The sequence below is a fragment of the Cryptomeria japonica genome, chromosome 4 (assembly GCF_030272615.1).
Source record: "Cryptomeria japonica chromosome 4, Sugi_1.0, whole genome shotgun sequence".
Lineage (NCBI taxonomy): Eukaryota > Viridiplantae > Streptophyta > Pinopsida > Cupressales > Cupressaceae > Cryptomeria > Cryptomeria japonica.
The window spans coordinates 548499415-548571503 of record NC_081408.1 but is presented as its reverse complement, the minus strand read 5'-3'; the positions used below and the strand labels follow the sequence as shown (position 1 = coordinate 548571503).

Sequence of the window (72089 nt, the reverse complement as noted above, 5' to 3'; positions counted from 1 at the left end):
AAAATAGAATGCCAAAAACCAATAAACCAACAATCTCCCAAAGATAGATGAGTAATAAAAATCAAAACCAAAATACACCTCTCCAAGTAGAATGTTCATCTATCTTCAAATACAAAGTTTTTCCATAGATATCTATCCCCCTTTGACATCAAATGCCAAAGCAGTTAAGAATCAAAACATAACATATAGCTAACTACTCCCCCTGAGCAGTAGCTCTCCTTTGTCAAAGCTAGAAATATATTTTTCTGTTAGTCCCTTCTGGTTTGATGCCAATCTTCTACATCTAAGTCTCTGTCGGTGGGGAAATTACCCCAAGCTGCTCTCTGAGATATTCAAATGTTTCCTTCAGCAAAGGCTTTGTAAAGATATCTGCAATTTTCTCTTTATTATTCACATAGACCAATCTTACTTCATTTGCTTCAATATTCTCTTTTAGAAAATTATACTTAATAGAAACATGCTTTGTTTTAGAGTGAAATACCGAATTCTTTGATATATCAATTGTTGTTGAATTATCACAATGAATAATTATTGGTTCTTTCCATTTTACCTCTATATCCTTCAACATTTGCTTGATCCATAATACCTGAGTATAATTAGTTGCTGCTGCAACATATTCTGCTTCTTTTGTAGATAATGATGTACAACTCTGCTTCTCGTTGATCCATGAAATCAATCTTCTACCAAGAAAGAATGCACCACTAGTGGTACTCTTTCTTTCATCTACATCTCCTGCCCAATTTGAATCTATATATGCACATAACTGAAAAATTGTCATCCTTAGGATACCATAAACCAAGATTTATTGTGCCTTGTAGGTATTGAAAAATCCTTTTTACTGTTGATTAATGATTTTCTTTTGGATTGCTTTGAAATCTTGAAACAATACATACTGCATTCATTATATTAGGTCTGGTTTGTGTCAAATACAGTAATCCTCCAATCATAGATTTGTACCTTGTCGAATTAATAGGAGTTGAATCATCCTTCAATATCAATTTATCAGTTGTAGTCATAGGAGTACTTACCGATTTGGAGTTTTCCATACCAAATTTCTGCAAAAGTTCCTTCAAGTATTTTGTTTGACATATGAATATACCTTTATCTGTTTGTGAAATGTGCAAACCTAGAAAAAAAATGATCTCTCCAATCATAGACATTTGAAATTATTCCTGCATCTTGTTAGCAAAGTCTTTCCATAATTCATCTTCACCTCCAAAAGTGATATCATCCACAAATACTTCAATAACCAAAATTTCATCATTAGTGATTTTGTAGTACAATTTACTGTCACCATTACCTTTTGTGTAACCAAGCTTTAGAAGATATTTATCCAATCTAGCATACCAAGCTCTAGGAGCTTGCTTCAATCCATACAAAGCTTTCCTTAACCTGCGAACCATATCCTTATCATCTGTTTAAGAAAATCCATCAAGATGTTCAATGTAAACTTCCTCTTCAAGATCTCCATTCACAAATGCACATTTTACATCCATCTAATAAACTTTATAGCTCCTGTGAGATGAAAATGCAAAAAAATAGTCTAACTACCTCAATCCTAGCTACCAGTGCAAAGGTTTCATTATAATCAATTCCTTCTTTCTAAGAATAGCCTTTACAAACTAATCTTGCTTTGTTTTTTATTACCTCACCATCTTCAATAGGTTTATTTCTAAATACCCATTTAGTTCCAATTACATTTTTATCTTTAGGTCGGGGAACCAATGTCCAAGTATTATTCTTTTCAATCTATTCTAATTCATCATCCATTGCTTTTATCCAATGTTCATCTTGACATGCTTCAAAAATAGATGCTAGTTCAACTTGAGAAATTAAACATACCTCTTCATTTTCCAATCTTCATCTTGTCATAACACCTTGCTTTTTGTTTCCAATTATCTAATTTTTTGAAGGATTCAATCTTACATACCTGGGTTTATTCACATGTTGTTGTTCTTCAGTCAGAGTTGAGTTTTTTGATGATGTCAGTGTGACTGGATCTACATTATGTACTAGTGCAATCTATGTTGGTTCATTTATAATCATTTCAACTGTCGGTTCAGAATCTACAGACCTTGATTCACCTCTAAAATGTTCATCTATCTTCACATTAGTACTTTCAATGATTTTCTGCAATATTTTATTATAACATCTATATGCCTTGCTTCTAGATGAATAACCAAGAAATATTCCTTTGTCACTTCTAGGAACAAATTTGCTAATAGACTCATCTCTCCTAATATAGCATTTTCTTCCAAATATTCTGAAGTATGTAAGAGTAGGAGTATGACCAAACGATAGTTCATAAGGGGTCCTACCAGTTTCATCTTTGATGTGAACTTTGTTGAAAGTATAAACCGTTGTATTCACTGATTCTCTCTAGTACACATGAGATAGATTTGCTTCCATCAACATGGTTCTTGTTGCATCCAAAATAGTTTTGTTCTTCATTTCTATAATTCCATTCTGTTGGGGTGTCTGGGGTGCTGATAGTTGTCTTTTGATCCCATTCGCTTCATAGAATGCATTAAATTCCCTAGATGTAAATTCTCCTCCTTGATTTGATCTCAAACATTTTTATTTTCTTGTCGGTTTCATTCTCTACCATTGCCTTGTATATCTTGAATCTTCCAAAAGCTTCTGATTTCTCCTTGAGAAAGGTAACCCAACACATTCTAGAATAATCATCAATTATTAGCATAAAGTATGTATCACCTTGAAGACTTCTTGTTCTTGCTGGACCACATAAATCAGTATGAATTAAATCAAGAATATTATTGGATTTCTCATAAATGCTCTTAATGTTGTTCTAACTTTATTTCCCATTTGACATTCCTTACATACTGGCTTATGAGGTTTCACAATCTTAGGTAAATCCCTTACTACCTTAGTTGAACTGATCTTTATAATGGAATCAAAATTCACATGACAAAGTCTCTTATGCCATAACCAACTTTCATCAATGTGAGCAATCAAACACATGTTATCACTGGTAGTCAAATGAAAGATATTACCTTTAGTTTGATTATCGGTTGCAATCTCCAATCAAATTCTGTGTATTATTTTGCATTTTCCATTCTTCAATTGTAAATGAAATCTTTTTTCCACTAACTGACCAACACTCAAAAGATTGTTCTTTAAGCCTTCAACATAATAAACAGTGTTAGTATTGTGCTTACCATCCAAAGATATAGTGCCTCTTCTTTTGATTGACAAGATTTGCCATCTACAAATCTTACTAGACCTCCATTACATTCCAGAAATGATAATAATTTTCTTTTATCATCACTCATATGATGCAAGCATCCACTATCTATGATCCATTCATCCTTTTCTTCATTTTTTGTTGTCAGTGCCTGCTCTATCAGTTTGACAATAGGTGTCAGTTGATCTTCTTTTATTGCAACAAATGCCCATCCACTATCTGCTGGATCTTCATCTAAATCATCAACAACACCTTCATCTGCATAGTAACATGACTTATCTCTGTTTTTCTTAAATTTGTATCTCTAATATTTAGGGTTAGGCTTATATATTCTTTTTGCTTCCTCTCTTAATCTTGCATGTCTATCAGGACACCTATATGCCATATGACCAATTTTATTGCAATTAAAACATTTGAAAGGTGCTTTACCTTCATACTTACTTCCTACTGGACCTTTAGGCATCTTCCTTGCAAATAAAGCTTCAAGTTCTTCAAGTTCTTCATTTTCTCTTCTCATATCTTCAAGTTATTTTGCATAAAGTCCTTTCCAATCAGTTTTGTCAGATGGTGATGATGCTTTGAAGGTTAAATCAGTCTTGACTATAGTAATAGGATCAAACTCCTCAAGCTCAAATGCAAAAAAATTTCCAACCAAAGTATAACTAGAAACTGATGTATTAGGCATTGTTCTCAACTCATTAATAGAAGCCACTTTCATTTTGTAAGCTGGTGGAAAATCTCTTAAAACTTTAGAAACAATTTCATCTTCACTTAAAGATCCTCCACAACATTGTATTCCTAAAACAATTTCATTCTCTTTCCATAAATGTAGATTGGTCTGATCATCTCCTTCATTCACTGTTTCCAGTTTATCCCAAATAGCTTTAGCAATAGATAGGTCTGATCATCCCATGATTCGTTGATCGGATAATGCACTTAGAAGTGCTTCTCTTTCTTTGCAATAATTCTCCAAGTCCTTAGCCAATGTCGATGGATGAGGGTGATTCAGAGTAAGACCAACATAGCCATTCTTAGTAACATCCCATATATCTAAACCAATGCAGTTTAGATGTGTCTCCATTTTGATCTTCCATATACCATAGTTAGTTCCATCAAGTTTAGGACTATCCTTGAAAATATTTGCTTCAATAAGATCTCCTCAAGCTGTCAGGCTTCTGCAGAAAGAGAACTAGGCTCTGATATCAATTGTTAGGAACTGAAAGGACAACTGAGAGGGGGGGTGAATCAGTTGTAAACTAGTTATCAATAAATTATAATCCAAATGCAAATTATTCCAACTTAAAATTAGGGTCAGTAAACCAAATTTAAATGTCGGTAAAATAGATTAACAATTATAGCAGTACCGGTATAACTTAATGCATGAAATAGAAAGAGAAACAACATCCACAACACATGACACAAAGATTTTGACGTGGAAACCCTGTAAGGGGAAAAACCATGGTGGGAAACCCTACCCACAATCAGATGATACTACTGCAGATAGTAAGTGTATACAAATGGGGTCTGCACATGTAGAAAGGCCAACTGCCTGGAGCTCGCTGCTAAATCAAAAAATAGGACTCACACTAATTACAACTGGATGGTTAAATCGAATAACAATGTACTGCTTCAAAATAGCATCTGCAATGCTGGATTCAGTACCAGTTTAAGCTCTGAACATGAGCACCAAACACCTTCCTTCAACCTTCTGATAATATCTGCATGATTTACACAAGGATTTGCTTATTTTTGCTCTTCAATATTCGAACGCACTCATCATATGATCTTCAATAAGATCTTACAATTATTTATACAAAACCTAAGACCTTATCATAAGGTCGTCCCAATAAAGATATTACAATTAAATCAATTACAAAATAAGTCTTGATGCAATACAATATGTCAGCCTCAATACATTTACATATTATCTGTAGCGTCCTAAAATTGCGACACTTGCAATTTCGACTGCATTTCGGTCTTCACGATGGCGATGCAACACGCAACTTGAATGGAGACCCCAAAACTTGCTCGCGACACTGAAAACTGCATTTTTCAAGCACCCTGGCCTGAACCTCCTTGCACCCTGATGTCCCGAGAGGTGGGACCAGAGCGCCCAGCGCCCTGGTCCCTGGGTCCTATTTTGGGCTCGGTCTCCTAAGGGGCTCGGTTCTTTTTGTTTGCAATTTGGAAATTAACTTTCCCTAGTCGGCCTAAGGTCGGGAAAATCAGTCTATCAGCCCTAAATGACAAGTATATAAACAGCATTTTCCTCTCTCATTTGGATGGATATACGGATGATGGAAAAGGCGTGGAAACTATACTAAAACATTCAAGCATTCAAGCATTCAAGCATTCAAGCAATTGATCATTTCAAGTCTCCATTCAAGGCTAAGTGTTGCATTCAAGTCAAGGATTCAACCATTGAAGAGGAGATCACATACTACATGCTACAACATACAACATACAACATCTATACCTTCGCACATAAGGATACAAACATCCTTAGAACAAGGTATTAGTACTTGTTTTATAGTCATTTACATTTACAGCTCTTGCTCATTTCTTGGTTAATTCCAAAACCGGGGTTTGACCTAAATTCAAACCCCCAATCCCTAACCCCCCAATCATCTTCGCTTTTCTGTGTGTAGGTTGCAGGTACGCGGCTGAAATTGAAGATCTGGAATCCTTGTGCAGAGACGAACAGATCCCCCTTCGTTTCGCGGATTTTTCAGAGGACCGTGGCGCTGGGCGCCATCGTCCTGACAACTTTTGTTCAAATTTGCAGGACAGCGCCGTATTGACATTCTACTGCTAATTCCAGGTCCGCAGCTTCATTCTATAACCCGAACTCAGTTTATAAGCGAATCTTTATGACTTTCTATGCATGCTTAGCTTAATTTCCTTAACAACATTCTTTACAAAAGAGGGTAGCCTTGCTTTCCTAACCCTTGAAATTCATTTAGCATCCAACCTTACATTGTGTGGGATTGGATCTTATGAGTTTCAACCCCTCTTTTGAATGTAAAGTCTCTCCCCTAAGTGAAAAACCATCGAATCCTAGCAAACCTCCCTTCTCTCTCCTCGGAGTTGGAAGAGGGGAGAACAACTAGGGTTCGATCGCGATTTTTCCACTTTACATTTTGGTGAACCCGACCTGAACATCCTTTCTGATTTTTTTCATGCTTAGATCTGAAAAAAAAAAAAATTTGATTACATTTCCATGTTTGATCTTTTGCGAAATTTTAGAGGTGATTGCATTAAAACCCTAAATTTTCTTTTTAGTAATTGAACTTGCGAAATGTCTAAATGTTAATGCCTATTTCAGATCTGCCCTTCTATTACAAATTTTCAATTCATATCTGTGCTTTAATTTTGAAAATTAAGTGGTTAAATGTCAAAACCCTAATTTTTGAAACCCTCTTAATTCAACCTTTGTCCGACAATTTCACTGATCAAAACATCTCCAAATCAGCTGTAACTTTGGATTCCGCAATAAAATCACAATATCCTTCATCCCTGAAAATTTGGAAAAAAGTTGCGAGGACCGTGTTGCACTCCGAGCGCCATCGTCCCCGACATTTTTTCCGAAATTTCGGGAGTGAGATCTTATTGTATTTTCTTGCTAAAATCCAGAATTTTGGCTGATTTTATCAATTATAACACTTTCAAAATTACAGTCAAAGTTGGTCTTGCGATTGCTTGGTCTAAGGCTTCTAATCATTCAAAAATCATTGAAATTAAAATTTTGTGTCAAAATTGCGTTTTTATTATCATAAATCTGAAAATTGTGTTTGCATTCATTCGAAATTTCAGTGCTTTATTCAAATTCGTGCATTTTGTGACTTTTGAAATTAAGTGTTTAATTACAACAACTTTGATTTCCGCTTTCAAACTTGAATTTTGTGTGAAATTGAGTCAATTTTTAAATTTCAAAATTTGCATTGCTTTTGACATTCCCTCTAAAATCATAAAATTCAAAATTTCAGTTTCCCTCTCTTTTTCAAAATTCAAATTTTTGCATTTTTCGACAATCTTGATAGGGTTCAATTTTAAGATTACAACTTTAATTTGGTCTATCTACAGATCGTAAAATCACTCAATTTTTTCAGATTAGCTCTAACATCATCATACCTTTCATCCCTGCAAATTTCAAAAAAAGTTGCAAGGACCGTGTTGCACTCCGGGTGCCACGGTCCCGGACATTTTTTTTGAAATTTCGGGAGACTGTTGTGATTGCATTTAACAGCTTAAATCCAGAAGATTGGCTGATTTTACTGAAAATTGCTACCTCTAAATTCAAAATCTTCTCTCTCTTTCTAGTGCATGAGTTTTACAACAATAAGCCCTACTTACACTATCCCCGTTAGACGAAGCCGTAGAATTAAGTCTTTCCAAGGTTTAACTACTGAGGAGATGGAACCTAATTTGAATAGCCTTTTTAACGAGGACATGGGTAATTCCTCTAATCCTCCTAATGATGAAGAAGCTCTCCATGAGGTTTCTGTAGAACAACTTTCAAAATTGGATAGCCAATTTGACGATTTTCGACAATGGATGTCTCAAGAATACCCTGATAGTCAAGCTCTTCCTTTAATTGAGGGTCTAAAATGTATGCTTCAAAGTGATAAGAATGGAATTGATATTTTGCGTGGTATTGCACACATTGTGGATTCAAATGTGATGCCTATGAAGAGTTGTGCCGAAACCTTAGGTTATACACAACCTCCTACTCAAGTCAATCATTCTATTCCTTTGACGACTCCTATTGCTAGTATACCTACCTTTACATCAAACATAATGGCTACTTCTACACAAGACATTCCTCCTGTGATCACCAGTCATGGGGGCAATCCCTCTTCTTCAATTAACCCTATTCCTTCATTCAATCCGATTTCTTCATTCATTCCTTCAATGAGTGTTCCTATTACATTTCCACAAATGAACATGACGCAAGGGGGCAATTCATTTAATCATTCCATTCCTCCTTGTAGTGTTCCTCTTGTCCAATCATCTCCTATGACTAATTATCATAGAGTCCCACCACCTTACTCTCTACCTTCTTTCAATAACATAACACCTCCATCTCAATCTAACACATCCAATATGAACTCTTCGACTGAAGCGACCATTAACAATCTTGTACAAACTGTCTCTTCTTTACAGCAACAAATTGCCTCTATGAATCAATCTAAGTTTAGTGTGCCCACATTTGATGTTGCGAGCCCACTTTCTCTTGACATTGTCCGAGCTATTCCTCCTAAACATGTTGAAATCCCACATTTGGAGCTTTATAATGGTAAAGGAGATCCTCTAACACATGTTAAGACTTTTCAAACAATTTGTACTGATTTTGCTTATGACCAAAGGTTGCTTGCAAAACTATTCACTAGAACATTAAGAGATAAAGCCCTACAATGGTATTGCTCGTTGCCTTCTTATTGTATTACTTCTTTCGAACAACTTGCAAATGCTTTCATTCAACAATTTCAAAACAATATAAGTCCTAAAGTTACTTTGATTGATTTAATGCATTGTAAACAAGGTGTTAAAGAAAAAGTGACTGATTTCATTGGTAGATATAAGCATTTGTATGCTCAAATTTCTTTTCCAGTGCCTGACAATGATATTCAAAGAATCTTTATTTCTAATTTACAAAAAGATATTCGAGACAAACTTCTGTTTTCTGAGTTTACTTCTTTCCAACAGTTGTGCGCCACTCTTCACAATTATCAACTGACTGTGAGTCAAATGGAACAATCACATCCTATGGCTCCGAGTGATAAGGGTGATAGCAGTCAACAACCATTTGGGAAGTTTAAACCAAACAGAGATTCCATCAAATTCAATGAAAACATCATCAACAACAATGTAAATGCAGCATCAGGTGTGCCTCCTATTTCTAAATTTTTTAAGAAAGAAAGAAAGTATACTCCTTTGAATGAATCATTGCATAGTATTATGAATAAGTTATTGGAACCAAATGTGCTTACTCTTCCTCCTATAAGACAAATTGATCCTGCAAAGATTACTTCACCTTATTTTGATAACAAAGCTTTTTGTCAATTTCATCGTCAGCCTGGTCATGATACTGAAAAATGTTTTTCTTTAAAGGGTAAAATCCAGGATTTGATTGATAATAATACTATTTCTGTTTCTGGAGTGAATGATAAAGGCAATACATCTGTAGCTCCTCCTAATCAAAATCTTCAGATTTTCACTGATCCATTGCCTTCTCATACCTCTAATGCAATTGAGGCTAATGATTCCTCTCTCTCATCTGATGGTCTTGTGTCTATGACTCCAAATGTGATTAACTTTGTAGAGCAGCAAAAAAACCCTAAAGAACCTTCCATCACATTTGATTCTAGCGAAACCATTAGGGCACCTGATGGTCCTTTATACATAGTTGCAAAAGTCAAGAATACACCTTGTCGTGGAGTGCTTATTGATCCTTCGTGCATGATTAATGTTATTACTAAAGAATTTCTTTTTACTTTGCAATTGAATCAAGTGATCTATGACAAAACAGATGTGATTGTGAAATTATTTGATGCATTTTCTTCTCCTGCAATTGGTTCTATTACATTGCCTATTGAGGTCCATAACAAATCTCTTGATATGAACTTTGCTATTATTCCATCTTCCGAACAATTTTGTGTGAAGCTTGGCTATCCTTGGCTATCTTCCATGAAAGCTATCACTTCTCCTATTCATAAGTGTTTGAAATTTCCCCATAATGGTGAAGTTGTTACTATCAATCATAGTCTCTTTAAACCATCTGAAAGAACTTCTAGTGTTCCTCTTGATTACTTTTGGCCTAAACAATTCCAATCTCTTCCTCCGCGAAGTGATCATCTTTTCAAATCTTATCAAAAGTGGAAAACAGATAAGATCCTATCTCTAAGTGAACCTAGAACACCTAAACTTGACATTCCTATCATTCTTGAGAAGGAAGTTCTTCCTTTGAAAGATAAAACTAATGTCTTTCCTCAAGAAGATTCCCAACCCATCCCTATGGATGTGACTATGTCTATGCCTAATAAACTTCCTAAGAGTAGACCTATACCTCCTCGTCATGATGGACTTGGTCTTCTCCCTAAACCAAATATTCTTCCATTATATGGAGCAGTTCCTCCTCCTTCTTTTTATAGAGAGAAGAGACCTTCTTCTTCTCCTATTATCCAGCCTAAGAGACCACAACCTAAACACCCAAGTGCTAAGGATGAGAACATTCCTCCTCCTCAATCTTCTCCACTTCCTACTAAGACTAGACGAAATCGTTCTGCACGTGAACGCCGATGAAAGCGTCGTCTTAGAGCTCAAGCAGCTGTTTCTCAAACTTTGCAATCTCCAAAAACACCTTCAATAAGCATTATTCCATTTTCTCCTCAGCCGGACATTGAGCCTAAATCTCCTAAACATAAGATGCATGATGGTCTTGATCCTGTGCGAGTTAAAGATCCTATTTTTATAAATCTGGATGATGATATAGATGAAAATGTTACTCATGATGAAAATGTTACTCCTCTTACTTCTGATAGTGAATATGAACTTGTTGATGTTGATAACCATTTATCTAATGAATTTTCTAAAGCACTTATCCTAGCTCCTAGACAAGAACAATGTGGCTCGGAACATGAACATAGCCCTTGTTTGGATCTTGTGATAGCTCCATCTGCTGTGTTGGATGTTCCTCCTCTAGCGTGTTCCCTGCCTTCCCGAAACATTGATCAGCAAGATCGGGGGGTAGATGACATGCTAGACTAGTTACATTAGCATAGCAGATTTTCTCCCCCTCTCTTTTGTTACTTCTTCTATATGTTATTCTCATTCTTCTATTTGTTGTCCTTGGTGTTGTCTACTTGAGGATGATGCAAAGCATTGAGATCTCTCGATCTCTCTCATGTTGACTCAAAAGACACATGTGTTCCCTTCTTCTAGGTGACCTTCCTTGATTGGGGAATGAAGAACAATTATGCATACATACATATGATATATATACATGAATTATCATACAGCATACTGACCCCGAGGAAAGCGAAGTCACCTTGTGCTTTGTGTTTTGTGTCTATTATCCTTGGGTTTATCTCACACTTGGGGGCTAAATCCTTGCGATAACGTGCTCCTTTCCTTTCTTATTTCTTATGTGTATCACTACGTTAAAACAATCACCCCCGGTGAGGCGTGTGCGATCGCTTTAACGTAGGGGGGCATACATCCCGTTCATATCTTTTCAAGATACTTGAAAATTTCTTGGTAAATTTAACCTTGCCTTGAAAATTTTTGATATCTTTCTTGCATGACTCATAGTGAGGGAACCTTACTACTGACAGTCATGGTTCTCCCTCATGATCTTCCCTTTTACTTTGTCAATCGAAGTCGTCAGATCCTTAGTCCACTGGGGGCTTGGTGTATCTTGCCTCCTTGACATGGTGAAAGTCTTTAAATATTGTTTCCTTGTACTTTACCGAAAGTATGAGCGTACATACTCCCACTAAAGTGGGGGCTAAATGTAGCGTCCTAAAATTGCGACACTTGCAATTTCGACTGCATTTCGGTCTTCACGATGGCGATGCAACACGCAACTTGAATGGAGACCCCAAAACTTGCTCGCGACACTGAAAACTGCATTTTTCAAGCACCCTGGCCTGAACCTCCTTGCACCCTGATGTCCCGGGAGGTGGGACCAGAGCGCCCAGCGCCCTGGTCCCTCAGGACCAGGGCACCCAGCGCCCTAGTCCTTGGGTCCTATTTTGGGCCCGGTCTCCTAAGGGGCTCGGGTCTTTTTGTTTGTAGTTTGGAAATTAACTTTCCTTGGTCGGCCTAAGGTCAGGAAAATCAGTCTATCAGCCCTAAATGACAAGTATATAAACAACATTTTCCTCTCTCATTTGGATGGATATACGGATGATGGAAAAGGCGCGGAAACTATACTAAAACATTCAAGCATTCAAGCATTCAAGCATTCAAGCAATTGATCATTTCAAGTCTCCATTCAAGGCTAAGTGTTGCATTCAAGTCAAGGATTCAACCATTGAAGAGGAGATCACATACTACATGCTACAACATACAACATACAACATCTATACCTTCGCACATAAGGATACAAACATCCTTAGAACAAGGTATTAGTACTTGTTTTACAGTCATTTACATTTACAGCTCTTGCTCATTTCTTGGTTAATTCCAAAACCGGGGTTTGACCTAAAGGCAAACCCCCAATCCCTAACCCCCCAATCGTCTTCGCTTTTCTATGTGTAGGTTGGAGGTACGCGGCTGAAATTGAAGATCTGGAATCCTTGTGCAGAGACGAACAGATCCCCCTTCGTTTCGCGGATTTTTCGGAGGACCGTGGCGCCGGGCGCCATCGTCCTAACAACTTTTGCTCAAATTTGCAGGACAGCGCCGTATCGACATTCTACTGCTAATTCCAGGTCCGCAGCTTCATCCTATAACCCAAACTCAGTTTATAAGCGAATCTTTATGACTTTCTATGCATGCTTAGCTTAATTTCCTTAACAACATTCTTTACAAAAGAGGGTAGCCTTGCTTTCCTAACCCTTGAAATTCATTTAGCATCCAACCTTACATTGTGTGGGATTGGATCTTATGAGTTTCAACCCCTCTTTTGAATGTAAAGTCTCTCCCCTAAGTGAAAAACCATCGAATCCTAGCAAACCTCCCTTCTCTCTCCTCGGAGTTGGAAGAGGGGAGAACAACTAGGGTTCGATCGCGATTTTTCCGCTTTACATTATCCAATCAATAAAACATTTTCATAACGTGTCGTGCTAGTCTTAAACATGATATCTTGTACCGGTCCATAACCTAGACCTATCTGCAGGTAAAGGCAAATATGTCAACTTGATTAGACCAATAAGCAAAACACCAAATCGAAACATCCAATCCATGTCTTTGACATAACCAAATGATCTCTATATGATAACAAGTTATCATCACTACCGGTGAACAATATAACCTGCCGGTGAATCGTATACTGGTGACTGTGCATAAGCCACTAACCATGCCGGTGAACACAATGTGTCGGTTCAACAACAAACCAATATAACTAGAGTGCCAGATCAACAATGTAGACCTCCAAGAGGATAATTGTTGACATCAATGACAAAACCAATGCAACACATGACGAAGTCATCCATAATATGAATAGGGAATACGGGTTTTCCTAAGCCAAAGCTTAGGTTTGGAATTAACCCTTGAAATGAATTAAAATATTAAACTAAATTTTGAATAATATACCTCAAATCTATTGTACATAATTGTAGGTTGATGATTAAATTCTCTTTGAATGTGATCATAAGTGGATGCAATAACATGACATGACATGACAAGATGTGAAGCACTTAATCATAAACATATGCTTGCATGTTGATTGAAGTAATTTGGTGTTCCATGGTGTTTAGATCTTAAAGAATATGGTGGGTTGAAATGTTGCCTTGATTCTCAATCAGTGCTTGATAATTAATTCTTAAGTTATCTTGTGATGAATTTTGGATGGGATGTGAAAAATGAATTAAGAAAATGCTCTTATATAGGTTTCTCAAGGTATTTCCCTAATTAGGTCGACCTCCAATGGTCAAAATGAGACATTGTGATCCAAAACCAATGGGCAGGAAATGTGCACTTGGCTATTCAAAATTGAGACCATTTGGGAGGAGATGGATGCTCTAGGAACTATTGTCCTAGGACAATGGTGCCCTAGGTGGCATTGTTCACCCAAAATGTAGTGAAAAGGCCAAAGATATGGTGCATATAGCCCAAGACAAAGGTTCCAACCACCATGGGAACAAATGACATCAATTTCAAGGTGAAAGGTCGAAAATATGTCGAATGAGAGATAAAATGAGTCACGCTAAGATAGGGGCACAAAAAGTGGTGTACATTGTAAAAGGTTACAATATACGATGCTACACTAAGTCAATCAAATATATTGTAAAAATCATCTAAAGAGATAATGATGATCTATCAATAAGAAGAAAATGCATGAAAATTAATGTAAATTAGATATATAAGAATGATCACAATAAAGATAAATAAAGATTAGATCATGAACTAAGTATGTCTCAATAAAACATTACATAAAAACACTTTATAGATCAAAGAATACACAAAACTAAATAAAAATACCATGAATATACTAATTTCTAAATTTCATTATTAAACTCATTAATTGCCTTTTAAATTTATCAAACTAGCAATTGCATTTTGGTGTGCAATGGGTATGTGGAATAGAAGAATATTGGGAAAAAAAGAATTGATAAAGTAACATATTGTAATTCATAGATTTTTAATAAGTTGAACAAGTTTAATAATTCATTATATAGAGATAATGTGTTTATCACTAATAAGAGGTCATTGAAATAAAGGATAAGAAGAATCATACGTTAGAACTTGGTAGTATATATAAACATGAAAAAATGATCAATGGTTAATAGTGTTACAAGCAAGTATGCACACTATAATAACAAACATCATGAAATTGAATACATGGTTTACATTATCTTTGCTTGAATATAATCATTTGAAATATCCTTGGAACCTCTCAATCAAATGCAAAATCAACATGTGTAGAGTAGGTCCTAATTTCTTTTTGCATATCTTACCCATTCAAAGGTTTTGTTTCAATTGTATTTTGATTCTTGCAAGAGAATACATAGTTTCATAGTTGATTTCAAACTATAGAGAAGAATAATAACCAAAACAATAATTGATAAAGTGATATAATGCAAATTTTAATTTTTTGATGAGTGACCTATAGAGATCATTCATTTATCACCAATATCGGATCTTTGAAATCAAGGATAAATCAAGGATAGGAATTTTCATATTTTAGAATTTGCCATGTGTAAAATATGATTAGAACCAAAGACATTCTTATAAACACTTAATACATAGTTACAAAACACCAAAACAATGTCATATATCTAGTTCGATAAAACATCTTTCATATAATTACAAAGACTAAGAAATTGAATATATGGCTTACATTATTTTTTATTGAATATAAGCATTTGTTTTATCAATTGTGTAAATGATCTAATTGCAAGAAAATTATATGAAATAAATTAAAGAGAAAAAATGAAGTTCTAAAAGGATAAGAAACATCAATTTATTTGATCTATTAAAAAAATTCAAACCCAATTTCTTGGTATATTGGTAACGCTTAAAGGGACTAAAACAATCATTAAAATATCTTCTATTGAAAATTTCCCATTTGCAGAGAAAATTTTAGATGTGAACAAAACTGATCATTAAGAAAGGAAGGCTAATTTAAGGGCTGCCAATACTCTCCAAGGCACTGATGAAATCAATTGCCAATTTTGATCTCCAAATATTGACTTGCAAACAACACATCTATCAGTAAAACAAAATAATGTTTCAATGCAAGAAATTGAAACAATTGTGCAAAATGCCCAAAATGGGTAGTAATATATAATCATCCTAAGGAACATATGCTAATTTCCCATCATAAAATCTATGACAAATGGAGGACCAGCTGGTGGGGCATTGTTTTGGAGTTATCTGCAATAGCAATAGCTGGTAATGATTTAGCAAATTGCTAGGTAACAGTTCTTTATGATAATTCTTTGATCACAACTATCATGTATTAAGAATATCATAGATTTTAGAATTGCTCGATCCCAATATTTACCAAGAACCAAACTAAACCTTGCCATCAATTTTTAATTTTGGAACTTTATTGCTAGACATTTTTACTCAATAGTGACAACTATGCATTTTTTAACATCACGCGTTGGGAAGATAAATGCATACTCAAAATTTATTCATTGAGTGTAACAATATTCTTTTGTCTTACAATTCAAACTTTATTTGATTTGATTTGTCCAAATATCATTTGATAGGTACCTAAATGAATATGAAAAATATATAATATTATCTAAAAAATGAATTTACATTATATAAAATAGAATTCACTACTTAAATGTTGTGATTATAATAATCTAATAATTTATATTTGTAAACATTCAAAATGATTATAGATGTTAAAATAATTGTTAATTAAAATTATAATATATTTGATTAAAATATTTTTAATTATTTCATGATTACTATAAATTTTGAAATAATAACTAATAAATTATATTTTATATTTATTATATTTTCCAATCTTAAAATTTAATATTAGCTTATTAAAATAAAACTATAAAATTCTAATTCTAAATAAAATAAATAAATTTATTCTAATTAATTAATAATTATAATCTTAATCAAATTTAGTTTAAAATATATAATAGTAAGTATAATTCAATCTATATAATACTAATATTAATTAACAAAATTATTAACAATTTAATCTTAAATGTATTTTTAATTATTATTTTAAAAATATAGAGAAAGCATTATTGCTTTGACCCTTAATCTTAATTCATTTTAGTTTTAAGTAAAAGCAATTTAATAAATAAAATAAAATAAGACAAATCTAAAAATTTAAAAAGGAATAATAAACATACTTAAAGTTTTCCCCCATTCATTTTATCATATGTTAAATTTCTCCTTTATTTTTACCACATATTTTGTCCCTTGTATAATTTTGAAAAGATTTTTTTTATTTACTTCATACTTCAATGTTAGAATATGGAAACTCGAAGAGGAAATTAACTAAAATAGTAAAAAGAGAAGATTTGGTGATGTTTACCTTGGCAAACCAAAATGGCATGAACTCCTCTCTGTCACAACCCTCCTTTATCACTTTTTTTGATTTAAAATACAAAACTCTATTTATATTCTTTGGATGAATTATGGAATGAATATTGTAAGGGAATAAATTAATAAACCACACACACATGGAAAATGCATATATATTTTAAAATTGTTATTTAATTTCCCTCACCCAAATTAAGGAACATGTTGTAGGAGGAATAAGAAGCTTCTAGAGGCTTCTCCACCTCCTTGCATGTAACTCCTCCCACTAAGCCTAATTAATTTGCATGGAGGCCAAATTGGGAGAAGAATCTCTTTTTTTTAAATTAAAAAAATAGGTAGTGGGAAAAGGGTAATTTCTTTTATAAAATGGGAACAAGTTTCAAAGGAAAAGCTAGCTAATCTTGATAAGAAATTTCTGCAAGTTGAATTCTCTTTGGTAGTCCACTCCATTGGCAGCAAGGATTTTGTTGGAGGATTTTTCTTCAAATTGGAGGATCAAGGAGGACTCCACACCATCTTCAAGCATCCAGGTTCCTCCAAATTAGTTCATGCATCTCATTTTTATGGTAGATTAGATTTGATTAGATTAATTATGAGTATGAAATTTTAATTGTATTTTGTTAAAGAATTAGTTTAGATTTTGTAGAAAATGAGAATCCTGGTTTTAATAAGGTTCATTGTTAAAATTCTTGATATGAATTTAGTTTTTAGATTTTTGTAAAGAATGAGATTTATTGTAAAATAAAATTCATTGTTTTGGTCTTAACTTTTGTAGAATGAAATTCTTTTCTTTTGAAAATAAGATACATTAGTTTCAGATTTTAGAGAATAAAATTCATTGTTTTTGTGTTAAATTTTGTAGAATGAAATTCATTTCTTTTGAAAATAAGATACATTAGTTTCAGATTTTAGAGAATAAAATTCATTGTTTTATCTTGGATTTTGTAGAATGAAATTCATTTCTTTTGAAAATAAGATACATTAGTTTCAGATTTTAGAGAATAAAATTCATTATTTTGTCTCAGATTTGTAGAATGAAATTCATTTTCTTTCTTGAAAATAAGACTCATTGTTCTAATTCTGATAAGAAATTAGTTTTCAAGTAAATGGAAATTAGATTATTATCTTCAGTTTATTTTGATAAAAATTAGATCTCCCTGTGTGTATAAATAAATCTCCTCCCTCTGTGAATGAATTTTCCCTGTGTAAAAATAAAAATAAAAATGGATAACTTTCTCTGTGAATGAAATCTTTTTTTTCTTCCTGTGTAAAGGAATGAATTCCTTTCTCTGTGAATAAGCTTTCCCTGTGTAGGAAACAGAAGAAATGAAGAAAAGAAATAAACTCCCTCTATCTGTGAATGAATTTCCCTGTAGAAAACAAAGAAATGGAAAAAAAAAGGAATCCCTCTGGTTATTGTTTCATTTTGTCCCTAAGGCAAACCTGCAACATTATTAATTACCTATTTTTTTTTGTTATAATACTCCTGTATAAAATGATAATGTCAATACTATAACAAATATATATATATATATATATATATATATATATATAAGTAACCCAAAAAAATCAGTTTACATCAAACCATAGATTAGAAGATAGAACTACATACTTTACGCCTTGATCCCACGCCGAAGTGGGTATGTAGGCAGTCTTGGGACGGAGTTGTCCCTCATACTCAGGCGTTCGTGGGTGGGGTCTAGGCTTGGTTGAGTAAGAATCCTAATCGAAAGATAAGATAATCAAACTCAATTCAATGCATACTCGGAAGGAATCCCGTATGGATTCGCTTGACTTCCCGAGGCTTTAAGCCAAATTCCGAGGCGGAATTCAAGCTTGTCTTATTTTCTTATTACTCCTAAGGACGGCGACCTCGGTGCATTCTTGTTAGAAGAATGTAGTACTTAGTGAGTGGCTCAGGACCCGAATGGTCCCGATGAGTCTAAGTCTCTGGCCAGAGCATCTCCTATCCCGTTTGGATGGATGCCTACCCTGTATGGGTAGATGCCTATCCCGTATTTGATAGATGAAATTTACGTCCCGTATGGACAACTGCCTAACCCGTATGGTTAGAAGCTCATCCCGAATGGATGAATGCCCAGTCCTATTTGGATGGATGCCCAGAGTATGCAATTGAATAAAACGTAATAAAGAAAAAAAAAAATATACTCAATTTTTGTTGGATCAATTTTGGTGGGTTATTACATGTGGTATCAGAGCAAAGGTTCAAATCTAGGCCTTGTGCTCACTTCAATTTATTCAACTAAGGGAATGTTTTACAATAATAGAAATTAAATTTTATTCTTCAAAAAGAAACTAACTACATAATTTAACTTCCAGGTAAAACCTCGAATGGCAAGAGGAAGAGGAAGAGGAAGAGGAAGAGGAAGAGGAAGAGGAAGGGGTAATGGAAGACGTACTAGGAGTCAAAGGGAGGAAAACCATGAGGAAAGCCATGAGGAAAACCATGAAGGAAACCACGAGGAAGATCATGAAGAGGATCGACACAACCTAGGTAATAACGGAGATGGGGTCCAAGCTATAATCGACCTTCTAACCGAACAAAGAGATAAAATCAACTTCCTGGAACAATCACTGCAGGACCTTAGGGAAAGGCAGAATGACTATGAGAATAGAAGCGGTACCGAGAATGGAAACCCTGGTAGCAATCAAGGAAATGTGATGGGTAATGGAAAGGAAAATAACATATTAGAACTCTCCAAGGATTTGAAGAAAATCACCCCTCCTAAGTTCGATGGGAGGCAGATTGGTGAAGGGGCTGAGAATTGGCTAAATGAAATGGAGAAATATTTTGAGCTAAGAGATTTCAGCGAAACAACTAAGGCTTTATGGGGCTCCTATCAACTCACAGGGGAGGCGGCTAGTTGGTGGACCAACACCAAGGAACAAAATGGGTATAACAGGGATACAATCACATGGGATCAATTTGTTCACCATTTTCGAGATAGGTGGCTTCCTCAATTGTTCTTTGATGAGAAAGTGACAGAATTCCATAACCTACGTCAAGGGTCCCTATCCGTTCAACAATATTGGGATAAATTCACCAAGTTGCTTAAGTATGTGCCTATGTACCAAAGGGATGAAGAAGGCCAAGCAAGGAAGTTCATTTTGGGGCTGAATACCAACATAGGGGCAGAGGTTGACATGCATGGACCCAGAAATATGAATGAAGTACTTGAAAAGTCCCTAAGGCAAGAGAGGAAGATTCAGACACTAGCAGGACGAAACTATAATGGGAATCACTCATTCAAAAGGAAGCAAGAATTCAATGGAAACACTAATTTCAACAAGGGTCAAAGGAATAACTCTTCCGAAAGGAGACCACCGCCTAATCAATATCAGAGGAATGGAAATGATAATAACAGGGGCAACAATAATAGGGGCAATGATAACAGGGGCAATAATAACAGGGGCAATGATAACAGAGGCAACTATAACAGGAATGACCAGCAGAACAGGATAACTTATCCACCCAGGGGAAATGAAACAAGGAATGATCCCCCTAGAAATCAAGGTAGGAGAGGTCCTCCAGGCGGATGCTTTATGTGCGGGGAAAATCATTTTGCTAGAGACTGCCCCAGGATGCAAGGACAAATTAGAGCCAATCAACCCCAACAAGGGCCCCAACAGAGGATTCATGCAGCAGTTAGGAACCAAAGAAGAAGATACCAGAATGTTCCCGTGGAAACTACAGGTACACTATTTGAACAACCAATATCAATTCTAATTGACACGGGATCATCTGAATGTTTCATCTCACCTGAATTAGTGAACAAATATGCATTTAAAGTTAATCAAATGGAGTCATCATGGACGGTTCAATATGGGGATAAGGCAACTAGAGAAGTAACTAAGTGCTTACCAAGGGCAAAGGTACAATTCCCTGAGTTCGAAACAAGGGTAGATCTCTATGTGGCACCCTTAGGATTATATGATGTAATTATGGGAATGAGTTGGTTAGCAGACCATCAAGCTAATGTAGATTGTTATAGCAAAATTGTTGAATGTTTGGATGATGGGGGGAAAAGGGTCAAAATCCAAGGAAAGTTTAAACCCATTAATGTAGAAACTATCTCAGCAATGCAATTAAAGAAGGAAAGGAGAAGAGGAGGACAAATCTTTATGGTCGAATTTGATGAAGGGAAGGAGGAAAATACACCAACATTTGAAAATACCCCTTTCTTAAGAGAGTTTAGGGATGTTTTTCCAGAAGAACTACCCGGTTTACCCCCTAAGAGAAAGTTTGACTTTTCTATCGAAGTACTCCCAGGAGCTGAACCAGTATCAAAGGCACCTTACCGGATGAACACAACCGAATTACAAGAGCTCAAAATGCAATTAGAGGAACTCTTAGCTAAGGGATTAATAAGGCCAAGTGTATCACCATGGGGAGCGCCAGTTTTATTTGTTAAGAAGAAGGATGGAACCTTAAGGCTATGCATCGACTATAGGATGTTGAACAAAGTTACCATAAAGAATAGGTATCCCTTACCTCGCATAGAGGACCTTTTTGACCAAATGAAAGGAGCGGCAGTTTTCTCCAAGATAGATCTTCGGTCAGGGTACCATCAACTCAGAATTAAGGAAGAAGACATTCCAAAGACAGCTTTCAGGACGAGATATGGACACTATGAATTCACAGTAGTTCCTTTTGGAGTAACTAATGCCCCAGCTGCATTCATGAACCTGATGAATAGTGTATTCCATGACTACTTGGATAAGTTTGTTTTGGTATTCTTGGATGACATTTTGATTTATTCTAGAAATGAAGAGGAACATTTAGCGCACCTACAGATTGTTTTGCAAAGATTGAGAGAACATAAGTTATATGGAAAATTGTCCAAATGCGCCTTCTTTGAGGAAAAGATTCACTATCTTGGGCATATAATATCGAAGGAAGGAATAGCAGTCGACCCAGATAAAATAAAGGCGATAGTAGAATGGCCAATCCCTAAGAATGTTTCAGAGGTAAGAAGCTTTATGGGGCTAGCAGGTTACTATAGGAGGTTTGTGGAAGGATTCTCTAAGATAGCAAATCCCATCACCTCATTGCAACGGAAGGGCAAAAGGTTTGTATGGACCGAGCAAAGTGATAAGGCATTTCAAATCTTGAAGGGAAAACTAACTTCAGCACCCATTCTAAAGGTACCAGACCCAAATGGACACTTCACAGTTGTAACAGATGCTTCTATTGAAGGGTTAGGAGGGGTACTTGTCCAAGATGAAGGGGTAGTGGCTTATGAATCTAGGAAGCTAAAGACTCATGAAGTCAATTATGCACCCCACGACTTAGAGTTGGCAGCAATTGTGCATGCCCTGCAAAAGTGGAGACATTTCTTACTAGGGAAGCCCTTTGAGCTTAAGTCGGACAACCAAGGGCTAAAATACATCTTTACCCAACCTCACTTAAATGCCAGACAAAGAAGGTGGCTAGAGTTCTTAAGCGAATATGACTTTGAGATCGAATATATTAAGGGGAAAGAAAATAGGGTGGCAGATGCCTTAAGTAGGAGAAGACACTTGATGACTATAGCAACCTTCAAAACCTCTTTCAAAAAGCAAGTAATGGATGAACAAGGACATGACCCATGGTATGAGCAAGTCGAATTAACTATAAGACACAACCCGACCGACCCTAAGGTTGAAGGGTACACATTTGATGAAGATGGGCTACTCAGATACAATAACAGAATCTATGTTCCTAATTCAGGGAATTTAAGGGAAGTAGTTTTATCGGAGGCTCACAATGCCCCTTATTCAGGCCACCCAGGAGTTAACAAACTTTATGCAGATCTAAAGAAGTTATACTTTTGGCAAGGGTTGAAGAACGATATTGTCAAGTATGTAGCCAAATGTTTGGAGTGTCAAAGAGTCAAGGCAGAACATAGGCACCCAGCTGGATTGTTACAATCGCACGATGTACCCCAACATAAGTGGCAAGTTATTAGTATGGATTTTGTACAAGGGCTACCCATGTCACCTTCTAGGCATGATGCAATAATGGTGGTAATTGACAAGCTCACTAAGGTGGCACACTTTATACCAGGAAATCTGACAGATGATGCACCCACCTTGGCTAGACGTTTCATTAAGGAGATAGTTAGGTTGCACGGAGTACCAGAGAAAATCATATCAGACAGAGATGCAAGATTCACTTCCAGGTTTTGGACCACACTTCAATCAGCCCTAGGGACTCAACTAAATTTTAGCACCGCATACCACCCGGAAACCGACGGTCAGACAGAAAGGACAAATCAGATTATGGAAGACCTACTTCGTATGTACTGCATGGACCAACAGAGAAAATGGGAAGAGTACCTACCTTTGGTAGAGTTTGCCTACAATAATACATATCAAACATCTTTGGGAATGGCACCTTTTGAAGCTTTGTATGGTAGACCATGTCGAACACCTTTGAGTTGGGATAGTCTTGAAGATAGAGTGATTATTGGGCCAGATATGTTGAGAGAAATGGAAAGGAAAACTAAGGAAATTAGGCAAAGGTTGAAGGAAGCCTCGGATAGGCAGAAGAGTTATGCAGATAAAAACAGAACACCAAGGGAGTTTGAAGTAGGAGAGAAAGTCTTCCTAAGGGTTAGGCCACACAAGAGTTCCATAAGATTTGGGAAAAAGACTAAGCTTGCACCTCGTTATGTCGGACCCTTTGAAATATTGGGAAGAATTAATCCAGTTGCTTATCGGTTAGCCTTGCCTCCCCAATTGAGCCGAATCCATGATGTCTTCCATGTATCTCTTCTTAAGAAATATGTACCTGATGAGAAACACATTTTGAATTGGGATGCCTTGCAGGTCCAAGAAATGGGGGGAATAATGATAGAGCCATTCAGAATCTTGGAGAGGCGCCAGTGCCAGTTGCGCAACAGAGAGGTTGATCAGTGCAAAGTGCAATGGGACCAGTACGACGAGAAGAATGCCACCTGGGAGGATACTAAGGAGATGCAGCAGCTATTTCCCTTTTTGTTTTGAACATGAACTATAAACTCTTTTGAATACATTTAATAAGTGCATCGGGACGATGCACCGATTAAGGGGGGGAGGATGTCACAACCCTCCTTTATCACTTTTTTTGATTTAAAATACAAAACTCTATTTATATTCTTTGGATGAATTATGGAATGAATATTGTAAGGGAATAAATTAATAAACCACACACACATGGAAAATGCATATATATTTTAAAATTGTTATTTAATTTCCCTCACCCAAATTAAGGCACATGTTGTAGGAGGAATAAGAAGCTTCTAGAGGCTTCTCCACCTCCTTGCATGTAACTCCTCCCACTAAGCCTAATTAATTTGCATGGAGGCCAAATTGGGAGAAGAATCTCTTTTTTTTAAATTAAAAAAATAGGTAGTGGGAAAAGGGTAATTTCTTTTATAAAATGGGAACAAGTTTCAAAGGAAAAGCTAGCTAATCTTGATAAGAAATTTCTGCAAGTTGAATTCTCTTTGGTAGTCCACTCCATTGGCAGCAAGGATTTTGTTGGAGGATTTTTCTTCAAATTGGAGGATCAAGGAGGACTCCACACCATCTTCAAGCATCCAGGTTCCTCCAAATTAGTTCATGCATCTCATTTTTATGGTAGATTAGATTTGATTAGATTAATTATGAGTATGAAATTTTAATTGTATTTTGTTAAAGAATTAGTTTAGATTTTGTAGAAAATGAGAATCCTGGTTTTAATAAGGTTCATTGTTAAAATTCTTGATATGAATTTAGTTTTTAGATTTTTGTAAAGAATGAGATTTATTGTAAAATAAAATTCATTGTTTTGGTCTTAACTTTTGTAGAATGAAATTCTTTTCTTTTGAAAATAAGATACATTAGTTTCAGATTTTAGAGAATAAAATTCATTGTTTTTGTCTTAAATTTTGTAGAATGAAATTCATTTCTTTTGAAAATAAGATACATTAGTTTCAGATTTTAGAGAATAAAATTCATTGTTTTATCTTGGATTTTGTAGAATGAAATTCATTTCTTTTGAAAATAAGATACATTAGTTTCAGATTTTAGAGAATAAAATTCATTATTTTGTCTCAGGTTTGTAGAATGAAATTCATTTTCTTTCTTGAAAATAAGACTCATTGTTCTAATTCTGATAAGAAATTAGTTTTCAAGTAAATGGAAATTAGATTATTATCTTCAGTTTATTTTGATAAAAATTAGATCTCCCTGTGTGTATAAATAAATCTCCTCCCTCTGTGAATGAATTTTCCCTGTGTAAAAATAAAAATAAAAATGGATAACTTTCTCTGTGAATGAAATCTTTTTTTTCTTCCTGTGTAAAGGAATGAATTCCTTTCTCTGTGAATAAGCTTTCCCTGTGTAGGAAATAGAAGAAATGAAGAAAAGAAATAAACTCCCTCTATCTGTGAATGAATTTCCCTGTAGAAAACAAAGAAATGGAAAAAAAAAGGAATCCCTCTGGTTATTGTTTCATTTTGTCCCTAAGGCAAACCTGCAACATTATTAATTACCTATTTTTTTTTGTTATAATACTCCTGTATAAAATGATAATGTCAATACTATAACAAATATATATATATATATATATATATATATATATAAGTAACCCAAAAAAATCAGTTTACATCAAACCATAGATTAGAAGATAGAACTACATACTTTACGCCTTGATCCCACGCCGAAGTGGGTATGTAGGCAGTCTTGGGACGGAGTTGTCCCTCGTACTCAGGCGTTCGTGGGTGGGGTCTAGGCTTGGTTGAGTAAGAATCCTAATCGAAAGATAAGATAATCAAACTCAATTCAATGCATACTCGGAAGGAATCCCGTATGGATTCGCTTGACTTCCCGAGGCTTTAAGCCAAATTCCGAGGCGGAATTCAAGCTTGTCTTATTTTCTTATTACTCCTAAGGACAGCGACCTCGGTGCATTCTTGTTAGAAGAATGTAGTACTTAGTGAGTGGCTCAGGACCCGAATGGTCCCGATGAGTCTAAGTCTCTGGCCAGAGCATCTCCTATCCCGTTTGGATGGATGCCTACCCTGTATGGGTAGATGCCTATCCCGTATTTGATAGATGAAATTTACGTCCCGTATGGACAACTGCCTAACCCGTATGGTTAGAAGCTCATCCCGAATGGATGAATGCCCAGTCCTATTTGGATGGATGCCCAGAGTATGCAATTGAATAAAACGTAATAAAGAAAAAAAAAAATATACTCAATTTTTGTTGGATCAATTTTGGTGGGTTATTACACTCTCCATCTTCACTAGTCATCAATACTGACAAACTTTATTATTAGTGTTTAATGAAAATCTTTGGGGAAAGAGAAATATCAATGCATTCAAAGAAGAGTAGTTTCCTGGTGTGCGACAGGTTTTAGGTCAAAACGTCACACAAAATGTAATACGGAATACGGGATACGGGATCTTGTCCCATCAACATTAGAAATTGTTTAAACCGAGGCCAATACGATGCATTTTCCATGATAGATATTAATTAAAAATCAAGTGATGCTACCCAATCAATGTCTCTCCAATAATTCACTCTAACACGCTTTCATAAGTCACCACATTTCATACAAAGATAGATGAGTGATACGACACAAAGGCTTTTGCGTTGCCTTCAACATGCTTTCCTCAACGTGCTTTCCTCGAAGTTGCCTCCATTGTACTAATTTTTTTTGGCTACGACTTATCTTGCGGCTGAAAATAATGAATGATCGGGATATCTTGCATCGTCTTGCATCATTTTTTAAACAGTCTCTACCGTTGATTTCAAAAATATAGGAGGTCTATTTCATAGTAAGAGATGCCTTCAACGTAATTAATCTAAAAATAATCTTATCAAATATATCGAATCAGAATATGAGATAATTTTTAACGTATAGAGATTTGAAGAGTTCAGATCACCAATTATCCATTTTTAATCCATCGATTCAATTTTGCATTTTTCATTCAAACACAACAATATTGGCAATACAAATGTATGTCATGATGTGAGCTACCCTATGCAGTGGGTTTTCTTGAAGCCTTTTACTCTCATTATTCTGTTAGTTTCTCATTGTTTTTTACACTTTTTATTCGACCAGTTTCCACAGTTCATCAATATCTAGGAGGGTCATAAATCTTCAGTTCTCATTGCATGAAATTTATGATTCTACTGTTTCTCAGGATCTTTGGTGGTATAGTGAACTATTTGAATCATGACATACAAGAAAACTAGTTACAACATGATTTCCCAGGCTTTAAATTGTTAATTTGAGTTTTTTTCAATAGTTTTTTCTTATAATCATTTCTATTCTTATAATCATTTTTAGTTTATTATTATTCAAATTTTTCCATACCAATAAAAGTTGTGAATTTTTTAAAAGTTAAAGATGCATGATTTTGAACTTTGTAATTTATAGAAATTAATTTTCTCCAATCTAATTGAGTCAAAAAATTTACCTTCACTCATGAGTCTGTTTTTCCTTGAATTCTTCGTGAAAGTTTGGCACTTCCATGTAGAAACTCATGAATGTCTTCACACAGACTTGATCAGGAATTGCATCTTGAATGCTTGAAAATATGAATACTTGACCTCTCCTTCACTGCCTTGATGAAACTTGATTAGATTCTCAAATGGAATTGAATTACTCTTAAAGGAATGTAATTGAGAGATGTTACAAATGAGGGGATAAAACTTGATTTTATACCCAGCCTCATGAAACAAGTTGAAAATTATGAAGAAGGCTAATGTGGGGTATCATTTCCTATCCAACTCTTTGTGGCCATTAGAGGATTCAAATTTGGGCCCCTCTTGCTTCGACTATGCTTGCTAGCATGTAATTAAGTCCTTTGGATTAGTAAAAGGTTAGGAAGAAAGATACGGAGCGAAACCTCAAATCTAGCATTAGTTTAAGACGAACCAAGAATATCTCTATAATAGTTTGTTTCTAATCTTGGTCTTAAGGTGAAGCTAAAGGATGATTGATCTCGTGGCTCAACCACATTGTAATCCCCTATAAGATGTTGAGTTTCATATTCTTAATAATGAAATTAAATTGAGTTGTTTTTTACTAAGGGTCAAACAGTTTTTGAGGGGGCCCAAAAACCCCTACAACAGGTTTTCAATGGACCTGAAACCCTCTAGACTTAGCGAGAATCTAGAAACCAAAATCGAAGCGCTATAAAAAGATAAAACAAAGACTAACATCAACCAAATAATGGCGAAACAACAAAATAAAGGTGTCAAAGATCTAGCTGAAACACCCATAAGGCCTAAGCCATCAAACAAGAGAGCCTACTCAAACATGAGTAAAGGGTTTTTACAGGCTCCCATAACCTTAAACATGGGTTTTAACAAGGCTCCCATAACCTACGCCTCTAGTGACATGTAAATGAAGCATACAAAACAAAATAGAAAATTGAGTTTTAAAACGACTCCCAAAACCTTCACTTGGTACTAAAACAGGGGCCCATCAAACACCAAAAGATCAAACTCCACCAAATTCTCCACCTCTATAGGAGAAGGATAGAAAAAAGGAACAAAGATGTCAGTAGAGCTAGTGCAACTATTGAATTTTTTTGTGTCAACTCTCCCCTGAAGATAACTGATCTGAGTTTTGCATAACCTACGTGCTATGCACACTATGTTGGTAGTGAGTGGTTAGGGTTTTTCCATCTATTCGGGCTCCAAGTTCTATTTTTAAGTTGGCTAGTCGTAGTGCTCAAATCATTTAAGGATCACGAACTAGAGGGTCCCTTTTGTTGGAAAGAGACACTATACCGGTTGAGTTAAGTGCTTAAGGAATGTTTGGGGTTGTCATTGATGGCAACTCAGATCAAAAATCACATCCGGTATACGTTGAATTTTTCTACCGAAAGTTTGATATCCATTTGGCTTAAGTCTGGAAAGTGGAATAGAGTATGTGACAGAGTATGAGTGCATTGACCAAAACTCAATTTTGGTTGCACGGTTTTGGTTGTGGTGGAACAGTTAGGTGATTGGATGTTTGAGACAACTTATTTTGCAATCCTAGCCTTTGGTATTGATTCTCATGCAAGATAGAAGATTCGGTATCCCATATTTCAAGAAGAATAGGGTTACTTTGGTGTAGCGTGTTATGCAAAATCTTTGGGATGATTTTGGTGATCGTTTTTGAGTTCGAGGTGGTCAAGATGACATGTGTGAAACATATTATCGATTTTTTTAGGTCCACATATGGATTTGTAATCGGATTGAGACAATTTATTGTTACATGTTTCATGTTTTGCAAATATTTTGAAGATGACATATTTGTGACCTAATCAAGTGATGTGGGTATATAAGACTGATTTGTATGAGCATTTTTGTGATTGAAGTGAGTGTGTGAAGATTGTACGAGTGTTGGTGTGCAGTTTCACAAGTTCTATCTTTGTTTTGGTGCTTTGATGTATGACAGAGCAACAAAATAGAGCAGTTTATCAAAATAGTGGAAGACAGTCACTTTGCGCTTAACCAAAACTATATTTTGGCATTTGTAGTTGCTACTCATATGTTCAGACATTTTTCTTATCATTTGCAATCTGGTGGCTACAAAATCAGTTTTTAAAAGTTGTTAATTGTAGAACACTATGATGATATGATGAAAGAATAAGGATCCGGTAGAATACTGAGAGGCAGGGGGGGGGGGGTGAATCCGTATACTGAAAAATTGATAAAACTTTAGAAACTTGAAATAAACTTATCAACAAATAACTCTGTCAAGATAATGTCTTAAAGATTACCAACATCAACCAACATCAACCAATTTGATTGTTATGATAACTTAACAGTAAATAACTTCAATCTTGTAAGCATAAAAAATGCTTAATCATATCTCAACATGTTCATCTCTCAATGCTTCTAGTTATCATACCTTAATCAGAATACTTAAGTAGTTACTCAAATCAACAAATAAGATCATAACCACAAAAAGATTCACCACTTGATACAAATATTTATATGTGGAAAACCCAAATAGGTAAAAACCATGGTGAGATGAGAGTCACAAGGATAGCTATCTAAACTCTTCTAAAGTTCTCCTTGTTAGAAGCTAAGCCTATTAAATCTTTACAATAAGTCTTGTTAAGGACTAATTTCGGTTAGGAATCACCTGATTAAGGGATTTACAAATATATCTTGATGGAAAGAACAATACCCTGTTAGGAGTAACCTCACTGGAGGATTTGAGAATCCAAACTAATGGACCACCTTGTTAGAGGATTTAGAAAGTAACCAAGCTTGATAGAGCTTACCTGGTTAGGGGATTTTGATTTTTGTTGTAAATGTTAGAAAACAACAGCTTTTCTTGATCTATCTGAATAACACTACATCTACTTGATCATATCCTTCTTAAGCTTCAATCTGCCTTTACTCAAACTACAGATCCATCCACCGGTTTGGCAACCACACACTCAACTAATTTTTGCCAACTTTTCCAACACTTAACAAAATAATATCATCGATCTTAAATACAAATTCAACTAGGTCAGTAACACAACAAAAACCTAATTCTCATCATCGAGATTACAAACAAGTCGGTATAATCTTGACCATTAGAAATCATAACAATCTCTTCACATTAATCAAGAAAATTCCAACTGCTCCATGATCACCACTTCATCGGACTTGTAACTCATCACGCGTTATGCATTAGATGCAATCCACTTTTTTCCTTTCTAAGATAATAAACAAACATGCCAAATAAATTTGAACTTATCCTCATTCAATGATCACACGTGTCTCCATCATTACTACTCAACATCAGATCATAAACAAACAAACTTGATCAGTTAGGGTTTATCAAAAAACAACCGGTAGGGTTTATCGGTTACATAACATAGAAAGGTTTAACCCTATACACCAGTTCAACTTACAAACTACCATATACAGGTTTACAACATCTTCCACAAAGTTTATCATACTGGTTACAATACAAAAGCAATATCCACAATAACATCAGCAAAATCATGAATACCATTCACTGGTTCAATTGACATCAATGACAACATATCTTTAATGCAATCTATATGCAAAATTCCAACAATCTAAAAATACCAACAATCTTTCCCTTTGGCATTGATGGCAATACAAATATCAACACCTCTAATTTGTTGTTTTGATTAGTGAATAGGAATCCTGGTTTATATACCAAGTATTCACCATGCTTTGTCTATCATCATCATGTCACTGGTTCAATTAATCAAACACATAGCTATTCTCCTCAGTTACATAGTTCTTCTCCGCCTTTGACAACAATTCCAAAATGAAAGTAAAATATGTAATATCAAAATCTCATTATGTATCAACAAAATGTAACTAGATGCTCCCCCTATGGAATGCATCCACTCCTTCATATATCCATGTAAAATTATGCAAGTAGTTAATAGACTAATGCAATCAGCATCATGCTCAACTAACTTCATTAAGAGGGACAAACCCCAACTGACTTCTAAGATACTCAAAAGTGGTCTTAAGCAGAGGTTTGGTAAAGATATCTGCAAACTGCTCCTGGGTAGAAACATGCTCTAAGATAACATCTTTACTTTAAACTTTCTCCCTCAAAAAGTGATACTTCAATTCAATGTGCTTAGTCCTTGCATGCAAAACAAGATTCTTAGAAACATTAATTGCACTCATATTATCACACAAAATCTTGATAGGTTTTGAGATCTTCATCTTAAAACCTTCCAAAATGTGCCTCATCTAAATAGCTTGTGTGCAATTCATATAAGTTGCTACATACTCAGCTTTAGCAGTAGATTGAGAAGTACAACTCTTCTTTTAACTACTCCATGAAACTAGCCTTCCTCTTAGAAAGAATGCTCCACCAGTAGTACTCTTCCAGTCATCAATATTTCCTGCCCAATCAGCATCAATGTATGCCTTCAAATCAAAATTTCCTCCATATGGACACCATAACCCATAGTCAACTGTACCTTTTAGATATCTATAACTTCTCTTGGTTGCTAACAGGCGTGTTTACTTTGGATTTTTCTAAAATCTAGCAACTATACCAACTGCATGGGCGATATCTGGTAGACTATGAACAACATAGTGTAATTTGCCAATCATTGACCTGTATTCCTTCTCATCTACAAACTTAGATGCATCTTCCTTGGACAATTTACAACCTATAATCATTGAAGTTCCAACTGGTTTACAGTCACTCATGCCAAAATTCTTCAAAACTTCTTTCACATACTTGGATTGAGTAATGAAAATACCATTCTTCATCGGTTATATCTACAAGCCTATGAAATATTTTATTTCCCCTACTAATGACATCTCAAACTCATCATTTCATATGCAAAACTATTTCTCATGACATCATTACCTCCAAATATAATATTATCAACAAATACTTCACTAACCAGTATTTTATCTCCTTCAGACTTGAGATAAATGTTGTTGTCATCACTAGTTCTTGCAAAGCCAATCTTCATTAGATGTGTATGAAGTTGTTCATAACATGCTCTCGATGCCTACTTTAATCCATACAAAGATTTAGGCAATTTGCATACCATGTCTTCTTTGTTTGGCAATGCATAACCATCAGGTTGTTCTATGTATACCTCTTCTTCCAATATCCCATTCAAAAATGTAGACTTAACATCCATCTGGTATACCTTGAACTTCTTGTGAGCTGCAAATTCAAGTAATGTTCTTACTCCTTCCAGTCTTGCTACTGGTGCAAAATTTTCTCCATAATCCTCTGCTTCTTCTTGCGCATAACCTTTGCATACTAATCTTGCCTTGTTGCGAACTACAACACCATCTTCATTTAACTTGCTTATGAACACCCATTTAGTACCTATGACATTCTTGTTTACTGATCGGGGTACCAAGGTTCAAGAGTTGTTCTTCTCAATTTGATCCAATTCCTCTTCCATTTCTTTCACCCAATGATCATCACCAAATGCCTCCTTAGCACTTCTAGGTTCAATGGTGGAGATCATGCAAGAGTTCTCTCTAACTCTTCTTCTAGTAAGTACTCCAACATCCTTATCCCCAGTAATCTACTCAAGACTGTGATTTAGTCTCACATATCTAGGAATAACATGATCATTCTCCTCAAGTTTATCTTCTTCATTGTCTTCTTCCTCTGAATTTATTTGTTCTGGTTGAACAAGTACATCAGGATTTGCCTTACCAGTTTCAAATTTAACTATTTCAGGTTCCAAAAGCAAAATGCAAGGATCTTCATCTTTTCTCTCTGAACTGGTTCCTTCTGAAACTTTAAAACATTCATTTATATGAACATCAACACTCTCAACAATGCTCTGTGTCTGGTTATTGAAACATTTGTAGGCCTTACTCTTGGTAGAATAGCCAAGAAATATGCCTTCATCACTCTTCGCTTCAAACTTGCTAATGTAATCACCTCTTTTAATAAAAATCTTAGTACCAAAGAAAATAAAATAACTAACATCAGGTGACCTTCATACCAATACTCATAAGGTGTCTTGTCCTTACCTTTTTCACCAGAACCCGGTTCATTGTGTAGACTACTGTACTTACAGCTTCTCTCCAAAATGTTTTCGCCACAGTTCGTTGTATCAACATAGTTCTAGCTACTTCAACCATTGATCGGTTGTTTCTCTCTGCTATACAATTCTGGTGTGTTGTCCTTGGTGCCAAAGCTGTCACTCGATACCATTCTCACCACAATACTTAGTGAACTCCATAGAAGTGAATTCACCACCTTGATCTGTTCTAAGACATTTAATCTTTTTGTCACTTTGTTTCTTAGTTAAGGCCCTAAATACCTTGAATTTACCAAAAGCTTCATTCTTATCTTTCAAGAATGTGACCCACATCATCCTTGAACAATCATCAGTGAAGATCATGAAATATCTATCACCTGAAATGCTTATAGATCTTATTGGTCCACATAGATCCGTATGAACCAAATCTAACAAGTGCTTTGCTGAGAAAGACTTGCTCTTGAAAGTAGAAGAATTCATCTTCCCTAATTGAGATTCTTTACAAAGAGCATTAACAGGTTTGTTTATCTAAGGTAGACTTCTTACTGTCTTAGAGTTACTCACTTTAACAATATTGTCAAACTTATATGACAAAATCTCCTATGCAAAAGCTAGCTATCAACTATTTTTGCAATCAAACAATTGTTAACTTCTAGATTAAGATGAAATAGATTACCTCTGTTTTGTTTACCGGTTGCAATCAATTCACCTTTGTTGTCAAATATTTTGCACATACCATTTCTAAATTCTAGTGGGTATCCTCTATCATTAAGTTGTGCCACACTTAGAAGATTGTGCTTAAGACCTTCAACCCAATAAACATCGTCAGCACTTCTCTTCCCATTAAGAGAAATAAATCCTTTACCTTTAACCATACAAGGTGAGTCATTGCCAAATCTGACAACACCCTCATCAAATAACTTCAAGGAAAGATATTTGCTCCGATCACTGGTCATTTGATGTGAACAACCACTATCAATGATCCAATCATCAGAGTTATCCATATTGGATAATAGAGCCTTTTGGTCAGATTTCTCTTCCTTAATAGCCACAAACACAATATCTTCACTAGCATCATCATTAGATTCTTCATCAGTAATACCACTGTCAATAGCTACAAGACAATCTCTCTTGCCTTTACCCTTATACCTCTTAAATTTGCCTCTCTTGTGTTCATTTTCACCATTTGGGTAATTAGCTGCTATATGACCAATCTTATTGCAAGCAAAACATTTCAACAATAGCTTACCTCTGTATTTACCAGTGCCTCTAGGGAGTCATTTTGCCAACAATGCTTCAAGCTCCACTAAACTATCTTTATCATCAACATCTCTACTAGATCTAGATTCATAGCTATGGTCAATATCTCTACTTCTTCTCACAGATGGGTTAGAGACAAAAGCTTTGAATGTAGATTCTTATTTTTATACACTACCATCATAGCCATTTAGCTCAAAATTAGTAAGTTTGCCAATAATAGAGTCAAGAGTTATGTTTGTCTTGTCAATTGATTTTAGCTCCTGAATAGCTGCAACTCAAATATCATAGACCAGTAGCAGGGTTCTTAGTACCTTATTGACCACTATGGCATCTTCCACTTTCCCTCCTACACTTTTTATTTCACCAACTATTTCTTTAATCCTTTGACCATACTACTAGATATTTTCACCTTTAGACATTCTCATGTCATCAAACTTTCCTCTTAAACTCTCCTCTTTAGCAATCTTAACATGTTCATCACTGCTATAAATCTCTTCAAGTTTTTTCCACACTTCATATGCAGTTTCAAGACCATGAACATCTACATATTCAGTATCAGATAGGGAACTGATAATAACCTCTAATTCTTGATGATTATCTTGTTGTTCTTTCTTCTAATCATCAGTCAGAGTACCAGTAGGTGGAACATATTGAGTTTCTACATGCTCCCAATACTACCTACCAAGACTTTTAATGTAAATCTTCATTTTGTTGCTCCATATCCTATAGTTATCTTTGTTGAACTTAGGACCTTCTTTCTTCATCATGATCTACATGATCTTTTCCTCAAGTTGTTAGGCTTAGAGATCTAAGAGTACCTTAGATGCTCTGATATAAATTGATGATATGATGAAAGAATAAGAATCTGGTAGAATACTGAGAGGAGGGGGTGAATCAGTATACTGAAAAACTGATAAAAACTTCCCAAACTCAAAATAAACTTACCAACAAATAACTCTGTCAAGATAATGTCTCAAAAATTACCAACATCAACCAACATCGACCGGTTTGACTATTATGACAACTTAACAGTAAACAAATTCAATCTTGTAAACATAAAAAATGCTTAATCATATTTCAACATATTCATCTCTCAATGCTTTCAGTTATCATGCCTTAATCAGAATAATTAAGTAGTTAGTCAAATCAACAAATACGATCATAACCACAAAATCATTCACCACTTGACACAAATATTTATACCTGGGAAACCCAAATAGGTGAAAACCATAGTGAGATGAGACTCACAAGGATAGCTATTTGAACTCTTCTGAAGTTTGCCCTTTTAGGAGCCAAGCCTATTAAAGCTTTACAATAAGTCCTGTTAAGAACTAATTCCGATTAGGAATCACTGGGTCAAGGGATTTACAAATATGCCTTCATGAAAAGCACAATACCCTTTTAGAAGTGACCTCGCTGGAGGATTTGAGAATCTAAAGTAATGGACCACCTTGTTAGAGGATTTGGAAAGTAACCAAGCTTGTTAGAGATTACCCTGTTAAGAGATTTTGATTTCTACTGCAATTGTTAGAAAACAAAAGGTTTTCTTGATCTGTCTAAATAACACTACATCTGCTTGATCAAATCCTTCTTAAGCTTCAATCTACCTTTACTCAAACTACAAATCCATCCACCGGTTTGGCAACCACACACTCAACTAATTTCTGCCAACTTTTCCAACACTTAACAAAATAATATCATTGATCTTAAATACAAATTCAACTAGGTCGGTAACACAACAAAAACCTAATTCTCATCAATGAGATTACAAACAAGTTGGTACAATCTTGACTGTTAGAAATCATAACAATCTCTTCACATTAATCAAGAAAATTCCAACCACTCCATAATCACTGCTTCATCGGACTTGTAACTCATCACGTGCTATGCATTAGATGCAATCCACTTTGCTCCTTTCCAAGATTATAAACAAATGCACCAAATCAATCTGAACGTATCCTCATTCAATGATCACATGTGTCTCCATCATTACCACTCAACATCAAATCATAGACCAACAAACTTGATCGGTTAGGGTTTATCAAAAAACAACTGGTAGGGTTTACCGATTACATAACATAGAAAGGTTTAACCCTATACACCGGTTCAACTTACAAAATACCATATACCGGTTTACAACATCTTCCACAAAGTTTATCATATCGGTTACAATACGAAAGCAAAATCAACAATAACATCAGCAAAATCATGAATACCATTCACTGGTTCAATTGACATCAATGACAACATATCATTACTGCAATCTATATGCAAAATACCAAAAATCTAAAAATACCAACACACTAATTCACCCCCCCTCTCAATGTTCATTGATTCCAACAATTAGTATCAGAGCCTAGTTCCTCCAAGGATTCCTAACAGCTTGAGCAAGAATTGGGAGATTGAATCAATGGACTCCGGTTTGCAGAAACTACTTATTATGGCACTTCAAGACCTAGATGCGGCAAGGAAAGAAGCAAGTAGCCTGAGAAGAAATCTAAGTGATGCTGAAAATTTCATTATCATTGAAAGAACAAGTGAACACATTCAAAGAGAAGAGAAAGGAGCTAAGGGACAAACTCAAGGAGAAAGAGTTGAGCAAAGCATTGATAATCAAGTCCTAAAAGACAATACAGATGAATGTAAAAAACTGGCTAGAGATAATGCAGTCCTGAAGAATGAAATGGAATCTATTGTGATGAAGCTAACTAAGGAGATTGAAGATAGGAAGAAGAATGAAGAAAGTGTGAGTCAGTCACTAAGGGATAGATCTGATGAATTTTGAAAACTTAATCATGAAAATGACCTATTGAAGCTTGAATTGATACAATCCAGGAATAACGAGCAAGAGCTGGAAAGATAGATCATAATTGTGAGTGATGGACTTACCAGTGCTAATGAGTACAAAGGAAAATTCAATGCTAGCTCAGCCAAGCTAGATGAAATCTTACAAAGTCAAAAGAATAAAGGTGATATTGGAGGACTTGGATTTGAGAAAGGAGGGAGCTCTGGATGTGGTCAAAGCAATCATTAGAAGAACAAGAGATCTTTGATAAGACAACCTAACACTTATAAATTCAATGGTAAATGTTTTTTTTGCAATAAATCTGGTCATATGGCAAGTCAATGCAGAAATAGAACTAATCAAAATAATTCATCATTCTTTGGACAATGATTCAATTGTAATAAGTATAGTCATAAGTTAGTTGAATGCAAAATTATGGTAAATAGGAGAAATGTGAGATGCTATGCTTGTGGAAGATTTGGACATATTTCTAACCAATGCAGATCTAGAGGAAATCAAGGTAATTTAAGACATAATCAGAGAAACGACATTGTTTTCTATGCTTGCAAACAGTCCGGTCACATTGCAACATTTTGTAGAACCAAGAATATGAGCAAGAATGCTTTGGAAAACAATAGCGAAGCATATGATAAGGGAAAAGAAAAGGTTAGAGAGATAAAAGAGAAGAACACAAAGATGAGGGTAAAGAAGGACGATTCAAATGCATTAAATGGGTCCACACCTGATTCCCATGTTGGAACCTCATCCGATAACTAAGGCATTGGGGAGATCTCTAGGTGTAGACACTTAAAAATAATTATTTTAATTATTTTTAATTCCTTGCATAATTAATTAATTAATTATGTTAATTCAAATTTCTCTCAATATTAATTAAATATAATTAATATTGTCACTATAGCATATGATTGATTTATTAATCAATCCCTTTCTTTATTCTTCTAAAAAAAATCAAATCCTCACAAATCTTCCTCTTAGCTAATTAATTTCAATTAATTAGTTAACCTACATGATTCCTACAAATCATCTTCTTAATTCATTCTTCTAGAAACTCCCTAAACTCACTTAACATTATTCTTTTAATTTTTTTATTCCCTCCACTCATTCTCTCTCCTAGTCAAATTCTCCTACAAATATTAATCCCACCTAACATTTCCTCTAATCCCCCTCCTAATGAGTCGTTAATGGTTAATCATCATGATTAGCCACAAAGTCAACTCTTTGTCCTTTTCATCCAGCCACTAGCTTTAAATGCTCTTTTCCTAGGTGAATGTGAGATTTTCAAAATCACACATTCCTCTAGGCATCCCCTCTCCCAAGAAATTTTTAATTCCTTTCTATTCCTCCAATCCCCATGATATCTTTTTTTGGAGAATTTTTAATTCCTCCAATGCATCTTGTGGAGTGTGAAGATACAAAATGCCTTTAAGGCATATTTCTTGGTCTCCACATCCTCTCTTGGACCTTGTGTGAGCTCACAAGTAAATCTTAGCCCTTCATCTCAAATTCATCCTAGCCATCCATTTTCCTCTCCTCTTCCTATAAAATAGGGCTCCATCCCTTCATTCTAAACATCTTAAAATCCAGTAAGTTTATGCTGCCCTTTTGAGCCCAGGAAATCATCTTGGCAACTTGATCATCTCATTCTTACCATTTTTCAAATCCATTCCATTTGTGCACAACATTGGAGAGCCATCCACATCCAGCAATCAAAGGAGCACATCAAGTGGAGCATTATCAAGGGGCGCCTTCACTTCATCAGGCTCAATCTAAAGGAGAAGGTAAAATAGCAAGGTGAAATGGTCTTTTAATGATATTTTAGCATTCTGCGTGTTTATTTCATTATGTTTTGATCATTTGACCTTCAAATCTGTTTTCCCCTCTTCACTAAGGTTAAGCATTTATTGCACCTTAAAGTTAGGTATTTGAAAGATAAAAAGAAATTTTACCATTCATTTCTCATATTGCATTCAAAGAGAAAGAGAAGAAGAGTGTGGCAAAGAATATTCTGGAGCTAAGATAGAGCTTGCAGGGATTCGGCGAAGATTTCTTGTATCCGATTGAAGACAAAAAGGTATTTTCTAAGTTCGAGCTATTTGTTCAAAACCTAGAATTTAATAATGGCATCATCTAGTGTGGTGACACTATATTATCCCTTAGCACACCATAGGACCTATAACGACACCAAATAGTGTCCTAAGGGGTCATAAAACACCATATGACCCTTTAGAACACCATATGGTGTTTTTATGGGCCATTGGTGTCCTAAGGGGTCAAATGGCATCTTATGACCCCTTAGGACACCATATGGTGTTGTTATGGGTCATATGGTGTCTTAAGCGGTCATATGGTGTCCTAAGGGGTCACAGGACACCATATGACCTCTAATGACACCTAAGGGGTCATATGGTGGGCTAATAAAATAATATATTAAATTTAAAGTTATGAATAGAACATCATACAATAGAACATCAGTAGTTTAGTTTTGATATAGCTAAGTTAGGCCATTGTCAACATAAAAGAGACTTTAAGCAAACAAACAACGAGGATTCGCTAAAAAACAAGTGTAGTAGCTTGACCTAACCCTAAGAGTACTGCCTAAGTTCTAAAACATATGATGCTATTAAATTTTCAAGGTAATTACAGAAGAAGAGAAAGAGAGAGGGGGAGAAGAAGAGAAAGAGGGATAGGGTATGGAGGAAGGGAGAAGGGGAGAGAGTGAGAGAGAGAGGGATAGGATATGGAGGAAGTGAGAAGGGGGGAGAGAGAGAGAGAGAGAGAGAGAGAGAGAGAGAGAGAGAAGAAGGAGGGGGGAGGGAGAGGAAGAGAGATTGAATCTAGGACACAATATGACCCTTAGAACATAATATGACCCCTAACAACATCTAAGGGGTCATAGGGTGTCCTAAGGGGTCATATGACACTATATTATCCCTTAACACACCATAGGACCTATAACGACACCAAATAGTGTCCTAAGGGGTCATAGAACACCATATGACCCTTTAGAACACCATATGGTGTTGTTATGGGTCATTGGTGTCCCGAGGGGTCATATGGCATCCTATGACCCCTTAAGACACCATATGGTATTGTTATGGGTCGTATGGTGTCTTAAGGGGTCATATGGTGTCCTCAGGGGTCACACGAAACCATATGACCTCTTAGGAAACAATAACACCTCTAATGACACCTAAGGGGTCATATGGTGGGCTAATAAAATGATATATTAAATTTAAAGATGTGAATAGAACATCATACAATAGAACATTAGTAGTTTAGTTTTTCTATAGCTAAGTTAGACCATTGTCAGCATAAGAGAGACTCCAAGCGAACAAACAATGAGGCTTCACTAAAAAGAAAGTGTAAGAGCTTGACCTAACCCTAAGAGTACTGCCTAAGTTCTAAAACATATGATGTTATTAAATTTGCAAGGTTATAAGACTGATCTCGATTGTGACTATAGGAATTACACACTTGATTTCTTTCATGGGTATGTACCATTCCAAGACGTTTGACAAGTGATGATCATCATATACTACCCCTGCCATGCATACAACAAACTTTAATTTCTTTAGGTGACAGGCATTGTGTAACAACATGGGAACTCTCGCATACCCACCACTATCATTCTCCAAGACATTATCTATGTTACTCTCCCTCTTTCTCTTCCTATCGGTTGTTTCCTTCTGAAAATCATATTGCAGGTACTCTGACTCATCATGTTGCTTTGTTGGCACTATTTTCCACATCTGCTCTGCTCATTAAAAACACATTCGAGAAGAATATTGTAGCAGGTTTCCTTGTTTGTCACGATAATGCACCCATGGTTCAATTTCAAACCCTATTCCTCCTATTCAATATACACACACAAATGCATCAGTCAATTTTCTTAGGAGAGCATACATGATAAAAATCAAAGAGGAAGTTGTAGACAAGAAATAAATTCACTTACTTATATAGAAGTGCAGACACAGTTGCAGTGGGGTATGGAGGGAGGGAGGGAGAGAAGAAGAGAAAGAGGGATGGGGTATGGAGGAAGGGAGTAGGGGAGAGAGTGAGAGGGAGAGAGGGATGGGGTATGGAGGAAGGGATAAGGGGAGAGAGGGAGGGATGGGGTATGGAGGAAGGGAAAAGGGGAGAGAGGGAGGGAGAGAGAGAGGGATGGGGTATAGAGGAAGGGAGAGAGAGAGAGAGAGAGAGAGAGAGAGAGAGAGCCAATACACTTATATGTGTATATATACTTAATATATTATATATAATTAAATACACACACATATATAAATATTATATATTATATATATACACATATTATATATACAATATAGTATTATACAATAGCGTGTACATGCTTCTTACACCATAAGTACCCCATACGCACTTTTTGTACTATAAGTACCTCGTACGCGCTTTTGACTATTTAGGCTTGGAAATAGGCCTGGATGACAAAGCTATGGTTTGGAAGTTTGATTTCCCTCCATTTCTCTCATTTTTGACATGTTTTATTTTATCAACTTGGTTTATCGACTTTGTCATCATCGGGTTTACATTTCATCAAGTGGGTATTTCTAAAATTGCCACCATATTTTCATCCATCTTCTGAGCTTTCTAACCATATAATTTTTTAAAAAATTGAACAACAATAACATATTATTATTGAATTTCTTTTACCAGTGTCTCCATAGTTCTCACAGACATAGGTGCACCATTGTTTTAATAACACCTATCAAAATTTAAAAAACTTTATATATTATTGTAGTGCACTTGATTATTTACAATTTAAAAAAAAAAATTGTATTTTCGATTTGTTTAGTACAACTTATGCTTCACGCACGAACAAGTACCTAATTTTTAGGATGTGCTCGATTTGAAAAATCATAAAAAAAAATACTCAACAAAAAATTATAAAAAAATAGACATCTTCTAGTGCTCACTCTTAACTATCATTCTGCCAAAGGATTTTTCAAAATACTAAATCTAACTATGAATTTTTTGATCTGCATGTCAGACACTATGTTATGTTTTTCAGAAAAAATCAAGGTCTATTTTTCATGCATAAAGGATTTGACCCCCTTAATCTTATCCAATTTTGAAAAAAGTTTAGTAGTTTCAAAACTAGATTCAGGGTACTACAATATTTGTTCTTTTATTATCTTCATATCTTGAGTGGATGACTTTCAAATTTTGCCTCTAAGTTCAGGTTTACCTGATTAAAAAAAAAAAAGTGTCCACTTATGCCCCCCTTTTTGACCACCGTCTTTGTGCACTTACCCATAGGTGTATGTTTGAACACATAACTTGTTATATATATCAAAATTCAATTTTCTTCTTTTTGTTAGAATTAAGATATCAATACATAGTGCATAGATATTTTTCAAATTTGTTTTGAATTAGTTTACTATTTTTCCCAATGCATTGAACAAAGAAGTTCATGTTCAATGAAAAACCTACATTCATAAGAAATAAAATAAAAATATATTATTGAAATTGAATGTATTAAAAAAAATTCTATTTAGAAATCTTATAACAAGGACTAAATACTTAAAAGAGCATAACTTCTAAAAGAATTCATTTGACCCCCCAAAAACTAATGTAAAAATGATTTTTTATTAGCATTTGATAGATGCAAAGGAAACTCTATTGCAAGCATAATTTAGAAGTAGAGAGGTTCTATCCAATAAATTTTGATCTAAGATCCTTTGATCTAACTCTCTTCAATTAATTACTTCAAATGGGGCCTCTTAAAGCTCAAATCATTGTATTTTTTTTAAAAATGTATGATTTTAGCAAAAATCAGGATGTACCAAAAAGTGGGAACAACCATTGTGAGTTCACCCTATTTCTAGATCATTTCATATCCATGTTGGTGGTCTACATTGAATATTGTGCTTGTTATTGATGATTTTCATTATTTCGACAATGTTCTTCATGTTCTTGACCGACATGATCATTGTAGCGTGTTGTGGATGTTTGAGGTGTTGATCTAGGCCCATACTATGTCTTAGCTGACATTGTTTTGGTCCACATGTAATGTTGTAATGTGTATGGTTATAGCTTTATAATTTTTTATGTGTATAGAGCCTACCTTAAAAGATACCTATTGATGATATGTATAAATAAATGTAACACTCATGTGAGAGAGTGTCTGTGTGTGCAAATTATGTTTTGATCTTTTGGAAGCAGTGAACTAATGCGAAGAAGTGTGAGTAAGTGCAAAGGAGAAACATATGTGTTATGTGCTTAACCAAAACTGCAACTAGGCACATGAGGAGAAAATATTCTATCAGTTCATGATCTTCCGGATGTAATCCAAATGTTTTTGTAAGACAATGAGTCTTCCTAGAGTTGTAGCTCTTGTTGTTTGTTGTTTTTGAGTAGTGACTTGTAGGCAATGTGCTTGAATTCATGTGCATTTCCCATTGTAATATATCATATACTTCTAACAAGGTATCATCTTATTGTGGGTAGGTTCCCATCGTGGTTTTTCCCTTGACCGGGTTTTCCATGTCAAAAATCTTGGGGATATGTGCGTTATTGATGTGGTGTTGATTTGTGCTTTCATTGTTAATTATGAGATTTGATATTGAGTTTGAGTTGAGTAAAATTTTTGTGAAAACCGATTCAACCCCCTCCTCTCATTTTTTTGCCTTGTTGCCAACATGTTCATGTGTTTTTACTTCAATTCCAACACATTTACCCTAATTTTATCATTTCCATAATTCAACTTAAAAAAGGGTAATCAATCCAAATAACCAATAAATCCAATATAATTATCATCCCTATCATTTCTTCTTTGTGGCTAGATCCATTGAGTTTACCCTTGTAATGTAATGTTCCCTAAGTAAAAATTAGTGGTTATCATATATCTAATTTTGGAAACCCTAATTTTTCACCATCACTTTTTTTGAATCCATGACTTTTTATACCTATTTTTTTATTTGTGTTCTTAGATTTGAGTTTTTATGCAATTTAAAATTCAAATTTATATTTATAAGTTTATTATCCAATTGAATTTAAAAAATTTAGACGTTAATTTCACAAAAACCATAATTTTTAATTCTAAACTTGAGCTTGTGGGTTGTCTAATTTGGATTTATTATTTTAAATCTAATTATACATTTAATTTAAAATTTAAATTTTCTCTCCTAGATCTCATTTTCAAATTAAATTACATAAATTTAGTGGTTGAATCTACAAAAACCCTAATTTATAATTCTAAAATCTATCATGTGGATTGCGTAATTTTTTAAATCAACTTTCAGATTTTATCTTTATGAATTCTATTCTATGATCTAGATATATTTATATTTTAAATTCAAAAATCAAATTTCTTAACCAATCATTTTCACAAAATTTTGTATTTCTTAATCATAATTTTCAAATTCAAATTCAATTTTCTCAACTTTGTGCATGAATTCTACTACCATTAGTCCTAACTATAATATTCTCATGAGAAGAAGTTGTAGAATTAACGCTTCCCAAGGTTTAATTACCAAGGATATAGAGCCTAATTTGGATAACTTGTTTCATGAGAATGTGGGTGGTTCTTCTATTCCAATAATTGATGTCATTTATCCCCATTCTTTACATAATTATCTTGATGAGAGTGAATCATTAACTAGGGTTTTTATTGATCAATTGGGGAAGATTGACAATGAATTTAAAAAATTTCAACAATGGATGAGTCAACAATACCCAGAAAATGAGGCTATCCCATTGATTGAAGCAATAAAAATAATGGTTCAAAGTGATAAAATTGGCATTGATTTTTTGCGTGGCCTTGCCCATACTATTGACACTAATATCATGCCTATAAAAAGTTTTGCTAAAGATCTTGGTTACACTCAACCACCTAGTCAAATTAATCTTTCTATTTTTATGGCTACATCCATGCCTAGTGTGCCTACTTTCACATTTACCATCATGGATACTTCCACATAAAATGTTAATCCTATACATGTTAGTCAAGGCAACAATATTAATAATCAAAACTCCTTCATACCTCCTTTAGTGAGTCTTCCATTTGTTACCCAATCATCTCTCATACCTACCCATCGTAGTGTTCCACCTCCTTATTCTCAACCTCCTCCTTCATTTAAAATTGTTACTCCTCCATCCTAATCTAACACGACCAATTCCATCCATCAAAGAAACCATTCATAGCCTAGCTCAAACTATGTTATCCTTGTGACAACAAATAGCTTCTATGAACCAATCTAAGTATTTTGTGCACACATTTGATGTAGCGAGCCCATTATCTAATGATATTGTTTGTTCTATCCCTCTTAAACATGTGGAATTCCCTCAATTAGATCTTTATAATGGAAAACGTTATCCCTTGACTCATGTGAAAACATTTCAAAATTTGTGTAGTAATTTTGCTCATGATTAAAGACTCTTGGATAAATTGTTTACTAGAACATTTAGAGATAAATATTTGCAATGGCATTTTTCTTTGCTTCCTTATTCTATTATATAATTCCATCAATTGGTTAATGCTTACATTAAACAATTTCACAATAATATTGGTTCTAAAATTAGTTTGACTAATTTGATTCATTGTAAGAAAGGTGTTAAGGAAAGAGTGACTAATTTTATTGGTAGATATAAAAATTTGTATTCTCAAATTTCTTATCATATGCCTGATCATGATATTTAGAGAATTTTTGTTTCTAATTTGCAAAAAGACATTAGGGATAAGCTTCTCTTTTCTGAGTTTACTTCCATTACGTAGTCGTGTGTAGTACTTCATAACTATTAGCTTCAAATGAGTCAATTTGAACAATCTCCTTGAATGGCTCTAGCTGATAAATGAAAGTGTTCAACAATGTTTTGTGAAGTTTAAACCGAATAATTGATTCATTGAGCTCAAAGAAAACAATAATACACAAGTAGAAACCTCGATAATAAGTGTGCCTCCTTTATCCAAGTATTTTAAAAAATAATTTTCTGCTCTTTCTGAATCTTTTGATAGCATTATGACACAATTGTTGAATAAAAATGTGTTGAAATTTCATCCTATCAAACCAATTGACACATAAAAAAAATTTCCACCTTATCATGATTCCAAAGATTTCTACCAATATCATGGTCAACTTTGTCAAGACATTGAAAAGTTTTTTTTCTTGAGTAGGATTCAAGACCTTAATGATAACAATACCATATCTATAGTTGGTGTTAATGACAAGGGAAATAAATTTGTAGCTCCTCCTAATTAAAATCTCCAAATAGTTACTAATCAATTACCTTCCCATTCTACTAATATTTTTGAGTGTATGCATCTTTCATTTTCTTCTAATGACCTTGACCTTGAGTGTAATAATGTGATGAATCTTATTGATAATCCTACACCTCTTAAGGACCTATGCATTACCTTTAATCCTAGTGAGACTATTGAAGCACCTGATGTCCCACTATATGTCACTACAAAGATCAAAAACATACTCTCATGAGGGATGCTCATTGATCCAACAAGTATGGTGAATGTGATAACTAAATAATATCTTTATACTTTTCAATTGCATTAAGTAATATATAATAAATTTGATGTGATGATTAAAATCTTTGATGGTTTCTCTTGCCTGACTATTGGTTCTATTACTCTTCCCATAGAGGTTGGTACTAGGTTCTTAGATGTCATTTTTTCTATCATTTCTACATTGGATCAATTTCATGTGAAGTTTAAACATCCTTGGCTCTCTTCCATGAAAGAAATCCCTTCTACTATTCATAAGTGTTTAAAATTCCCTCTTCATGTCAAAATCATAACAATTAATCATAGCATGTACCAACCCATAGTGAGGCATGGAGATGTCAATCTTGATTACTTTTGGCGTAAACAATTTGAACCTCTTAAAATTAGAAGTGATGCTTTTTTTCTCTTATCAAAAGTGGAAGAATGATATGATCTTATCCTTGAGTAATCCTAGAGATCCTAGACCTAATCCTCCTCATGATGGACCTGGTCTTCTTCCTACACCTTATATTCCTCCTTTATATCCTACGATTCCACCTCCTACATCTTATAAAGGGAAGCATCTGACATCTCCTATCTTTCAACCTAGTAGGCCCTCTCCTATTCTTCCTTTAAATGAAGAGAAGAAGCCTATGTCTGTTGATCTTAAACATTCATAAAGCTTAGCTAAAACTAAAAGATGCCATTGTATGAGATAATGTCAATAAAGACGTCATACTAAGGCTTGTGAACTTTCTTCTCAACCCATTTCCTCCCAAAAGACTCCAAATGTTGACATGATACCATTTGTCTAACCTTCACCTAACCCTAGGGAGGAAGTTCAACCTAAATCTCCAAGATTAAAAATGTTTAATAAAAATGATGGTTCATGTGCTATTTTTATTAAAGATCCTAATTTTATTAATCTTGGAGAAGAGATGGATGAAATTGATGTTCATGCTAACAATGATAATGATTTAAATGATGAATATGAATATGTTGATGTTGAAAATGATTTATGTAAACAATTCTCACAAGAATTAATCCTAGCTCCTTGTAATAGACAAAGTGATCCATCCTTAGAGCATGGTCTTTGTTTGGAACTTATTGTTTATCCATCTACCATGCTTTAAGTTGTTTCTCTTGCATCTTTTCCACCTTCTCAAAACAATGTTGAGCAAGATTAGGAGGAAAACTATTTTCTTGATTAGCTTCATTTGTGTCATAGATTCTCTCTCCTCTCTTGTTTTTTTGTAACCTTCCTCAAATTGTTTCTCAATTCTTCTATTTGTTGTTCCTAGTGTTGTCTATTTGAGGATGATGCAAATAATTGAGATGTCTTTTGGTCTCTCCCAGGTTGACTCAAAAGACACATGTGACATTTTTCCATTGTGGTTCTACTTTATTGGGGGATTAGGAAAATTCAATGCAAATATACTTCATGATACACACTATTTATCATCAGAGCATATTGACCCTAGACATAAGTAGAACCCTTATGTGTTTTATGTTTTGTGATTATTATCCTTTGATTTTTCCTTCTTGCTAGCATATCATTATAAGAATATGCTTTTCTTTTAGATGCATGTATAATACCTTAAATAAATTTTTCTCTTTGTGGCATACACAATCGTTTTAACATGGGAGCACACACTCTACTCAATATTTCACTCTTTGCATATCTCAGTACTCAGATTACTTTCCAAAATTAATGTTTTTCTTTGTAATTTTGGTATTTTTTCTTTTCATGACTCATGGTAAGTGGGGACTAGTAGTCATGGTTCTCTTTCTCTTTCTCTTATGATGTCCCTTTTATCTTAACTTTGAAGTCATAAGAGACCTAAAGTCCACTAGAGGCTTGGTGTGCCTTGTCTCGTTAGTATCTTAATAAAAATTTCAATGTACACCTCTATAATTTACCAAGTATGATTATTCTCATACTCCTACTGAAGTGGGGGCTAAATGTAGCATACTAAATTTTACTCCCTTACAATTTTATCCTCATTTGGGTAGTCACCTTTGCATTCATGTCCCAAGGCCTGATTGGAGCCCTGATTCTGTTCACACCATGCAAATTCTTTATTATTTTCAACTTGCAGTTCATCTACACTTTAGATCTTGGCTCTTGATTGGTTAGTAAGAAGATATTGATGCCCTTGTCCTCAAGGAATAGAACACCCAACACCCTAGTCCTCCCAATCAATACCAATTTTTTAGCCCATTAACAGTCATATCATTTCAAGTTGTGGCCTACATCCCATGTCGACTCATGTTGAAAAATTAGGTTGTTTTTCGATGCATATCCTCTTTGATAGGTTGGGAAGGAAGATCCTTATCATCTAAGGCCTCATATATAATTACTGTTATGTTGGGAGCTAGATCGTGAATGAAAATCATAACATCATCTTCTCTACAAATGATTTGATGGTTAAGATAAGCTCTAGGAGAATAGGGGGTATCTAGAAATATTGAAACACCAATATTTTGACCTTGCCCCCCTTCCATTGGGGTATTTGTATGAGAAGAAGATGGAGTCATATTGATCTTCAATGCTTTCTCTCTATTGGAGAGATCATTTATAGGAGTATTAGGTCTTTCCTAATTCACATTAGATACCCTAGGAGAGGTACACATATTAGGTTTTTCATTAGCATCTTTAGGATTATCATCTACAAAAGATTTTATGTGATCTACATATGCAATGCATTTTTCTAAAAATAGCACTTTAAAACAACATGCATCATGGATAAAAGGCTTGAGATTTAATTTATTAGTAGGAAGCAATATAGAAGTTTGAAAAATGCAATATGCCAAAGTGCTATGATTGAAAAGAAGCAATGTGAAGTGAAAGAAACCATTATCCAACAAATGATTTTGATAACTATTAGTAAAAAAAAGGGTAATCATATGTGAAATGGTGAATAAATTAGATATATTGAGTACCATTATGAGTTCCTAAGATCAGATTTGAAAATAAAAGTTACAAATTATGCAACACACACATCAAATTAACCAAAATAAATTAGGGTTTTTATCAAGTTAACCTCTAAATTTATGTAATTTGATTATAATCTATGAGTGCAAACTTGAAAATAAAAATGCTCACAAATAAGATTTGAGAAAATAAATCTGAAATAATGGTGCAAGGAGTCGGGTTCACCTAAATGTAATGATGAAAATTAGGGTTTCACTAATTAAGGTAACAAAATGACTATTTTTCTTAACTAATCACTACATTGAAAGAAGGATGGACCAAATAGATCTAGGCTTAATACAAATAGGAAAAAACCTGAAATTTTGATAAGGTTTAGTTGGTTAGGGTTTGATTCCCTCTTTCTAAGTTGAATTGTGAAAATGTGGAAATTAGGGCAAAATAGGAGGTTATTGAAGAGATTGAGCATAAACAGTGAGCTACAATCATCATACAGACACACCAACCTGGATCTAGGCAAAAGAGGATGTTTTGGATCTACCTATAAATTCAGCCTATTTTTTTGGGACTAGAGCTCATTAATTTGCCATGGTCCTCTGAATTTCTCACCGTCAAAAAGTGAACATGTTCGTCTCTGCGAGTTCTATCAATCCTCTCAAACACAACTCTATACATGTTTCTTGAACATAGAAAGAAAGGTAAAATTGTTGAGAATAGGGGTTTGCCTAAGTCAAACACTGGTGTAGGAATTAACCTTGAATGAAATAATGCAAATACTAAAATAAATACTAGATAGATATACCTCAAATCTACAATTGTTATTGATGATGCATTGATCTTTTATATATTCAAAGATGGATTTTTTATTACTAAAAAATGTTGAAAATCAGGGGTTCTAGTCAACATCACAAAACAAATTGAAAACAAAATTAGTTTTTGTTGATTTTAATTGTCCAAATAGAGGACATACATATACAGTGTTAAAAATAATTTTTTTATTTTGACGTATATTTTTCTCATTATAATATTTTAAGTCCAATAGCTGAATTTGGTATTTTTTCATTCGGTGTCACCTTTTATCTACTAAATTTATGATTATCAAAAAAAAATTTACCCTTTTAGAGAAGATTCTCTCATCTAGTGAAAAATACATTTTTTTATATTTTTTTAATATCATTCAATATTTTCTTTAATGTCTAATGAACTTCTTTTTGAACTTTAAAAACCTACTCACAATATTTAATTAATAAAAAATATTAAAACTAGTCAAAATACTAAAAAAATTATGTCTAGGTTCATGACTTCAAGCTCTACAAAAGGGTATCTTTTGTTTTTTATAAAAAAATATTCTGCCTAAAGAAAAATTGAGCAGAAGTGGAAAATTTCAGAAATACAGACAAAATAGGTGATTTGGCTCCCACATTACTTGCCACATAGGTGAATCCAGCAAAACTATTTTATTTATTTTTTTAATTCTAAGCTCAAGCATTTAAAAAAAGTGCCTAAATGGTGCCGAAATTTTGGTCAAACTTTTGGTCCCACTTAGGTGCCATGCCAGTGACACAGGGTGCCACGTGTCGGGGTGGTAGTCCTACCTAACTCAGTCTAGCCGAACTACCTCCAATTAGCCCCAAGTGTGACACAGCTTCATGCTTTTTCTCCATGAACATGACAAAACCCTAATCATAGACACATGCTTGCATGAAAATTGACACGACTTTTCTCCACAAATGGATGAATGATGAATATGTGGCCTTGAAGATCTTTGAAAAAATGCTTGATTATGAATGTTTCACAAATGCAAGAATGATAGGAATTGATCGCTTAGAGTGCTTGAATGGATAGATGAAATTAGGATGATCAAATTTCTATAAATACGGGGGTTCTAGGTAAATTACCAATTACGTTGACATCTAATGGTCATGTAGAGCCAAAAATATAAAAACTTATTGTTGAGATATACCCCTGACACTATTTTAAATTGGGGCTTGATTGAGTGGGATCTTGGCATTTTGGGGCGCCATTGTCCAAACTAGGGTGTTCCACGCCTTGGTCTTGCCTCAATCAAGACCAAAACAAAGCTAAAAAAGGGTGTGTCATCCCATGGTAGGACCCAAAAAAGGTTTTTCATAGCCTCAAAGCTGGAGAATAGGCATAAACAAACCCAAGAAGGTGATGAGGATAGGACACACTAAATTAGGGGTAGAAACATGAGGTGTAAATTGTCCCAATGGCAATTTACAATGCTATATTAGTTAATTTAAACTAATATTTATATAGGATGGTTCAATTTCCATTTGCCTAGGTAACAAACAATATCTTGAATAGTTATTATCAGTTGTGATTAAATGATCTATGTCATGCTTACGAAACTCTATCATAGCCCTGCATGTGCTTAGATTATGGTAGTGTCTACATAGAACATCATTAGTTTTTGTTATGATTCTTGACCTTTTCACAATGCCATGTATTAATTCTGTATGCCATCTCATTCTCCCATCTATATGATGCTTTTGTTTTCTTCCTTGAATCCCCATGCTCTTATGGCTCCTTTGCAACCTTATATGGTTCTTTTTCAAATGTTTAGGCATTCTTTTGTTGACATTATTGAGTCGTTATCCATGGTTATTACTTTGGTTTCAAATTCTACTCATGAAATATTTCTATGTAGTTTTGAGCATAGAGTTAAGATTTCAAATGATATCTTTGGGCACCACCAAAGCTAGATAATAGAGCCAAGCAAATCTACAAAACAATTCAGACACTAGACTAAAAGGTGCACAAAAAATGCACAAAAGAAAATTCAAGAAAATAAACATACCTATCAAATCTATAAATGTAAGAACCAAATTTAAAATTAAGAATAATTAATCATATAATTTGTCATGAATATAGACATAATACAAACCACCAAACACCCAATCGTCCAATCCTTTTTCTCGTATATTTATGTAACATGTGTACGTGAGCTCAAATCTCTGGATTCATTAATTTATTATTTCATATTTGCAACGAATTTAGCCAGGGGCGTTTAATTTCTGTGCATATACTTCCACGTGATGGTACAGGCTCATTAGTTTACAGGGAGGCCATCGAAAAATTTAATTCAAACTGTAAAGAAGTTAACCAGCAACACGTAACACGGGATCCACTATTCACCAATCAGCCGTTAAAAATTGCTATAAGGACGATCATGGTAGATGGGTGTCAGAGATCCCTCGTTAGCTTTTCGCCGTCACATCCTTTTCTAGATGTAATTGCAATTATTAAATAATTATTCATCTCTGCTCCATAGCAAAACCCTGCTAGCTATCACAGATTCACAACTCAAATATCTATGGTGGTAGAGACTCGTGGGCAGGAAAGAACCCACAAATTTGCAGAAGTACTGTTGTTTCTCTACTCCCTAGGCATAATGCATTTTCCCCGTGTGGTTACAAGCTGTGGGTCGTTTACCACACCGGATCATAACAATTATAATCCTTCTTTGCAAATTCCACACGGTCTCAATCATGGTGGTGACAATCTGAGCGCAGTGGGGGAGAAGTATAAGAAGAATATCCAGGCCTTGGTGCCCTCTCAATCGCAGGTAACGCCCCACTTTCATCAATTTCCTAAAGAACAGTGGGTTGGTGGAGGACGAGAAATGGGCCTCGAAATGAAACGATTTGTTCATGGTGGTTCGGTTGCATTGCGTTGTTCGTCGTTCAAGGAGATCCACTCGCTCTCGGAAAGGGTGAGGCGTACTGAAATGAATCAATTGTTTGCAGAAATGAATTCCTTGTTGCCAAGTTCAGCTGTTAAGGTAAGCTGCTCGTGGCCTTGTATATTCTCAGGGTGCGTAAGTGTCGAAAAGAGTAAGGATCAGGTATCAAAAAGCTCCATGTAAATTGTTAATTTAAAAATGTGGAGAGAAAAAATATAATAAACATAAAACAGAGAAAGAAAATAATAAATACAGTAAAGATACTAGATACAAATTTATAGTGGTTCATTATAAAAGCTACGTCCACTTTCAAGTAGAAAAATATTATATATTCATCCTTATGTAATACATGGTCTGTCTTCAACTATTTATACAAATATTCAACTATCAGTGAAGAGTCCGGTGAAAGGGTCTTACCCATGAAAGTCAATGGACACAGCCATGTATTATGACATCCCTGCTTCCATTTTCAAACTCACATTGCAACCAGCCTACAAAATTTTAACTTTGTGAACTCTTGCACATACGCTTCCGATGAATCTTCTCCAAATCAAATCGGAGGCAATATAAATTAGCAGCTTTTTATGATTATGAACCAAATAAAGGAAAGCTTCTGCCCAAACTTTCTCTGCCACTTCAAGGGCTCTATCAATGAAATGATCACTATACATAAGAATCTTTTGCTCAACAATACAAATAGGATTGTGCAAACTATATCCATGAATCTTATCCGTATATCCTCTCTTAATAAATTACTGAATGTGATTAAAAATATCAACTAAACAGCATACACAATTTTACTCTATCAAACTCATAGCCTTAACCAGATTATATTTTCGACATTGTGGAATTCTAGTTATTCAAATAAACCAATATGGTATTTTTAAGAAAATCTATAGAAGAAATAGCCGCCGAAGTCTTTCATTTTCTTAAGATTCAAGGCAGATGTTTGTAGATAATCTCAGTGTTGTTATGATAATAAGAAGGCAGTAATCTATAGAACTGCAAACCCTGACAATAGGACTTTTCTAAGGTAAGGTCATGTATAAAATATTACAGAAGTTTCCAAGACTTTACATCTAACATTCTAAATATCAATTACTTTCAGAGAAGTAAGGCGTGCATAGTGTCAGACATTGTAGACTACATTCAATATCTCCAGCACCAGTTAGCCCTTCATTCTAGTCAAAATGGAGGTCCCAAATTGCCTCTTAAAACGGGCAGCAGAAGTCCTCGGTTGAAAAATGAATCCATACCAGAAATGGAGGCTCCCTCTTCTGATTGTGGTAAATCTGATTCGATGCCATCCTCAAACACCAAGTCTGTGAACGAAAATCTCAATGTGTTCTACAACGGCAAAGACATTTTTATTACAATGAAGTGTGTGATGAAGGTGAATGTTCTCACTTCTCTCATATATGCAGTGGAGTCACACAACATACAAGTAATCAATGGCTTCGTTTCTACCACCGATACAGTAGCATTTCACTGTCTCCATGCAAAGGTTGGTGCACATACTCAACATAACCTAATTAACTCTAATTAGATTCGATCAATGTATTTCAAAGATTTGTTCTGATGACAGGATATAAATGTATATTTTTCTCAGGTTACAGATATTTTAACTCCAGAGGCGAAAGAAACATTATATGGAAATCTGATGAAGCTTATGAAATCTGAGTTTATGATAAGCTTAAAATCCGAGTGAAGAAGTCCTAAAGGCTTATGAAAACAATATTTATTTGTCAGGTCATTTAATTATTCTGAACATCAGTAGAAATATGAGGGTTACATATGTTACAGCTTATGTCAATAGCTACTCTGAAATACACTATACATTGTCTTCGTGAATATCATTTTACTAAATTGCAGTTTACTATTATTCAACGTTAACCAATAATTAATAGTATTTAGCCGGTGTAAAATGTTTCTCACCAGAGTAATGTTAATATCAGAATGTCTTTCATCTGGCTGTGGGTTAGCCTTAAACTTCCTATAAAATTAAGCCTTGATTTCCCTAATTACTCCCTTAATTTTTTTCACTCATTAGTATATCATCAACTTATTATTCATAATGATTTAATCCTTTCCAATATATACAATGATCTAAAGAGTCGTAAATGATAATCTTATAATTTGTATTGTAGTAATTTCAGTGATTTTGATGTCTATTTCTTTAACATGATTCAATATTCATTGAATCTATTTCTTAAGTCTTTACCATTACTTATTAATGCCCTTGCCATCCTTTTTTTACACTGCATACTTCTTTATGTGGATCCAGTGGATAGTATCTCTTGCAAGTTGAATGTGGATCATTTTGTAATACTTTGATCCAGTTTAGGATACTTCATTCTTGTAGTATGTGATTTTGAGTGTTTATTATAAGCTAGATTTTGATATATATTTGCAATCATTCTAGACCAGTGATGTGTTCAATTGCTTCATAATGATTTAATTATATTGTTGCATTGAGATGCATGCTTCCTTCTTGTCTCTAGTTGTGAGAACCATTGCATGATTGATTTGGGTACTTGACTCATTTGGTGGTTGCTATGGCATGATCTTGACCTATTGTGTTTGATGCAAATGAGGATATGAAAATGTATCATGGCATTGTGTTTAATATTAATATCTCGTTCAATTGAATGGGATGAGCTTAGGTGTAGGTACCAATTGGCTCATAATGGCTAGTAAGAGGATGTGAAGAAGGTGGAATTTCAATTTGATGACTTGATTTTGAGGATCATTTATGTTCTTTGTGAGGTTGACCTAAGTAAATCCTATGTGTATTGAAAATTATCTAAAGAGATAATCATGATCTATAGGTAAGAATAAAGTGCATTAAATTAGTGTCAATTAGAAAAAAATAATCATAATAAAGATAAATAAAGATTAGATCATAAACTTATTATTTCATGATAGGATATTGTATCAAAAAACTTTATAGATCAAAACATACACAAAACCAAATTAAAATAACATGAATATACTAATTTCTAAATTCCATTATTAAACATAATAACCATTTTTAAATTTTCCAATGTATTCCCGAATCTCACTAAAATATTTTTATTCTAAGCTTGGTGTAATGGAAAATATGAAGGATTCTTTATCTAATGGCTCGTCCATGTTGTAAGCACCTAGAAGATGCTGTGTTCCATTGAGTTAATATTTTTAAAAAAGGTTGTTTCTGCACTCTTATGCTAATTGATGTACCTTTAAAATTGCATCCTCAAAATATTCTTTTCTTTCATCATGATCATTCCTCATTCCTTAATCCATGTGTCTAGGTACACAATTTATTTCTTTAGAAACAATGACATACAAAATGTTGCAAGAGACTTATACTCAATCAATTGGCTCATAGTGGCTAGTAAAAGAGTGTTAGGAAGTTGTAATTTCAATTTGATGAATTAATTTTAAAGAACATTTATGTGATTTGTTAGCTTGACCTAAGTGTGAGGTGGTGAAATAAGGATTCTCTACTTTAGCTATATAAACAAGGAATAGACCTATTTGATTTTCTCCTTACATTAAAGGGAGATTAAATCAATAGATTAACCTCCAAGGGATGAATGTTGATTGACTTCAGATGGATCTCTTTGTGGGGCTTGAATTGGATATTGTAAAGATAAATTTTGAATGCTAGATCTAGGGTTAAAGATAGAAAATTGACATAAATGAACATGAAGAGGTTGTAGCAAATTTGATATGAAGTTTTAAGTACATACTTGAGATGAAGAAGATTAATGGAAGCCATGTCTAGAACCTAAGCCTAAAAAAGTAGGTCAATTCAGCTTTGAAAGACCCTATCCTTGGAATGTCGGATGCAAATGAACTTTACCTTTTCATAACAAGAATGCTTCTCATAATCTACTCCAAAAGTTTCAAAAGAAATCCATTAGTCAATGGAGTGTGGAGCAACCGTGTCCCTATTTTAAAGATTTGTTCTGATGACAAGATATAAATGTATATTTTTCTCAAGTTACTGATATTTTAACTCCAGAGGTGAAAGAAACATTATATGGAAATCTGAAGAAGCTTATGAAATCTAAGTTTAAGATAAGCTTAAAATTCGAGTGAAGAAGTCCTAAAGGCTTATGAAAACAATATTTATTTGTCAGGTCATTTAATTATTCTAAACATTAGTAGAAATATGAGGGTTACATATGTTATAGCTTATGTCAATAGCTACTCTGAAATACACTATACATTGTCTTTAGGAATACCATTTTACTAAATTGCAGTTTACTATTATTCAATGTTAACCAATAATTAATAGTATTTAGCCGGTGTAAAATGTTTCTCACCAAAGTAATGTTAATATTGGAATGTCTTTCATCTAGCTGTGGGTTAGCCCTAAGCATCCTATAAACTTAAGCCTTGAGTTCCCTAATTACTCCCTTATTTTTTTTCACTCATTAGTATATCATCAACTTATTATTCCTAATGATTTAATCCATTCCAATATATACAATGATCTAAAGAGTCGTAAATGATAACCTTATAATTTGTATTGTAGTAATTTTAGTCATTTTAATGTCTATTTCTTTAACATGATTCAATATTCATTCAATCTATATCTTAAGTCTTTCCCATTACTTATTGATGTCCTTGCCATCTTTTTTTACACTACATACTTCTTTTTCTAGAACATGTGGATTGTATCTCTTGCAAGTTGAATGTGGATCATTTTGTAATACTTTGATCCAGTTTAGGATACTTCATTCTTGTAGTATGTGATTTTGAGTGTTTATTATAAGCTAGATTTTGATATATGTTTGCGATCATTCTAGACCAATGATGTGCTCAGTTGCTTCATAATGAAATAATTATATTGTTGCATTGAGACGCATGCTTCCTTCTTGTCCCTAGTTGTGAGAACCATTGCATGATTGATCTGGGTACTTGACTCATTTGGTGGTTGCTATGGCATGATCTAGACCTATTGTGTTTGAGGCAAATGAGAATATGAAAATGTATCATGGCATTGTGTTTTATATTAATATCTCATTGAAGTGAATGGGATGAGCTTAGGTCTAGGTAACAATTGGCTCATAATGGGGAGTAAGAGGATGTGAAGAAGGTGGAATTTCAGTTTGATGACTTGATTTTGAGGATCATTTATGTTCTTTGTGAGGTTGACCTAAGTAAATCCTATATGTATTGAAAATTATCTAAAGAGATAATGATGATCTATAGGTAAGAATAAAGTGCATTGAATTAGTGTCAATTTGAAAAAAATAATCGTAATAAAGATAAATAAAGATTAGATCATGAACTAATTATTTCATGATAGGATATTGTATCAAAAAACTTTATAGATCAAAACATACACAAAACCAAATTAATTATAGCATGAATATACTAATTTCTAAATTCCATTATTAAACATAGTAACCATTTTTTTAAAAATCCAATGTATTCTTGAATCTCACTAAAATAATTTTATTCTAAGCTTGGTTTAATGGCAAAGATAAAGGATTCTTTATCTAATGGCTCATCCATGTTGTAAGCACCTAGAAGGTGTTGTGTTCCATTTAGTTAATATTAAAAAAAAAGTCATTTCTGTACTGTTATGCTAATTAATGTACCTTTAAAATTGTATCCTCAAATTATTCTTCTCTTTCATCATGATCATTCCTTGTTTCTTAATCCATGTGTTTAGGTACACAATTGATTTCTTTAGAAACAATGACATACAAAATGTTGCAAGAGACTTATACTCAATCAATTGGCTCATAGTGGCTAGTAAAAGAGTGTTAGGAAGTTGTAATTTCAATTTGATGAATTAATTTTAAAGAACATTTATGTGATTTGTTAGCTTGACCTAAGTGTGAGGCAGTGAAATAAAGATTCTCTACTTTAGCTATATAAACAAGGAATATACCTATTTGATTTGCTCCTTACAATAAAAGGAGATGAAATAAATAGATTAATCTCCAAGGGATGAATGTTGATTGACTTCAAATGGATCTCTTTGTGGGGCTTGAATTGGATATTGTAAAGATAGAAATTGAATGCTAGATCTGGGGCTAAAGATGAACAATTGACATAAATGAACATGAACAGGTTGTGGAAAATTTAATATGATATTGTAAGTACATATTTGAGATGAGGAAGATTAATGGAAGCCATGTCTAGAACATAAGCCTAAAAAAGTAGTTCAGTGGAGCTTTGAAAGACCCTATCCCTAGAATGTTGGATGCAAATGAACTTTACCTTTTCATAATGAGAATGTTTCTCATAATCTACTTGAAAAGTTTCGAAGAAAATTCATTAGTCAATGGAGTGTGGAGTGACCGTGTCTCTACTTTTCATGCCCACAAAAGATGGATTTGGTTGTCTTTGTCTACTCTGCCTAATTCAAGATTTAGAACTCCTAAACCTATATTCTGCACCTGTAAAAGAGAGAGATGTTGGGATATGAGTTTTCCTAAGCCAAAGCCTAGGTTTGGAATTAGCCCTTGAAATGAATTGAAATATTGAAGTAAATTATGAATAATATACCTCGAATTTGTTGTAGATAATTGTAGATTGATGATTCAATGCTCTTTGAATGTGATCATAAGTGGATGCAATAACATGACATGACATGACAAGATGTGAATGACTTAATCATAAAAAATATGCTTGCATGTTGATTGAAGTAATTTGGTGCTCCATGGTGTTTAGATCATAAATGGTGGGTTGAAATGTTGCCTTGATGCTCAATCAGTGCTTGATAATGAATTCTTAAGTTACCTTGTGATGAATCCTGGATGGGATGTGAAAAATGAATTAAGAAAATGCTCTTATATAGGTTTCTCAAGGTATTTCCCTAATTAGGTCAACCTCCAATAGTCAAATTGAGACATTGTCATCCAAAACCAATGGGTAGGAAATGTACACTTTTTATATTCAAAATTGAGACCATTTGGGAGGAGATGGATTCTTTGGGCACTATTGTCCTAGGATGATGGTGCCCTAGGTGGCATTGTCCACCCAAAATATAGTTAAAAGGCCAAAGATAAGGTGCACATAGCCCAAGACAAAGGTTCCAACCACCATGCGAACAAATGACATCATTTTCAAAGTGAAAGGTTGAAAATATGTTGGATGAGAGCTAAAATGAGTCACAATAAGATAGGGGCACAAAAAGTGGTGTACATTGTACAAGGTTACAATATACGATGCTACACTAAGTCAATCCAATATATTGTGAAAATCATGTAAAGAGATAATGATGATCTATCAGTAAGAAGAAAATGCACGAACATTAATGTAAATTAGATATATAACAACGATCACAATAAAGATAAATAAAGATTAGATCATGAACTAGGTATATCTCAATAAAATATTACATAAAAACACTTTATAGATCAAAGAATACACAAAACCAAATAAAAATACCATGAATGTAATAATTTCTAAATTTCATTATTAAACTCATTAATTGCCTTGTAAATGATACAATGCATTCTCAAATCTCTCTATAGTGATTTGTTTCTAAGATTGGTCTAATGGTGAAGCTAAAGGATACCTGATCTAATGGCTTAGCCATGCTGTAAGCACCTATAAGATGTTGAGTTCCATTGTCTCAATATTGAAAAAGAAAATAAGTTATTTCTCAGCTCTTATGTCACTGATATGCCTATGTTCCAAGAAACTTACACTAGATTAATTAGTTGGTAATGACTAGTAAAAAGTTTGAAGAAGTTGGAATTTCAATTTGATGATTTGATTTTGAGGATCATTTATGTGTTTTGTAAAGTTGACCTAAGTCAATCCTATATATAATGAAAGTCATGTAAAGAAATATAATGACATCACGTGATCAAAAGTAAATGTGTGTAAATTAGTGTAAATTTGATAAAAATAATCAATATAAAAATAAATAAAAATGAAACCATAAACTAAGTACGCCATCGTTAAATTAAATATTGAGAAAAACATTCTATATCACAACATAGATAAAACCAAATAAAATCAACCGAGAATGCCAATTCCTAATTTCATTATATAAACTACTTCTTAAATGACTAGGGTATTCTTGAATCTCCACATAATAATTTGTTTCAAACCTAGCGCTTTTTGAGGAGGTTGTGTGCTTGTGGTTTTTTGGCATTCGAAAGAGCTCAAATAACCTAACGTGTAAGATACAGATTCATTCCCAAGAGTCTAGAGTGCATGTGCACCTATCCCTACATTGTCTGGTTGGGAATTTCAGTCTTTTTAGAGGTAGAATAAAGTATAATTATTAGAGCTTCTCCAACATATTAGATTATATTCAATAATTGTTTTTAGATTTGATTGTGTATGTCAATTTGTTCATCAACTAGAATCACACTCCCTGATAATTGTTAACAGACTTTGTCCTACATTGATTAGATGTGTGACCATATTTATTGCAATTGTAATAATAATCATTGCACTTAGTGACATTCGATTGCTTACCTTTTCTGAATTGGCATATGTTGGTAGTGTGACCCTAATTTTTGCAGTAGTTGCAAATAGGCTTCTTTCTTTTGATGTTATTCTTGTTTCCAACTTGCTTTTATGATTCTCCTTTCTCGGTAGTATGAATTCCTTTCTCAACAGAGACTTTTCCTTTGTAACCAAGTCCTACATCTTTGTTGGGTCGTCTTGTATTCAGTTGCTCATCCAACATCTTTGATGCTTCATAGCTCTTCTTCAGTGTTTCTTTGGATTTCTTTTCTATTTCAATTTCATCAGTTAACTTTGATACTTCAAGTTTCAATGCTTTATTCTCATCATCTTTCAGATTAGCTTCATGATGTGCATAACCTAGTTGATCTGATAGGTTTTGTTGAATTCCAGTTAACCTTGTGATTTCATCATTCTTACCAGATACTAAGGCTTCAAGTTGTTGTTTCTCTCTCTTTATATCTCTTGCTTTATCCTCAGCTGTTCTTAATGCATCAAGATTATCAGTCATCTGTGTGCTGAAATGTTCATGTTCTCTTTTCATTACTTTTAGTTGATCAACCAGTGCTTTGTTCTTTTCTTTCAATACTCCAATGATTTCTTCAGTTTCTTCAGATATACAGTTCTCAGATGATGTCTCAATTTGTTCCACTAACTCTTGAGAATCCTGCAAATCATCAAATAATCTTCTTCTCACTTTTAGAGATTTTTGCATTTGCCTTTGCATGTCTACAATCACTTGATTAGCATGATCTAGCTCTTCTTGCAGATACACAATCCTCTGAGATTGTTTATAGCCTTCCATTGATAAGATCTTTCTCTTTAGGTAGTTAAACCCTTTTCCAAGATTCATGCTCTGATACCAATTGTTAGGCCCAATATGGAAAGCTAATGTACTGAGAGGGGAGGGGTGAATTAGTACTTCAAAACTTTTCTTGAATACTAACTTTACTATTATGCATAAACTGAATAGTGTAGTAACATAATATAATGCTAAAACAAATAGATAACAATCATACATGATTCACTCCATAACACATATATTTTGGTTATGCAGAAACTCTTGGTTAGAGAGAAAAATTGTGGTGGGGATGGCACCCACAACTTCACTACTGCAATAATAAAGAGTGCTCGGTTAGAGCTACATGTTTAGCTATTTCTGATACCATACCCTGTTAGGAGTAACAAGATCTATTAGATCTACCTTGCTAAAGGATTTTACAACACTTCATCTAAATGTTGCACCTAGTTAGAGGCTTTACAATTTATAGACTTGATTAGAGTCTTTTACCCTGTTAAAGGTTTCTCTTACAACTTCAAAATAATACAATAAAATTATTACAAGTATCTGCAACTTTACATCTGGAATGTTATAGAAGATTCTATGTGCTCAGAATAAGTTACCTTGCTTATAGCATACCTCGGTAACCCATATAGTAACTTGATAAACCCTTCTATTTACTCTGTTATTTGACTATTCTCTGAAAACCTTCTCGGTGACCTCTGTGTCTCTGTAATAGACTTCTTACACTCATGCACACATCTGTTTAACTCTTAACTCATGCTGTATAAATAGATCTCTTATGATGGTGATCCAATTCATTGCTTCGATCTTGTAAACATGATTTATTGAATGAATAACCATGCAAATTATTTCATTGGTTAGATGACATCAAAATCATACACAATCTTTAAGTGCAATTTCCAATGTGATGACGGTTAGATGTGCCTCGATCTTGTAACATGTTTTCATATGCATGTCCAGGTTCAATGAATCTGGTAACATGTTTCACTCGGTGTATATCAACTCGGTGTGTCATCTTTGCTGCTCGGTAGACATGTAAAGATACTCATTAGACAACTCAGTGTATACTGCATTTTGTGATTGCTTTCTTTTGTAACTGACTAGACTGTGCATACCGACTGAATATCTCGGTAATTGATAACCGACTAGAGTATATAGTATAACTTTGACATAAAACTAATTGCAATCTGATAAGTAGTAACAATCTCCCCTTTTGACATTAGTTGAGATGTTTGACAAAAAAAACTACTTTCAAAGTTATAACTCAAAAATCTATATACTTGCAAAATTTGACTATACTGATAGTATATACAATAGTCAATAATATAATATATCAGATATACTCCCCTTATCAATATACTATACAAAACTCTAATTTTGCATGCTCAGTGATCTATTCTATACTTTGCTTACTGTCTTGTATACTACGCGGTTTACTGCTCTTGGATACTCTGCTTACTCTGCTCGGTATACTCCCCCTGTATACTATACTCCGAATACTATACCATTCTCTCAATACTGTATCACTCCCCAAATATATTGTATTACTCCCTTGGTATTGTAACATATTACTCCCCCTTTTTGACAAACATCAAAAACTTAATTACCATTCGAGGGTGGTAACTGATCAAAAATGGATTTGTACTTGGTCCGGGTGTCAGTGAGAGCAACAAAGAGTGCATCCTTTACACTGTCCATTAAATAATTTTGCGCTTGAATATCAGCCAATAGTGATATTAAGCCATCTAGAGTGCTTCCCTCTTGAGTAGTAGATAAGTATGTGGCTTGGTTGATCTGTTCGTGGACCAATGAAAGATGTGGAAGGAATAATGTCTGAAGGGTCATTATGTCCATCCTAATCTTGTGTTCTTCATTTCTTAAGTCCAATTGTTGAGCCATGAGCTGTTGTAACCTTGTATAAAAATTCTGAACTGAATTTGGCTTGGTGGTCAACTTGCTTGAGAGATCGATGATCTCTTTCTCAATTGCCTCTGTTTTATTCTTAATATCTTTAATGAATAAAGAAAATGTGCAGAGTTTCTGAAATAAATAATGAATGTGCTTGAGTTGAGGGGTCAACTCAGCAATAAATTTGACAAGTTTGAACTTTTCCAATAGCAATAGCTTTTTGTACCTCTTCTATCATTTTTACAGTGAGCTCTTTGTCTTTCAGCTTGCTCAAATACTCTGATGCATCTACTCCAGATGTCTCCATCTGTGTTAGGAGTTCATCCAGTTGAATGTGGATGGCTACATCAATTGATACTATAGCTTCAGGTAGCATATCGACTAGGAGTGCTCTTACCTTTTGAAGTACTTAATTTTTCTTTTGAATGGCCATTTGCTTCTCTTGTTCGGCCTTTGCTTTGCACAGTTCACCGAAATCAATGAGTGCTTGCCCTTTCAATTTTGATATGTCTACATTAGGCAACACTATTGGTTTCAACAAATCAATTTTAAAACTATGCTTTTTCATTTTCTTTTCTTTACCTTTCACCGATGGAACTAAGACAAGGGCTTGTGAGGATTGATGACCCTCGGTAGGTTGCTTGGTAGAGGCAACACTTTGATCGGTTCCTTTAGCCTCTATAGAGTCCTTTGGTGTCTTAGTATTCTTTGTCTTAGTTGCAATAGTCTTAGTGTTAGAAGGTGCTTGAGATGTCTGTTCTTGAGTAGTACCTTCTCCTGCTGCAGACTTGTGACCTTCAGTGCCTTGATTTGTATCCTAAGGAGTTTCGGTTGAGACAAGTTGCTTGACCGGTGGATAAGGTTGAACTTGTTCCAAGACTGATTCACTAGATACAAGTTTTGCATATGCATTGCCTTCTATCATTTCCAGTTCCAGTGCCTCTGAATCCATGACATCTTCATCTATTTGAATGGTGTCAGCAGGGTCTTGTTTGGTAGCATCGGGACCTTGCTTGATGACATCAAGATCATGCTCGGTGACATCAATGATTTCAACTGTAGCTTGCTCACTGACATCCTTGATTTTGAAGATTTCTTGCCACTTTGCTTTTGTCTCATTTTCCACTTCAATATACTACCCATTCATCAGTTTTAAGGCTCTCTGTTTGACAAGAAACTTTGAATTGTAGGTTGTCAGATGTTCCTTTATTTCAGTGACTAACATGTTAGGAAATAAATGAACCAGAATTCTCTCTTATTTGTTTCTTTGAGTCCATTGCATACTTCCACCTATTATCAATATGCAAATACAGTTCATTTGGAAGTGACTTAGCTAGTTCCAATGGAGCTAACCGAAACTTTAGAAGTGTGTAGATGACAACTTCTTCAATTTGTCTCTTTTCATCATTGTTCCTGGTTTCATACTTGACATCTCTAAATCCTCCAAATCCACCATATTCTTTTAGATTAGCACTAAAGTTTTCAACAATATGTATATTTTCCTTCTTGCTCTTGACAATCTGGAATTTGCTTGCATCCTCTAATTCGGTATCACTCGACTCTTTTGCCAAAATGAGTCTCTGAGTAGATTTCTTGTATGTCTTTATTACCTTGGGAACAGTAACACCTTTTGTTTTCTTACTCGGTGAGGCTGCAGATACTCTAGTGTTAGGTCGCTTTACTGGAGGTGGAGTCGATGAGGTCTTTGATGTGTCCTGTTTCTTTCTCTTCAACACTTTACCCTTAGGCAATTCAGTGCTTAGTGTTATAGCTGCCTCTTGGGCTTCAGATTCCTCTTGGGTAATAGCAATGGTGCCTTTGATAGGTGTAGAGGAAGAGTCTTCTCCGAATTTCTTTGACAATTCCTTAATCATTTTTTATGCCTTCCTTGTAGCTTTGGGTACTACAATGTTCATTTTTACTTTTTCCTTTACTTCCTCATAGGTACCATACCTCAGCTCGGTAGCATGTCTAGGCAATGTAAGAAATGCATCAATTTGTTGTTTTGTGATGTCAAAATCAATCTTGTAACCCATTGGTGACAAAGATTGAGTCCTAGGTTCCACAACATTCACATAACAATAATCGGTGTCAACTTCAAAACATATATCATTTTTGTATTTCTCTACTAGCTGGGGTGGAATAATATGTCTGTTATGCATTTCTCTTGAAATTTATTGAAGTAATCATCCATAATATCATTGAAATTATCACCTAACTTCTTGATGAATTCATTTATCTGATGGGTGCTTGGTCGGTGTAGTTCCCAAACAACTTTACCGATTGATGGAAAGAATTTTTCAAAGTAGAAAAACATGCATACCAGTAATGATCCAAACTTTAGAGTATTAGCCGAGTTGTTCTTCTTCGGCTTCCTGATGGTGTTCAGATTTTCAAATAGGTTCTTCAGCAATACCTCGCATAGATCAATTTTCATTCCCTTTTTCACAATTTTGTATGCCAGGTCTATTGCTGCACAGGGAACACTGTTTTCCCTTGCCAATTGGAAGAAACAGTAGCCCATTACTCTAATGGAAAATTTTAGTTCTTCATCAGTGACATTATTCAGTTTCAATCCTCTGCAATCAGATTCCACTCTGGTTAAACTAATCAATTCCTTCTGTGATATCATCTTCTGGGCCCGAGCATGATCATAGATAGGGTAACCGATAATCAGATGAATGATTTCCTTAGTAATCTTAAATGGTTTCTCTTTTAGCCACATGAAATCACCATGAACTCTGCTCAAAACAAACTTGACCCACTGGGGTTTGAACACACGGGGATAGGCAAGGGCTTTAGTTAATCCCTTGATTTTGATGTGCTCATACTTGTTGTTCAATTTACCATTAGTACACAGCTCATCATAGGTGTCTTTGATTTCAACATGACCGAGTTCTTCAACATAACATTTGGTGAAGAATCTCACATCCTCAACTAGTAACACTCTGTTCGGGATGAGTGAAAAGGCGGTTTTGTCATCCGATTCAGAAGTGACTTTGGGAGTCAAAGAGTATTTTAGTGAGGGTTTTTCTACATTCTTGACAACTATGGGACCTTGGATCTTGGGCACCATTGTAGATTTCAGATAAAAACTAGCAAAGAGTCCTTAGGGTTTCAAGATTTCAAATGACAGACGCTTTATACTTAGCAGATAATGGCAACAAGATAAGATCGGTAAACTAGCTTAACGATGTGTTGAGATTGATGTAAATACCTTGAATTTGCTTTTGTAGGAGGTTTGATCGCCTTAGATTTGCTTGCTCTGCTTTCTTGAAAACTTGGTAAGTGAAAATGACCACGAAAATGCTTTTAAGTACACAAAATACCTTATCAGGCTCCATGCGGGTTAGGTCAAAAACATTAAATGCACTTGGTTCCTCTTTAACCGATTTACTCTCCTTTTTTTCATTTTGACCAAGTAACCAAACTTCCTTCATTCACCGACTTGACAGGTTTCCTGTATTCACCGACTTGACAGACTTCCTGTAAAGTGCTTCAAAAGACTGACAGAATTTCAAACTTACTAATACATCTTAATTATGCAGATTTGAATTAAGTACATAATAGAATAGGAATTATTAAGATTTTAACCTTCACAGAATATAGTCCCTTCATACCTTTACCGATTAATTTGAAATAGGTGCACCTAACTCGGTAGGTAAGGTGCTTTCTTCATTTGACACAATTTTCTTCTTTTTCCAAATCATCTTTAATTTTTCTTTTATTTCTTCAGTGTCTTTTCTAGGTTGATCTCTACAATCTCCAACTAAGTGTCCTACTTTGTGACAATGAAAACATGCCATACCAAGATTTCTCCATGATCTTCCGTTGTTCATTCCAAACCTTATCGAACAATTGACACTTATATGTCCATATCTTCCACAACATTCACACCATATCCTTGTATTGTAATCCCATGGTACTGCAGAATACTATCAGTAAGGATCTGTGTGAGTTCGGTAACCTCTAGCATTTTCTTGGTGTGCATACCACATATAGTTCTTTTTCTTAAACCAACACTTCTAGGTATTATGTCCATATCTATTGCAGTTTTTACAAAACCCTTTGAATTTTGCCTTCTGATAATTGTTAACAGACTTTGTCCTACATTGATTAGATGTGTGACCATATTTATTGCAACTATAACAATAACCATTGGACTTAGTGACATTCAATTGCTTACCTTATCTGATTTGGCATATGTTGGCAGTGTGACCTTGATTTCTACAGTAGTTGCAAATAGGCTTCTTTCTTTTGATGTTATTCTTGTTTCCAGCTTGCTTTGATGATTCTCCTTTCTCGGTAGTATGAATTCCTTTCTTGGTAGAGACATTTCCTTTGTAACCGAGTCCTGCATCTTTGTTGGGTCATCTTGTATTCAGTTGCTCATCCCACATCTTTGATGCTTCATAGCTCTTCTTCAGTGTTTCTTTGGATTTCTTTTCTGTTTCAAGTTCATCGGTTAACTTTGATACTTCAAGTTTCAATGCTTGATTCTCATCATCTTTCAGATTAGCTTCATGATGTGCATAGCTTAGTTGATCTGATAGGTTTTGTTGAATTCTAGTTAACCTTGTGATTTCATCATTCTTATCAAATACTAAGACTTCAAGTTGTTGTTTCTCTCTCTGTAGATCTCTTGCTTTATCCTCAGGTGTCCTCAATGCACCAAGATTATTAGTCATCTGTGTGCTGAAATGTTCATGTTCTCTTTTCATTGCTTTTATTTGATCAGCCAGTGCTTTGTTCTTTTCTTTCAATACTCCAATTATTTCTACAGTTTCTTCAAATATACTGTTCTCAGATGATGTCTCAATTTGTTCCACTAACTCTTGAGATTCCTGCAAATTATCAGATAATCTTCTTCTCACTTTCAGAGATTTTTGCATTTGCCTTTGCATGTCTGCAATCACTTAATTAGCATGATCCATCTCTTCTTGCAGATACACAATCCTCCAAGATTGTTTATAGCCTTCCATTCATAAGATCTTTCTCTTTAGGAAGTTAAACCCTTTTCCAAGATTCACACTCTGATACCAATTGTTAGGCCCAATATGGAAAGCTAATGTACTGAGAGGGGAGGGGTGAATCAGTACTTCAAAACTTTTCTTGAATACTAACTTTACTGCTATGCATAAACTGAATAGTGCAGCAACATAATATAATGCTAAAACAAATAGATAACAATCATACATGATTCACTCCATAACACATATATTTTGGTTACGCAGAAACTCTTGCTTAGAGAGAAAAACTATGGTGGGGATGGCACCCACAACTTCACTACTTCAATAATAAAGAGTGCTTGGTTAGAGCTACATGTTTAGCTATTTCTGATAGCATACCCTGTTAGGAGTAACAAGATCTATTAGATCTACCTTGCTAAAGGATTTTACAACACTTCATCTAAATGCTGCACCTGGTTAGAGGCTTTACAATTGATAGACTTGATTAGAGTCTTTTAACCTATTAAAGGTTTCTCTTACAACTTCACAATAATACAATAAAATTATTACAAGTATCTGCAACTTTACATCTGGAATGTTATAGCAAATTCTATGTGCTTAGAATAAGTTACCTTGCTTATAGCATACCTCGGTAACCCATATAGTAACTCAATAAACCCTTCTGTTTACTCTGTTATTTGACTATTCTCTTAAAACCTTCTCGGTGACCTCTATGTCTCTGTAACAATCTTCTTACACTCATGCACACACCTCTTTAACTCTTAACTCATGTTGTATAAATAGATCTCTTATGATGGTGATCCAATTCATTGCTTCGATCTTGTAAACACGATCTATTGAATGAATAACCATGCAAATTATTTCATTGGTTAGATGACATCAAAATAATACACAATCTTTAAGTGCAATTTCCAATGTGATGACAGTTAGATGTTCCTCGATCTTGTAACATGTTTTCATATGCATGTCCAGTTTCAATGAATCTGGTAACATGTTTCACTCGGTGTATATCAACTTGGTGTGTCATCTTTGCTGCTCGGTAGACATGTAAAGATACTCAGTAGACAGCTCGGTGTATACTGCATTTTGTGACTGCTTTCTTTTGTAACCAACTAGACTATGCATACCGACTTTATATCTTGGTAATTGATAACTGACTAGAGTATATAGTATAACTTTGACATAAAACTAATGGCAATCTAATAAGTAGTAACAAAAACCTCTGATCTAGTATTAGTTTAAGAAGAACCAAGAATATGTCTATAATAGTTTGTTTCTAATCTTTGTCTTAAGGTGAAGCTAAAGGATGCTTGATCTCATGGCTCAACCACATTGTAATCCCCTATAAGATGTTGAGTTTCATATTCTTAATAATGAAATTAAATTGAGTTGTTTTTTACTAAGGATTAAATAGTTTTTGAGGGGGCCCGAAACCCCTTACAATATGTTTTGAATGGACCTGAAACCCTCTAGACTTAGTGAGAATCTAGAACCCAAAATCAGAGCGCTGTAAAATGATAAAACAAACACTAACATCAGCCAAACAATGGCCAAACAACAAAATAAAGGTGTCAAAGATCTAGTTGAAACACCCATAACGCCTAAGCCATCAAACAAGAGAGACTACTCAAAAAAACATGAGCAAAGGGTTTTTATAGGCTCCCTTAACCTTAAACATGGGTTTTAACAAGGCTCCCATAACCTACGGCTCTAGTGACATGTAAATGAAGCATACAAAACAAACTAGAAAAATGAGTTTTAAAACGGCTCCCAAAACCTTCACTTGGTACTAAAATAGGGGCCCATCGAACACCAAAAGATCAAAATCCACCAAATTCTCCACCTCTATAGGAGAAGGATAGAAAAAAAGAACAAAGATGTTAATAGAGCTAGTGCAACTATTGACCTTTTTTGTGTCAACCCTCCCCTGAAGATAACTGATCCAAGTTTTGCATAACCTACGTGTTATGCACACTATGTTGGTAGCGAGTGGTTAGGATTTTTTCATCTATTTGGGCTCTAAGTTTTATTTTTTAGTTGGCCGGTCGTAGTGGTCAAATCATTTAAGGATCACTGGCTAGAGGGTCCCTTATGTTGGAAAGAGACATTGTACCAGATGAGTTAAGTGCGTAAGGAATGTTTTGGGGTTGTCATTGATGGCAAATCAGATTAGAAATCACATCCGATGTATGTTGAATTGTTCTACTAGAAGTTTGATATCCATTTGGCTTAAGTCTGGAAAGTGGAATATAGTATGCGGTAGAGTATGAGTACATTGACCAGAACTCAATTTTGGTTCCATAGTTTTGGCTGTGGTGGAATAGTTAGGTGATTGGATGTTTGAGACAACATATTTTGCAATCTGAACCTTTGGTATTTATTCTCATGCAAGATAAAAGATCTAGTATCCCATATTTCAAGAAGAACAGGGTTA

General features: G+C 34.5%; 1 protein-coding gene across 1 annotated transcript; it reads left to right on the top strand.

Annotated features, from left to right (window-relative positions):
* The first annotated feature begins 53197 nt into the window (after positions 1-53197).
* Positions 53198-55301, top strand: LOC131034972 (anthocyanin regulatory R-S protein). The gene is made up of 3 exons (XM_057966591.2): positions 53198-53638; positions 54648-55043; positions 55149-55301. The coding sequence occupies exons 1-3, from the start codon at positions 53249-53251 to the stop codon at positions 55245-55247; spliced, it is 885 nt and encodes a 294-aa protein (XP_057822574.1). The 5' UTR covers positions 53198-53248; the 3' UTR covers positions 55248-55301.
* Positions 55302-72089: the final 16788 nt, after the last annotated feature.

Excerpts from the sequence above, each read along its gene's own strand:
- LOC131034972 (XM_057966591.2), top strand. The coding sequence starts at position 53,249 with ATGCATTTTCCCCGTGTGGTTACAAGCTGTGGGTCGTTTACCACACCG. Across the intron at positions 53,639-54,647 it reads TGCCAAGTTCAGCTGTTAAG|AGAAGTAAGGCGTGCATAGT; the intron begins GTAAGCTGCTCG and ends AATTACTTTCAG. Across the intron at positions 55,044-55,148 it reads TTCACTGTCTCCATGCAAAG|GTTACAGATATTTTAACTCC; the intron begins GTTGGTGCACAT and ends TATTTTTCTCAG.